Raw genomic sequence first — 71,178 nt, forward strand, 5'->3', positions numbered from 1 at the left:
ACTAATCACTGATCATAATCTTGATGTGATTGGCCTGACTGAAACATGGCTTAAGCCTGATTAATTTACTGTGTTAAATGAGGCCTCACCTCCTGGTTCACTAGTGACCATATCCCCCGCGCATCCCGCAAAGGCGAAGGTGTTGCTAACATTTACGATAGCAAATAACATTTTTTTTAAAAGACGTTTTCGTCTTTTGAGCTTCTAGTCATGAAATCTATGCAGCCTACTCAATCACTCTTTATAGCTACTGTTTACAGGCCTCCTGGGCCATATACAGCGTTCCTCATTGAGTTCCCTGAATTCCTATCGGACCTTGTAGTCATAGCAGATAATATTCATTCAATTTTTGGTGACTTTAATAGTCACATGGAAAAGTCCACAGACCCACTCCAAAAGGCTTTCGGAGCCATCATCGACTCAGTGGGTTTTGTCCAACATGTCTCTGGACCTACTCACTGTCACAGTCATACTCTGGACCTAGTTTTGTCCCATGCTATAAATATTGTGGATCGTAATGTTTTTCCTCATAATCCTGGACTATCGGACCACCATTTTATTACGTTTGCAATTGCAACAAATAATCTGCTCAGACCCCAACCAAGGGAGCATCAAAAGTCATGCTATAAATTCACAGACAACACAAAGATTCCTTGATGCCCTTCCAGACTCCCTCTGCCTACACAAAGACGTCAGAGGACAAAAATCACTTAACCATCTAACTGAAAAACTCTGTTAAACCTTGCGCAATACCCTAGACGCAGTTGCACCCCTAAAAGCTAAACACATTTCTCATAAGAATCTAGCTCCCTGGTATACAGAAAATACCCGAGCTCTGAAGCAAGCTTCCAGAAAATTGGAATGGAAATGGCGCCACACCAAACTGGAAGTCTTCCGACTAGCTTGGAAAGACAGTACCATGCAGTATCGAAGAGCCCTCACTGCTGCTCGATCATACTATTTTACCAACTTAATTGAGGAAAATAAGAACAATCCGAAATGTATTTTTGATACTGCCGCAAAGCTAACTAAAAAGCAGCATTCCCCAAGTGATGATGGCTTTCACTTCAGCAGTAATACATTCATGAACTTCTTTGAGGAAAAGATCATGATTATTATAAAGCAAATTACGGACTCCTCTTTAAATCTGCGTATTCCTTCAAAGCTCAGTTGTCCTCAGTCTGCACAACTCTGCCAGGACCAAGGATCAAGAGAGACACTAAAGTGTTTTAGTACTATATCAGCCTATAGGGAGGAGGTCAGAGACCTGACCATGTCGTGCAAGGACAACAACCTCTCCCTCAACATGATCAAGACAAAGGAGATGATTGTGGACTACATGAAAAAGAGGACCAAGCACGCCCCCAGTCTTATAGACGGGGCTTTAGTGGAGCAGGTTGAGAGCAAGTTCCTTGGCATCCACATCAACAACAAACTAACATGGTCCAAGCATGATTCCTAAATCATTGCTAACAATAATGCAAATGACTGCAGTTTCTACTGGTCATTGTTTTCAGGCTGGTTGTATTGGTGCTAGCTAGCTACCCCAGAAGATGCGTTCGAACAAATGATGCTTTATTACCAATGAGGTATTGTAAACACATTGTTCGTGGCCTTGTGTTTGCTTGTATACAGTCTTTTTTTGTACAACTTTGACAGTGCTACTGTATCTTTTTTGACGGGCAAAGACCCAACTGGCATTCCGTAGTATGTATGTCGTGAAGCTAATAGCAGTAATGCTATTACTGTGTAACTCCGGCAGGGCCACATCCGAAAAATAGCGTACTTTGTAGTGTGTACCGGTGCTTGACCAGTCGGCGAAAGCCAACATCACCCACGACAGAGAACGGTTGATTGTCAAGGGCAATGAATTCCATTATCTTGGCTTTATTGGATTTTGGCTTTGAGTTGTCTCGCTGAAAATGACTGTTCGGTCCACACAGCTGACATTGTGTCCTAGGTTAGGATAGCTGTGTTGCACGTGTTGTGCAACATTTTATGTGGTATCATTACGTCATGTAGCTACGTTATATAGGTATGCACAATAGCTTTGACATCAGTTTTTAACATCGCCGTGAAACTAGACATCGGGCTGATACCGATGTTGCCATTTTTAGCTATTGTCTTCCGATTACGATATCGTCACCGATATATCATGCATCCCTATTAATAACTATCATATCGAAGTAAACTTGGAGTCACGCAACGAAATGGTGTGTGGGCCTCCCACTATGACTCTGGAGCCCATGCAGTTTATTAAACTACATATGAAATGTGTAATAAGTTATGATGAACTTCACAGGGGTTATGATGAACTTCACAGGGTGGTGAAAGTGCAAGGTATGAGCTTGATGCTCCTTTCTAATAAATGTCCAATAAATTATTCTGGTGACGTGATGATCGACGCTTGACTTCCATTTGACAATAAAAATATTCTCGCTCTTACCCATTATAATCTCATCATGTAGACTAACCTACCTGCAGAGCGCACGTGCCAAGTCCGGAGAAGGCACATTTAAAGCAACAGTTTTTAACAAAACTATCGGTAGTATTGAAAATACGATGGAAACACATTGAACATTAGATTTTTATTCCACGGTAACAGAGTAGTGCTGAGACTGTCACGACTTCTTACGAAGTCGATTCCTCTCCTTGTTCAGGCGGTGTTCGCAGGTCGACGTCGACGGTCTTCTAGCCATCGCCAATCCATTCTTAATTTTCCATTTGTTTTGTCTCGTTTTCCCACACACCTGGTTCTCATTTCCCTCATTATGTGTTGTGTATTTAACCCTTTGTTTCCCCCATGTCTTTGTGTGGTATTGTTTATCTGTTTTCATGTATGTGCATGTTAGGCTGGTTGCGCTGGGTTATGTTCAACCCGTATTTGTATTTCGTGTTTGTTTGTGCCGTGTGCTTTTGGTTCGCCAAATTAAAAGGCTTTCCTGTGCCTGACTTCCTACAGCCCTTCACGCATACCTTGTACAGAGACTCAAAATGTTCAATTTAAAAGATATGTCAAAGAAACCAATGATTGCAAATTGTTAAATGTAGTCATTGTGCAAAGAGATATGTTTTGTTTCACTTTGACATCATTGGTTTTAGTTTGACATACATTTTAAAGTGAAACATCTGGCTCAGTGGAAATGCCCTAAAACTCAGCTCAGTCCACTCCCACATCGTGTGTTATCACTCATTTGGCTAAATGATTGTCCATAGTTGCCTCTTTTGACACAGCCACAGCAGTCTTAAAATGGACTGTTACCTTGAATGTAACATTAAGATACTGAAACATTTCAACTCCAATTGAACTCTGTCTGTGACGTTTCCAGACATCTTATGTCCTCTCTCTCACTCCAGTTGTTTTCAGGAAACGGGTCCGTGTGTAGAGAGAGAACACGTTTGACCAGGTGGAGTCAGGCTTCTACTTCATCGCCCTGGACCACTACACCAACGAGGCCGAGGATGCCAAGTTTGGACCAGTTAGTCATCAACTCATCTTATGCCTTACACAACTCGTCTTTAGTGTGTCAGCTCTGCTGCACCTGGGAGCTAAAAGTATGGCACCTCACTCCCAACAGTCATGTATACTTGAACATACTTATATGCTCGTTTATGTGTATCTTAAAGTGGAAATCAGTAGTTGAATAATAACAAAGCCTCCTCCCCGCCCCTGTTTAGGTAAAAAGCTGAGGGATGGGGCTGGAGACACTCCAATTCATAGACAGTGCTATAGATGCAACGACTGACCATCACACCTCCTTCTAAAAATGGGGAGTTAAGCAGAGATGAATTGGGACAGAGCTCATGTCATTGTTTTAGGTGGGAACTTATGTTGAACTTCTGTTTGCACTTTATCTTTGTTCTACTTGTACTCTTTCCACAGATGGCTCTGGCTTTTTGATAACATCTGATCTGCTGAGACTCCTTATGGTGTCTGCTATGACTGTCTGCTTTTGTTTTACAGACAAACTTTGCTGGCTAACAAGTAATAAGCTAGCTAACTTTAGCAGGTAGATTCCACTCAACTCACGGTATAAATAGTATACCCATTAGCACTTATTTTCTGAAATAATTTGGCTAAACTACTGGGCTTCCCCGAGTAGCTAGATAAACAGATGGCTCTGCAGTGCATATCAAACAGACGGCTAGTAATAGCCAATCACAACACTGGACTGGCCAATGTCAGGAATTTGTTAGTTCGTTCACTCCAGTGTAAGTGGTCAATCTAAGGTTTGACCTTTAAGCCCGCCCCCCATCAGCCTGAAATCCAAACCCAAAGGTGCCACATGAGAGAGAGAGAGAACAATTTGAGAAATTGAGAGTGAAAACTTGACAATGACAAGTGACTATTGCTGGTGGACAATTTAATGCATTAAAATATTTGTTTTACAAGTTTGAATCACGTTTCTTTGCTTACAGTTATATATGTACTGTTTAAGAAATGTTTATTTTTGATCTGTGACAATGATGTTCTACTCACTCAGTCACACTTGCAAGCTCAAGTTTAATTTGTGCTCTCGACTGGCCTGGGGACTCGCGGGACCCATCCTCTGCTCGCATGACCATATATCTTCTCTCTCGACTCAGTGTTTGCTCCCGTAATGATGTTTCATCTGTCTTCCGCGCTCCATCTAGTGCTCGTTCGACTTTTAAATCAGATTTGACACCATCATTGGCATATATTCTTCAAAGAGAGGACACTGTAATGAGAGAAGTGATTTAGCCTAAGCTACTGAAAATAAGCCTTTTACAAGATGAAATCAGCGTTTGATTCTTATTAACGAGATGGAGTCCAGAATGGCTACTTTAGGAAACTGAATGAACATTTACACTGAGTGTACAAAACATTAAGGACACCTGCACTTTCCATGATATCGACTGTCCAGCTGAATCCAAGTGAAAGCTATGATGCCGTATTGATGTTACTTGTTAAATCCACCTCAATCAGTGTAGATGAAATGTATGTATTTTTTTAACCTTTATTTAACTAAGCAAGTCAGTTAGGGACAAATTCTTATGTTCAATGACGGCCTACCCCGGCCAAACCCAGACGATGGGTTTGGCCTATTTATCAGCGTTGATTGGTCGAAAATTAAGAGAAGACTCCGTGTCAAATTAGGCCGTGCTCGATTGGTCAACTGCTGTTAAATAATGAATGTATAGTCAGACACATCCAACCTTTTTTTTAAAGAATACTGTTATTTATTTACTAGCAAGCTATGAAAACGCACATTGTATAAAAGAAAGTACGTGCATCAAGTGCCATAGCCTATAAGCTAGAGCTTCTACACACCCATGCATCTAGTAGTTTTGCTGCTGGAGCATCAAATGACAGTTGGAAAGAGGAGGAGATGTAGACAGTTAAATAGACAAACTAAGTTCGCAAAACAATTGCTTATAATCATTAGTAAATATGCACGCAATTAGGTAAAGCTTATCTACATGTAAATAAAAACATTTACACATCAACAAAATGGTATGCCTTATTAAATGGTTTTGACAGTTAATATATTTTCATGACGGTCTTCATCCATAACGGTCAGTTATTCAATTACACAGCCTGAGTCTCGATCTCTCTCTCTGTCGCTCTCTTTCTCCCTGTCTCGCTGTGTGTGTGTGTCGGGGGTGGGGAGTATGACAGAGTGTAAGAGGCGTATAGAGGCGCGAGAGATGTCAGGTTGTTTAAACTGATGTGGCCAGGGGAGTGGGGTGGAGGATTGGGTCTGTCTGAAAGGATCCTCAAATTAAACAATGTGTCTTCCTAATGGAGCCCTGTACGTTTCCATGGCTCCCACAGCCTTCGCTCCCAGAGTGGCCATCCCATAATAGATGGTCAGATGGAGCCGGCTGACTGAGATGATGGCCAACCTTTCACCATAATAACGAAGGGAGGCTATTGTCAAGGGGAGAAGAGAAATTGAAAAGCCTGGGGCGCTGTCTCTCATTTCATCGCACTCTCCCTCTCTCTGGTCAAAGTCCCCATCATGCACTCACGACTCATCCCTCTCTTTCTTTTTCTCTCGCTCTAAATTATTTCCCTTGTTCTGTCTCTCTCAAGGGGCTAAATTTTGTTCACACTTAAAGGGATCTATTATGGGTGTTCTATTAGTGTTACAGTGCCTATATTTAATTTCTCACCCATTTACGCACAATACCACATAAAGACAAAGTAAAAACATGTTTTTAGACATTTTTGCTAAATTATTGAAATTGAAATATAGAAATATCTCATATAAATAAGTATTCACACCCCCGAGTCAATACTTTGTGGAGGTACCTTTGGCAGTGATTACAGCTGTGAGTCTTTCTGGGTAAGTCTCTTAAGAGCTTTACACATCTGGATTGTGCAACATTTGCCCATTATTCTTTAAAAAACATGTTCATACTCTGTCAAATTGGTTGTTGATTTTCCAGTATATTTAAGACAAAACTGTAACTCGGCCAGGAACATTCACTGTCTTCTTGGTAAGCAACTCCAGTGTAGACTTGTCCTTGTGTTTTAGGTTAATGTCCTGCTGAAAGGTGAATTCATCTCCCAGTGTCTGGTGGAACGCAGACTAAACTAGGTTTTCTACAAGGGTTTTGCCTGTGCTTAACACCATTACGTAAAAAAATGTATCCTGAAAAACTGCCGTCCGGAACGATTACAAGCATACCCATAACATGATGCAGCCACCACTATGCTTGAGAATATGGATTGTGGTACTCAGTAATGTGTTGTATTGGATTTTCCCCAAACATAACACTTTGTATTCAGGACAAAAAGCTAATTGCTTTGCCACATTTGTTGCCGTTTTATTTTAGCCCCTTATTGCAAACAGGATGGATGTTTTGGAATGTGTTTGTACAGGCTTCCTTCTCCCTCTGTCAAATAGGTTAGTACTGTGGAGTAACTACGTTATTGTCGATCCATCCTCAGTTTTCTCCTATCACAGCCATTAAACACTAACCATTTTAAAGTCCCCATTGGCCTCATGGTGAAATCCCTGGGCGGCTTCCTTCCTCTCCGGCAACCGAGTTAGAAAGGATGCCTGTACCTTTTTGTAGTGACTGGGTGTGTAGATACACCATCAAACGTGTAATTAATAACTTCACCATGCTCAAAGGGATATTCAATGGCTGCTTTTTGAACGTTTACCCATCTACCAAAAGGTGCCCTTCATTGCAAGGCACTGGAGAACCTCCCTGGTCTTTGTGGTTAAATCTGGGTTTGAAATGCACTGCTTGACTGAGGGACCTTATAGATAATTGTATGTGTGGTGTACAGAGATAAGTTAGTCAAAAATCATGTTAAACACTATTATTGCTGTTTAAAATCACTTATTATGTGATTTGTTAAGCACAGTTTTACTCCTGAACATATTTAGGCTTGCCATATTCACTCACGACATTTCAACTTTTCATTTTGTATTATTTTGTAAAATTATCGGGGGAAAAAAACAGAATTCCACTTTTACATTATGGGGTTATTGTATGTAGGGGTCCCTGGATCAAATGTTTAAGATATGAGTGCATCTATCTGTGGGAGCCCAAACCGATCCAAATGAAGCATGCATAGGTCAGAAAACCTATTAGAACGTTATGAATCTCGAGTTCACTGTTCTTTTACTCATGTTTGTTCCTTCTGAAAATACCTCTTATCTGTTGTGACTTAATTGAAGAGTCCTCTCCTTCAGCCCGGTAGCATATCGAACCTTTATGCATGTAGCTGTGAATGACTGTCAGATAAGTGCGCACAGTGGGGGAGATACAGCTGCGCCAATGAGAGCTGGTTCTGCCCGTTGTTCTAATAGGCTATTCGTACGTATGGCACCTTCAGCATGTTAACTTCTTCGAGATAGGGGGTGCTCTTTTAATTTTTGGATAAAAAACATTCCCGTTTTAAACAAGATATTTTGTCATGAAACAATGCTCGACTATGCATGTAATTGACAGCTTTGGAAAGAAAAAACTCTGACGTTTCCAAAACTGCAAAGATATTATCTGTGAGTGCCCCAGAACTAATGCTACAGGCGAAACCAAGATGAAGTTTCATACAGGAAATGCCCCAGATTCTGAAGGCGCTGTCTTCCAATGTCTCCTTATATGGCTGTGAATGCGCCAGGAATGAGCCTGCCCTTTCTGTCGTTTCTCCAAGGTGTCTGCAGCATTGTGACGTATTTGTAGGCATATCATTGGAAGATTGACCATAAGAGACTACATTTACCAGGTGTCCGCCCGGTGTCCTGTGTCGAAATTATTGCGTAATCTCTAGGTCCATGCGCGTTCCATTTCTTCAGAAGAGAAAGTCAACTGCCACGAAGGATTTATCATCGATAGATATGTGAAAAACACCTTGAGGATTGATTCTAAACATGGTTTGCCATGTTTCTGTCGATATTATGGAGTTAATTTGGAAAAAAGTTTGCGTTTTAATGACTTTATTTTTATTTATTTTTTATTTATTTTATTTTTTTCTTACCCAAATGTGATGAAGAAAACGGAGCGATTTGTCAACACAAATAATATTTTTGTAAAAACTGAACATTTGCTATCTAACTGAGAGTCTCCTCATTGAAAACATCTAAAGTTCTTCAAAGGTAAATGATTTTATTTGAATGCTTTTCTGGTTTTTGTGAAAATGTTGCATGCTGAATACCAGGCATAATCCTATGCTAGGCTATCAATACTGTTACACAAATGCTTGTTTAGCTATGGTTCAAAAGCATATTTTGAAAATTGTTTTTAACAAAAGGCTAAGCTTGAGAGCAAATAGATTTATTTAATTTCATTTGCGATTTTCATGAATAGTTAACGTTGTGTTATGCTAATGAGCTTGCGGATAGATTTACACAATCCTGGATACAGGTTTTTTTCGTAGCTAAACGTGACGCAGAAAACGGAGCGATTTGTCCGAAACAAATAATCTTTCAGGAAAAACTGAACATTTGCTATCTAACTGAGTCTCCTCATTGAAAACATCCGAAGTTCTTCAAAGATAAATTATTTTCTTTGAATGCTTTTCTGTTTTTTGTGAAAATGTTGCCTGCTGAATGCTAACGCTAAATGCTACACTAAATGCTACACAAGCTATCAATACTGTTACACAAATGCTTGTTTTGCTATGGTTGAGAAGCATATTTGGAAAATCTGAGATGATAGTGTTGTTAACAAAAGGCTAAGCTTGAGAGCTAGCATATTGATTTCATTTCATTAGCGATTTTCATGAATAGTTAACGTTGCGTTGTGGTAATGGGCTTGAGGTTGTAGTCACGATCCCGGATACGGGATGGCTCGACGCAAGAAGTTAAATGCTTTCGCAATGTCAAATCATAGGCTTTATCAGTAGAGTGACAACCATTGTCATTTTCTGGGTTTCCTAACGCACTGTAGAAAATTGTGCCTACTGGAGTGGACGCAAATCACATCCAACTGCTGATTGGGGTTTTCAATCATTACCATTTTATTTAGGCTGTTCAGGTACTCCATAAGACATCATTTTGCTTTAAACAGTTAGTGCATTTGGTCATTTTTACATGAACAGGTTTGGACACTAATTTCATAAAGGACATCAATAATTTCCGCATTTATTGGCCAGAGCAGGAGAAGCTATCTGTAACATTCCTAACAGTCTAAAACAACACAATTTCGAGACTGGAGTAAAAACCAAAGCTGCATTATGTTAATTGGCTAAATGACATGCTGATTTCTAAATATAACAAGTGAATCAGTGGGTGATTTCAGATAAAAGGTAATAATGGGGCGGTAGATCCTCAGTCTGTCCAATGGCTCAGCCTCACAGAGGCCCAGCTCCCATCACCAGCAGAAATGAATTTAAAATAGGAAATGAATGTTCATGCAAAAATGTTAGTGTATCGAACCCAAATCACATAAATTCGTTCTCCGAATCAAAATGAATCTCACTGATTCATGTCTAACCAAAAGGTCTCGTTCCCGTGTCTCATCGGAGCCCATGCATCTAGATGCGTATCGAGTCGTTCATGAAAGGAGAGATGCACATCCCTACATAATCCCCATCACATACATATATATCCTCCTCATGACTTGTCTTTGAAATTCTGATTAATTAATGGTTCCAAAAAAATAATGTATCCACAAATTCAATTCCCATTGCACTTCGGGAAGTGAAATCACTGAGGATTCATTTAATTCAAATGCATATCCAACCGAACGGAATGGTAAAATGGTACGATAGTTATTATTTCTCTTAGTTGACTGTTTTGAGGTGGCATTGTTTCGAGAGAGATGACTGCGCTTTTTCGTTGCACAGTGAGGTTCTGAACCCCATCTCTGAAAACATCCTCCTACATCTTGAGGAGGGAAGGGGTGTAGGCAGCACACATCATGGATAACCAGGAGTCACACACACAGAAAGATAGGATTTTACACACAATCAATACTTCCTACAGGTCAATGTTTAATCTCTCTCAGATGCACCTGCAGGCAGAGCTGCAACCAGTTCGGCTGCTGCACCCATCAGCGATGAAGACATCTTTGGTCCAATGGTATCCAACCCTCTGCCGTCCTCCGACAACACTCGGGTACCACCTCTCCCTCCAGAGCATGTGTCAAACTCCTCCCGTGGAAGGCCGAGTGTCTGCAGGTTTTCACTCCTCCCTTGTACTTCATTGATGAGTTGAGGTCACTGGTCGGTAAAGAACTCTCCTCAACTAGTTGTTTAGGTCTTAATTGGACACAAATTGAAAGGAGAAAGCAAAAACCAGAAGGCACTGGGCCCACCATGGAATGAGTTTGAGAGCCCCACTCCACAATCCCATGTCTCACGATCTTCTTTCTCACCTCTCTCCCCATCAACCTCCCAGTGTTGTCTGCCTATGCCTTCTCCCCTATGGACACGGTTGCTGTGTTCGGTGAAGACTGCAGCACTGGGCTTTGTTTTCCTCTGCAGTAAGAACACACACACCTCTGTATTCATTCATACACACACACACTGACCCTAGTTCAAACACCTCTCACACACACACACACACACACACAGTGTCCAGTCTCCCAGTCCATGTCCTCAGAGAGCTGGAGCGAGGTTGGAGTGCATCGTTAACATTTCACAGTGTAAACAAAGGCAGTGTGTTCCAGCTCACCAGCTCCCCAGCCATAGCTAACACTGTCGGTTACAGGCCTGTCAGAAGAAAGGACACACCTCAATAATGTCTGTACATTACCACGGGGGAGGAGAGGGAAGAGGATGAGAGGGGAACGGAGAGGGATGGAGAAGAGGGAGATCGGGACGGAGTGCAGGAACAGAGAGAGAAAGTATAGTCTCAATGTCGTACAGAGACTGGAAGAGACGAGCTGGCATTCTCAGCTGTCTCAACAGTCCGAGAACAGATGTGGAAAAAAGCGAGAGGGGGAAAACAGTTGTTTAAATTAAACATTTGTCAATGAGGTGTGTTTGAGAGGTGCCACAGTTATTTCCCCACCCTTACCTTCGTCCCCATCCCACTCCCCTATTCCCTTGGCCCTCCCCTGCTGACACACAGAACATGGATCTCCCCTCTTTCGTTGCATGGCTCGCAGCACACACCGGCTACATGCCACTACCACTAGTACTACCACTAGCATGGTACCAACCCCTGCTTTCTCTCTCTCAGCCTCTCCCTTCATCCTTAAAACCCCTCTCCTTCCTCCATCCCTCACCATCCCCACTACCCTCCATCCTCTCCACCATCTGCTCTCCACTCCCTCCCTCCCCCTCCCTCCCTCCCCCTCCCTCCCTCCCTCCCTCCCTCCCTCCCTCCCTCCCCTCCCTCCCTCCCTCCCTCCCTCCCTCCCTCCCTCCCTCCTTCAGGGCTCCCTGCTTCCCCCTCCCCTTCATTTCCCATCCCGATCTCCCCTCCCTGCCTTCATACCATGCATCTAGGACACACTCAATACATTTGCACTGCTTGCATGTGGGATGAATTCGGACACACAAAGAAAGAATACACATGAATACACACATCACTTTCCTACTGGCTGCCCATTATTATTTTGTGCTACTGGTTTGAGCTGTGGCTGCACACACACAATTCTGTACATCTCTACCCTTATTTTACCTGGTAAGTAATAAAACAGTAATAAAATGTCTTGATTGCGTATCAAATCAAATCAAATTGTAATTGTCGCATACACTCCGAATACCGTGAAAGACACCACTGAGCAGCTTTCCCTCAACTATACAACAGGATTTCGGGTATGCTCTGCTATCTCTGAATATGTCAATTATAAAAATACGATTAGAGCTCTTCATGATCTGGGATTTGTGTTATCCCCAGCTTTTCAACCAAGCATGCCTTTTTTCTCTCTGAATATTCTGGAAAAAAAGAGGCTGAGAGATGGAGTGGGAAGAGAAATATTGATGGAGATGGAGAGAACTAGAGAGGGGGTTCTCCCACTAGTCGGGTATTAGTCTTTCAATCTGTTCTCTCTTTTTTTCTCTCTTTCTTCCTTGGCCAGTAAAAGAACACCCCCACCCCTCCATACATACATAGGCATTATTATACATACATACATACATACATACATACATACATACATACATACATACATACATACATACATACACACACACACACACACACACACACACACACACACACACACACACACACACACACACACACACACACACACACACACACACACACACACAAAACCTTCTGTCTGTCAGACACATTGCTCAGTAGGGTTGTTGACTGCAGCTGGTGTATCAGAGGGGGATTGTGTGTGCCTACATGCCTGAGTGTGTATGCATTCTGCCAGATTCAGGCTGGCTGGATCACACGCTGCTAGTGTTTGTGGGTCTGAGTGTAGAAGTGTATGAATACTGACACAGTGGGAAATGGCTGTTGGATGGAAATGCCACTTCTAATTCACAGCTTTGTGGGGATTCAACAGAGGGGAATATAATATGGATACTGGAACACCGTGTGCTGGAGTGGGAGCCCAGCTAAGCACAGATCTGTGTGTGTGTTGATGTGTACCTGACTGTGCCCACTAGAAGGACAGTCCCTGCTTTTTCTTCCTCTTTTACCTATTTTTTTCCCTCCACATTGACCAGAACCCCCCTCCCTCCTACTCCCACTTTGCTAATGATCCAGAAGGTAGTCAGGCAGACACACAGATCCAACATTAGTAAAACACTCCTCATTGGGCCACATGGAAATGCCTGGGTATTTATAGAAAACTGATACATATTTCAACACTCCAGAGCCGCCTGCTAGTCACCTTAATCGGTCTCTGCCTTAATACAGTGCAAATGCACCTTACGTGTGTGTGTGTGTGTGTGTGTGTGTGTGTGTGTGTGTGTGTGTGTGTGTGTGTGTGTGTGTGTGTGTGTGTGTGTGTGTGTGTGTGTGTGTGTGTGTGTGTGTGTGTGTGTGTGTGTGTGTGTGTGTGTGTGTGTGTGTGTGTGTGCACAGACAGTAGAGGGTCATGCTCATGGATGTTTAAGTCCCTGCTCCAATTACACATCATGTGCTTAATCACCTGCTGGTGTCTGCATCAGCTGTCTGTCTCAGTCTGTGTGTTTGTACAAGGGCATGTGTACAGGTGTGTGAGTACAAGTCACTGCTCGTCTACTTCGCTCTGTTCATTCCCTCCGTGTTCCCCAGTCAAAGGGACTGCAGAGGGATGGGAGACCAGCACTGCCTGCTAAGCAGCCAAATGCCACAACACACAAAGCCCTTCCTGTGGCGCGTATGTGTGTGTGTGTGTGTGTGTGTGTGTGTGTGTGTGTGTGTGTGTGTGTGTGTGTGTGTGTGTGTGTGTGTGTGTGTGTGTGTGTGTGTGTGTGTGTGTGTGTGTGTGTGTGTGTGTGTGTGTGTGTGTGTGTGTGTGTGTGAGCTCGGCAATCACACACAACTTCCATCCTGTCTCACCTTATCTTATTCATCAGCTCACTCCGTTTTTCTGCTTTCTCTCTCCTCTCATTTCACCTGTCCTCTCCCCTTTGCCTCCCTTCCTCTCGGCAGCCTCTACCTTAGCCCTCCCTGCCTACATACATGCTCCTTTTCATATTCGCCCTCCCCATCCATTAGACTTAATGGGTGTTGGAATTGGAAAGGTATGTTTCTGTTTACAAGTGTTTTTCTTTTTATAATGTTGTGTGTCTTCTCATGCTCGTCCTCTCTTCATCTCTCTCTCCTTGCGCCAGTCTAATTAATATCATCCATCTCACTTAAGGTGACAACACCTCTTCTTGGCACACATACACACATACACAATATATGTCTCCAATTGTCTCAAGGCTTCAAAATAATTCTTTAACCTGTCTCCTCCCCTTCATATACACTGACTGAAGTGGATTTAACATTGGATTTAACAAGTGACATCAATTAAGGGATCAACACTTTCACCTGGATTCACCTGCTCAGTCTGTTATGGAAAGAGCAGGTGTTCATAATACTTTGTACACTCAGTGTATGTCCATTTTTTGGTCGAGATTTCTCAAGAATTTGGTTGGGAATATTGTCTCAGAATTTCAAGCAAATTTAAGTCAGGACTGAGACTGGCCCATTCGGGAACACTCAGCACCTCTTGGAAAGCTATTGTGGCATGGCTTTGAAATGAACATTGTGTAATTGTCACACTGTATTTATTTTGTCCCGGGGTTAGGTTGAAGCGGGTTTTCCTCTCTTACCTGGCCTTTGCTCCTTTCACGTTTTATTTTGGTCTGGACAAACTCCCCCATCCCTGCCATTGACGAGCATAACATGATGCTGCCACCACAATACTTGAAAATACAGAGGGTTTCATTCTGTTTCGTGTTCTATTGGATTTGACCCAAACCTTTTTTAAATGGAGGCCAAAAAAATGCATTTCTTTGTCGTGTTCTCAAATTCACTCTGGAGTGTCAGAGAGTGCTCAGAGTGCGCTCTGGGCATTTGTAAATTCAGAGTGTTGTCAGATTGTCTGTTCGTAAATTCAGAGTGGTTCACACTCGGAGCATTCAGAGCGCACACTGGACGCTCTAGCCAAGGAGTAGGGTTGATCCGAGCGTTCTGACCTCAACGGCAGTCAAGCACCCAAGCTAACTGGCTAAAGTTAGCAAGCTTGCTAGCCACTTCCAGATAAAAATGAGAGAACACCTCACTCTGACCATTTTACTTGACCGAGCATAGCTGGTTAGGCTGTTTTCATGTTATCCAGAGCGTTGGTGACTGCAACTGTGCTGCTGGCAACAATTTAATTATGCTTTTCTGCCGAGTTTACTGACACCATATTCATCACGTGTTTTGCATTTGTAATTTTGTCAGTTATTCTGTGCTCTGGCACACTCAGATGAGAGTCCTCTGAAATCGATAATCAGATAGTCAGAGTGAAGTTACGAACGTGCCCTCACTTAACGTCCTTGTTGCAAACAGAATGGATGGTTTAGAGTGGCCATTTTAGCACAGGCTTCATTCTGTTCACTTTGTCATACAAGCCAGTGACGTGGAATGAATGCAATGTTGTTGATCCTCTGTATTTTCAAGTATTGTTGTGGCAGAACCATGTTATGGGTATGTTTGCAACCGGCAGGGACCAGGGTGTTTGTCAGAATCAAAAGAAATGTGAAAGGAACAAAGCCCAGGTAAAATGACAGAGGAAATCCACTGTTGTCATCTGAAAACCTAACCCTGGGGTAGAGTGGTATTTTTCAGTGGAACAATTACACACATTTTTATGCCAAAGACAGACACACCAGAATGGCTTTCCAAGAGGCGTTGTGTTCCTGCAGGAGATTAATGAGAGATGATAAATCACTGTGCTCCCACAGACAACACACACATATACACACACACACACACACACACACACACACACCAAGCACCGACACACACACAGACACTCTGCCGTTGTCAAGTACGTGATATGATTGGTCGTGTGTGTACTGTAATGGGTTCAGGGCAAGCTGTCGTGCTTTAACCTTTGATGGGTTAAAGCCCAAAGTGCTCTGGAGTCATTAGGCTCGTCTGTGCCACGCACACACACACGCACACACGCACACAAACACATGCACACAAACACACGCACACAAACACACGTGCGGGGCATGAAGCAGGGTTTCGTTAGGAAGATGTGGCACCAGACATTGGACCGGCATCATTTTTGTTTACCAGACTCATACGCATTGGGGAGTTACCTAATTAGGGTGTCCACCCACAGTGCGCAGAATGACAGACATCCCATTTAGAATATGGTAATTCATATGAACAGGACATGCAAGTAGAGCATGTCACCATGTGCGGTTCTTCTTATTGAATTCTGATGTGCACTTTGAACATGAACTGTCCACATTTACTTTTCCTCAGCCAACAAGACGAACAGCTAAATCACTAGCCTACCTCAATCTACTATAGTAGAAACATTTAGGCTACCTGTTCTATTCATCAGCTTGTCAAGAATGAAATGGCTTATTCCAAACAGACTCTGGGACAGCTGTGGGACGATAAGAGCCCACATTCATACAACCAGTAGGCCGCATAAAATAAAGTAAAAATGATAATGATAATAATGAGTCCGATGCAAAAGACTAGAATGTTTAGCTTAAAATGTTAAAATCAACTATTTCTTCACGTTATAAGCGCAGCAATGTGCACAATGCAGTAGGCTACGTGTGAATGTTCATTCCATAATGCAATTAGCGGGAAAACACCATTGTCAAAAGGGCACTGCACATGCGAGCGGTTTCATGTGACATATAGTACCAGTCAAAAGTTTGGAGACACAGACTCATTCCATATTTTTAGTATTTTCTACATTGTAGAATAATAGTGAAGACATCAAAACTATGGAGAACACATATGGAATTATGTAGTACCCCCAAAAAGTGTTTTAACCAATCAAAACATATTTTATATTTGAGATTCTTCAAAGTAGCCACCTTTTGCCTTGATGACAGCTTTGCACACTCTTGGCATTCTCTTAACCAGCTTCATGAGGTAGTCAACTGGAATGCATTTTCATTAACAGGCTTGCCTTTGTGGAATGTCTTTCCGTCTTAATGCGTTTGAGCCAATCAGTTGTGTTGTGACAAGGTAGTGGTGGAAAACAGCAGATGGCCCTATTTGGTAAAAGACCAAGTCCATATTATGGCAAGAACAGCTCAAATAAGCAAAGAGAAATCACAGTCCACCATTACTTTAAGACGTGAAGGTCAGTCAATCCGGAAGATTTCAAGAACTTTGAAGGTTTCTTCCAGTGCCGTCGCAGAAACCATCCAGCGCTGTGATGAAACTGGCTCTCATGAGCACCGCTACAGGAAAGATAGACCCAGAGTTACCTCTTCTGTGGAGGATAAGTTCATTGGTGTTAACTGCACCTCAGATTGCAGCCCAAATAAATGCTTCACAGAGTTCAAGTAACAGACACATCTCAACATAGACTGAGGAGACTGCATGAATTTGACCTTCCTGGTTTAATTGCTGCAAAGAAACCACTACCAAACGACACCAAAAAATAAGAAGAGACTTGCTTGGGCCAAGAAACACGAACAATGGACATTAGACTGGTGGAAATCTGTCCTTTGGTCTGATGAGTCGAAATGTTTTATTTTTGTTCCAAACGCTGTGATCTTGTGACATGAAGAGTTGGTGAATGGATGATCTCGGCATTTGTGGCTCCCACTGTGGAGGAGATGGTTTGGGGGTGCTTTGCTGGTGGCACTGTCTGTGATTTATTTAGAATTCAAGGCACACTTAACCAGCATGGCTTCCACAGCATTCTGCAGCGATATGCCAACTCATCTGGTTTGTGCTTAGTGGGACTATCATTAATGAGAACTTGTTCTCAACCAGCCTACCTGGTTAAATAAAGGTGAAATAAAAAAGTATAAATAAATGTTTTTCAACAGGACAATTACCCAAAGCACACCTCCAGGTTATTTTACTAAGGAGATTGATGGAGTGCTGCATCAGATGACCTGGCCTCCACAATCACCCGACCTCACCCCAATTGAGATGGTTTGGGATGAGTTGGACCGCAGAGTGAAGGAAAAGCAGCCAACAGGTGCTCAGCATATGTGGGAACTCCTTCAAGACTGTTGGAAAAGCATTCCAAGTGAAGCTGGTTGAGAGAATGCCAAGAGTGTGCAAAGCTGTCACCAAGGCAAACGGTGGCTACCTTGAAAAATCTACAATATATTTTGATTTGTTTACCACTTTCTTGGTTTCTACATGATTACATATTTGTTGATTCATAGATTGATGTCTTCATTATTATTCTACAATGTAGAAAATAGTTAAAATAAAGAAAAACCCTTGAATGAGTAGATGGGTCCAAACTTTTGACTGGTACTGTAGATGAAAATATCTGTTAGAAATGTAGATCTACTAATGGGCTACTTTGAAGCAAGGTAATACATGACTCCTAATATTCATTAAAACCTTCCAGTTCCAAACAATTAGTATGTATATGTTTACAAAAAGGCATACTGCCTCCAGCACATTGCAAAGGGGTGTGTGGTCCGCGGATGATGCCTGTCTTCTGTTGGCGTTTGATGCCACGTTCAAAACAACTGGGAATTGGGAGAAGAAGAAAAATCTCAGACAGGGAAAAATCACCTTGAACAGTCATCCAACTGAGAAGTCCAACTCGGGCTTCTTTCTAGAGCTCCGACTTTCTGAGCTAAAGATCACTGACGTCATGATTTCAACTCCGATTTTTCCGTTTCCAGTTGTCTGCCGCAGCGGCAGCTTTTGCGTTCGCCTGACAGATGTTCCACTCAAAGGCTCTGTGTCTGTATGCTGTGTGCATGTGATAAATAAGATACACAACAACTATACTGTACACATGCGCCAATGTAGTTCCACCAAATTATGCTAATCAACCTAATAGACCGATAAACATGACCAGTCAAATGGGTTTCCGTCGACTGGTACTTCCATCAAAGAATAGGCTAGAAAGCATTATTTCACAATGGGATTTTTTTTTATATCGGCTTTTCCCACCAAAAGAAAATAGCGGACAAAAGCGGCTAATGGAAACCCCAGGCGTGAAGGTGCATTTGTAATGGTTTGGAAGTGGACAGGAGGCAAGAGAGGAGAGGGGGGAGGAGAGCAGAGGAGAGATAGGGAAGGGAGAAGGAATGGGATTGAAATAAAGGAAATGGACCGAGAAGGAGAAAAGAGAGAAGGAGGGTCTACTCTATGGTCCATATATATGCAGTAAGGGAATCATGTCTGCTGTGTTGAGCAGGTTGTTGCTGTCATTCTAGAGTTCTTTAACTGGGTTTGTACAACCCTCTAACCTTTCTGTTTTCTCTGCCCTGCCTCCCCCCCTCTCTCTCTCTCTCACACACACTCACACACTCACACACCTCCTACCATCTCTCTCTCAGATGACCCAGCAGATGTCGGACATCGCCATGAGTGGTAGTGTGTCAGTGCCACCCAGCTTTGTCCAACCAGGTGCTCCTGTAGGGGATTGGGTGGGACCCCCCTTGGGCCAGACCCTCAGCACCCAGCTGTGGAAGTGAGGTAGGGGACAGGGGTAAAATGTGAACGGGAGGCAGAGCCCCCATGTCCCCCCCAAATCCCCTCCTTTGCCCTCTTCCACCAACCCCAAAACAGGAAACAACACACAGATGGTAATCTATGAACTGCTCCACTGTCCTCCCTCCTTCCCTTTTATCATTCCTTTATAGACCCCCCTCTCTCTACCTCTCTCTGTGTGTTGAGGAGAGTCAAAAGGAAACGGGGACAGAGTTTTGTGTGAGGCTGCTGGTCTATCTCTGCACGTGACTTTTAATTGCATCTTCTTTTGACATTTTTTTCATTTGGTAAAAAAAACAAAAACACATTGGCGAAAGAGAATCAAGCGTCTCATAATAATAAGTATCATTACCAAAACCAATAGAGAGTAAAGAGATATTGAAATGGAGGATATGGCTATCATGTTGGTGACCCAATCAATCTCATCTGTGTATATTGTACTGTACCCTCCCCCTTCCTCCCCTCTGGGCAATCAGAGCCCCTGTAGCAAAGCATTGTATGATCCAGTACTGTATTGCTGTATGTGTGTCTGAGATAGAGGCCTCCCACCTATCCCTCCCAGTCATGTTGTGTTCTACTGTCCCCTATCTTACTGTGGTGTTTGGTTGTGTGCAGTACAAGAAGACGCAATGTTATGCATGATTCACACAATTGAGCGTGTTACGTGTTCACATTAGTTGCTAGAACCGTGCTGGACCATGCCGGACATGACAATGTGAAAAGACAATATCTGAGCCAGCGCAGTATGGTTCGGCTCGGCCATATAGTGTGAATCAGACATTAGATTGAGGCAAACAAACCTGGAAGACAGTCAGTGGGGCAAGGACCTAACAAGGGATGGGTGGGGAAGGAGACCAGAATGGTATGAGGAAAGATATGATAATAGCGACGACATAAAGCTCCAGATGATTCGGGAAGTGTGTTGACATTGGGAGCCTAATGGAGCTGTCAGAGATTGGAACAGTCGTCTCAACATCATGTGTACTTCCTGGTCTCTATTATGTCATAATCTCTGTCTAATCCTGCTTGATGTCATTCAATAGATTATATAGAGGTGGAATAGGAAATCCAAGTGAAGAAATACTATAGGAGATGGGGGAATATGGGACAAAACTACAACAGAACAAACACACCCAATCCCAGACATTCACACACACAGATATTGTGTAGTGTGGTTCTAAGGTGGAGATTCTATCCCTCTGCCAAAAAATAATGAAAGAGAACACACACATACACACAGCGCGTACTCCAGGTTTTTTTCTAATGGTGTTTACATTTTCTGCTGCCTAGTACAGAGAAAACTAGTTTCTGTGCATTAAACAGTATGAACAACATGAACTGTGTGACCATTTTTGTCCAATGACTCTTTTATTGTAAAGTTGTAGTTTATCTTTTGGTTATTTTCTTTTCTTTTTTCCTTCTTTTACAAGAGGGTTCATTTGGAATAGAAGTTGTACTCCTGGAGTTTGTTTTTTTGTAGTCCAGTGTGTCAGACCCACAGACACGTGAGGCCAAGAAGACCAACATTAACGTTGGCAGTACACAACTGGTGGCTGTCCTGTCACCTATGACCATAGAACATCAGATGGCATTTTCTGGTCATTTCCCAATTATTCAACATGTTGAATGTCCACCGTTCATCGGCACCCAGCAAGTGATCTACTTCGCACTTCCTTTTACAGATAAACACACATCCTCAACACAAATCTTGTTCCGTTTCATACAAACTGAACTCACATACTCAATGATCAGGCACAGAGCGACAGACAGACACACACACACACAAACACAGACAGACAGGTTTAGCCCACATACTTCAGAGGAAGTCCACTCATAAGGGACTGGTCCACATATTGCAGTACAAGAGCAGAGTCCACTGGGAACGCACAGGTCACCCCAGTGCATTTGGGTCCACTTTGAGTTACAAATTAATCGGGGACCTCATTGAGTCAATCACAACATTCAGGCAGCAGTTCCCATCCATGCAATTGGTCTAAAGTGTCCATTGTAGTGTAGTCAAGGTTATGGTCAAGCAATGTGCTATCGGTAGTGTAGTTCCATAAATTACTGGCAGTCTGTCCGACCAATGGGCTTGTTAATTCCTTTCTGGTTATCACGCCCCTTAGACCTCGATGACCATACTGTCCTGTCGATGTTTGGGCTCGTTGCCCAGATTCACCTTCTCTGTACGAGTGTGCCACACCAACACCTGACACAGAGGGGGAGAGAGGGTTAGAGTGCACATCAGTGAACTGATATAATTGGGTATGCAAAAGCAAGGGTTCCACTATTTTTTATTTTTTTATTTCACCTTTATTTAACCAGGTAGGCAAGTTGAGAACAAGTTCTTATTTACAATTGCGACCTGGCCAAGATAAAGCAAAGCAGTTCGACACATACGACACAGAGTTACACATGGAGTAAAACAAACATACAGTCAATAATACAGTAGAAACAAGTCTATATACGATGTGAGCAAATGAGGTGAGATAAGGGAGGTAAAGGCAAAAAAAGGCCATGGTGGCAAAGTAAATACAATATAGCAAGTAAAACACTGGAATGGTAGATTTGCAGTGTAAGAATGTGCGAAGTAGAAATACAAATAATGGGGTGCAAAGGAGCTAAATAAATAAATAAAATAAATACAGTAGGGAAAGAGGTAGTTGTTTGGGCTAAATTATAGGTGGGCTATGTACAGGTACAGTAATCTGTGAGCTGCTCTGACAGCTGGTGCTTAAAGCTAGTGAGGGAGATAAGTGTTTCCAGTTTCAGAGATTTTTGTAGTTCGTTCCAGTCATTGGCAGCAGAGAACTGGAAGGAGATGCGGCCAAAGAAATAATTGGTTTTGGGGGTGACTAGAGAGATATACCTGCTGGAGCGTGTGCTACAGGTGGGTGATGCTATGGTCACCAGCGAGCTGAGATAAGGGGGAACTTTACCTAGCAGGGTCTTGTAGATGACATGGAGCCAGTGGGTTTGGCGACGAGTATGAAGCGAGGGCCAGCCAACGAGAGCGTACAGGTCACAATGGTGGGTTGTATATGGGTCTTTGGTGACAAAACGGATTGCACTGTGATAGACTGCATCCAATTTGTTGAGTATGTTATTGGAGGCTATTTTGTAAATGACATCGCCGAAGTCGAGGATTGGTTGGATGGTCAGTTTGGGCAGCATGAGTGAAGGATGCTTTGTTGCGAAATAGGAAGCTTTGGATTGGAGATGTTTGATGTGGGTCTGGAAGGAGAGTTTACAGTCTAACCAGACACTGAGGTATTTGTAGTTGTCCATGTATTCTAAGTCAGAGCCGTCCAGAGTAGTGATGTTGGACAGGCGGGCAGGTGCAGGCAGCGATCGGTTGAAGAGCATGCATTTAGTTTTACTTGTATTTAAGAGCAATTGGAAGCCATGGAAGGAGAGTTGTATGGCATTGAAGCTTGCCTGGAGGGTTGTTAACACAGTGTCGAAAGAAGGGCCAGAAGTATACATAATGGTGTCGTCTGCGTAGAGGTGGATCAGAGACACACCAGCAGCAAGAGCGACATCATTGATGTATACAGAGAAGAGAGTCGGTCCAAGAATTTAACCCTGTGGCACCCCCATAGAGACTGCCAGAGGTCCGGACAGCAGACCTTCCAATTTGACACACTGAACTCTATCAGATAAGTAGTTGGTGAACCAGGCGAGGCAATCATTTGAGAAACCAAGGCTGTCGAGTCTGCCGATGAGGATGTGGTGATTGACAGAGTCGAAAGCCTTGGCCAGATCAATGAATACGGCTGCACAGTAATGTTTCTTATCGATGGTGGTTAAGATATCGTTTAGGACCTTGAGCGTGGCTGAGGTGCTCCCATGACCAGCTCTGAAACCAGATTGCATAGCAGAGAAGATATGGTGAGATTCGAAATGGTCAGTAATCTGTTTGTTGACTTGGCTTTCGAAGACCTTAGAAAGGCAGGGTAGGATAGATATTGGTCTGTAGCAGTTTGGGTCAAGAGTGTCCCCCCCTTTGAAGAAGGGGATGACCACAGCTGCTTTCCAATCTTTGGAAATCTCAGACGACACGAAAGAGAGGTTGAATAGGCTAGTAATAGGGGTGGCAACAATTTCGGTAGATAACTTTAGAAAGAAAGGGTCCAGATTGTCTAGCCCGGCTGATTTTTAGGGGTCCAGATTTTGCAGCTCTTTCAGAACATCAGCTGACTGGATTTAGGAGAAGAAGAAATGGAGAAGCCTTGGGCGAGTTGCTGTGGGGTGTGCAGTGCTGTTGACCGGGGTAGGGGTAGCCAGGTGGAAAGCATGGCCAGCCGTAGAAAAATGCTTATTGAAATTCTCAATTATAGTGGATTTATCAGTGGTGACAGTGTTTCCTATCTTCAGTGCAGTGGGCAGCTGGGAGGAGGTGTTGTTATTCTCCATGGACTTTACAGTGTCCCAGAACCTTTTTGAGTTAGTGTTGCAGGAAGCAAATTTATGCTTGAAAAAGCTAGCCTTGGCTTTTCTAACTGCCTGTGTATAATGGTTTCTAGCTTCCCTGAAAAGCTGCATATCATGGGGGCATGGGATGGAGGTCTGTTTTTAGCCATCTTGTGTGTTTCTGTCGGTAGGATTAGTGGGGCTCCGTGTGGTAGTGGGGATCAATCCAATTCGCAAAAAAAAAATAGATATAGTTATAGAGGCCCAAGAAAGAAAAAAAAAGAAAAATTGTCAGATAGGTCTATTCAGAAAGCAGCCGATAAGACAGCTAACGAATAGTGGACCGCAGGTGGGCGTTCAGGTAACATCGCGACGGAGGAGCCAGCTGGATAACTCCCTCGGGCAGATAACGGCGGTAGTCCAGTTGTGAAGGCCCGGTGGGGCTCCGCGTTGGCAGTAAAACGGGTCCGGATAGGTGATTGTAGCCCAAGAGTGACTGATGGAACTCTTCAGCTGGCTAGCTCCGGAATAATTGATGTTTGCTCCGGAATCGACGTAAGCCGATAGTCACACGGATAGCAGCTAGCGAGCTGCGAGATCCAGGTATAAATGTCCAGAGCTTGCGGTTGAAATCCGGGGACATTGAGAGAAAAATAGGTTCGGTATGTTCCGGTCCGAGCCGCGCCGTACAAAACTGCCGAAAGATTTTCAAGCTAAAGGACAGCCGATGACCACAAACCGTGGTTAGCTGAATACTAACGATTTGCCAGTAAAGAAGCTAACTCGCTTCTGGCTAGCTTCTGATTAGCAGATGAGGTAACTAATACTTTCTTTTTTTAAATATAAATTGGTGAGGCGGGTTGCAGGAGAGTGTTTTGAAGATGAGTTTATGGAAAATAAAAAAAATATATAAAAAGGTATGCAAAGAAAGTTGTAAATATATATATATATACGGGACACGACAAGACGAGGACAAAAGACGTCTGACTGCTATGCCATCTTGGTGACACAAGCAGAGCCAACCCTGTGAAAAGGAATGGTGACTGTTCAAATGTTCAAGAAAAGGCTCTGTGACAGAGAAAGTGAGGGAGTATGTCAGACTGAACAGACTGATAGTTCTACCTTGAAAGTGTCTCGCTTCTATTTCCAACCCAGTCGATGGTGGTCATTTGTGTGTTCACACACACATGCAGTGATTGATTGTTTGGTGTGTGGTGCTATCCATTCCCGTCTCCACATGTCATTTCCTGCTAATTGTCCCGCTTTGCATATCTAACGAGACCAATGCCGCAGCCAGCGAAGCGGTGCAGAGGGTGGGGAGCAGCATGTGTGCGTCAACATTTCTACGCAGTTTGTGTGCATTCCATTGTTCTCCCGAACCCCACCCAACATTCTAGTCCTGTCTGTAGGGAAGATCAGAATCTAGTTAGAACCCATGTGTAATAAGTTGTCCTGGGAGAGGTTGGGGAGAATTGGGTGGGGGGGGGTTGCCTGCGTGCAGTCCAGTCTGTTCACACCCAAAGAGTGGACAGAGCACCCTGTGCCAGTGTGTCTAGTGATAAGTCTCCTCCTTCGGGATTTAGCCGTGAAGAGCACCCTTCTCCAGCATTCCTATGGCCAGCGAAGGTGAATATTTGGCCAACGCCGAACTGCACTCAGATCAAGACCCTGGTGAGGACGACGAGCACACAGATGAGCTTCCCTGAGATGGTTTCTGACAGTTTGTGCAGAAATTCCGTTGTGCAAACCCACAGTTTAATCGCTTGTCGGGGTGGCTGGTCTCAGACGATCCCGCATGTGAAGAAGCCGGATGTGGAGGTCCTGTGCTGGAGGGGTTACATCTGGTTTGCACTTGTGAGGCCGGTTGGATGTACTGCCAAATTCTCTAAAACAACGTTGGGGAGGCGGCTTATGGTAGTGAAATTAACATACAATTATCTGGTAACAGCTCTGATAGAATTTCCTGTAGTCAGCATACCAATTGCGTGCTCCTTCAAAACTTGAGGAATTATGTTGTGCGAAAAAAATTCACATTTTAAAGTGGCCTTTTATTGTCCCCAGCACAAGCTGCACCAGTGTAATAATCATGCTGTTTAGTCAGCTTCTTGATATGCCAAACCTGTCAGGTGGATGGATTATCTTGACAAAGTACAAATGCTCAATAACAGGGATTTAAACAAATATGTGCCCAAAATGTGAAAGAAAGTTTATATTTTTGTTCAGGATATTTCCTCTCTGGTGCTTAAGTTTAGCAAGTGAAGAATGTAAGCTTATCCCAGATCTGTAACTAAGGACAACCTACTGTACATGGAGCCTGGCTGGTTTGTTATTGGGGATGATTTCACGTCCTGCTGGCAATGTAGCAATTGGTGATAAGTGATGATGTCATATCCTGCTAATGGTGTATATTAATACCAGCCTACAGCAGCCCCATTAACTTAATGGGCTGATAATGATGATGACTACTAGTGTCATGAGCTGCACAGGAGAGATGGGAGAGGGTTAGCCTAACTGATGAGATGACACAGTCAGACTAGAGGCTATATTAGGAGATAGTGTTTCATCCCAGAAAGTTTAACCAATGGAAACAGTGTTACTGTCAGGGCAACTTTTTTTTAACCTAATAACACTGTTGCCACGGTAACAGTGATAGGCTAGACAACTCACCCTTGTGCAGTTGTTGGCTTTCGGCTCCAGGTCTCCCACCTTCGTGATCTGCTTCAGGAAGTCAGACTCTTGCATGCCGGGCTGGGAACCCCTGCGCTTAAACAGCGCCCGCGGGCACCCCAGAACCACCTGGAGGTTTACTGCAAAACCTGGAGAAGATGAAGAGGAGGGTTTAAGGCCTTCTATGATCATTGTCCGAGGATTATACAAAAATTCAGTCTCAACCATTACTTGTCATTCTCACTTTGGATGTGCTATACTGTTAGGAGAGAACAATTGAGAGGGGCAACGGGATCAATGAATTTCTTCCATCACTCCTTGACGTAATCATTGATAACCTTAAACTATTGGAACTGAGTGCATATCCCACTATGGTGAACTGCATACTAGAGATCAGGTAAGACTGAGATCACATCACATTTGAGTGTGCGTGCACGTGTGTTTGTTGTTCATGACTATGCATTGAGAATGCCAAGCTTTGACACAGGAAGAGTACACACTGAGTGTGGAAACCATTACGAACACCTTCCTAATAATGAGTTGCACTGCCTTTTGCCCTGAAAACAGCCTCAATTCGTCATAGCATGGACTACAAGGTGTCAAAAGCGTTCCACAGTGATGCTTCCCACAGTTGTGTCAAGTTGGTTGGATGTCCTTTGGGTGGTGGACCATTCTTGATGCACACAGGAAACTGAAAAGTCCAGTAGCGCTGCAGTTCTTGACACACTCAAGACGTTGCACCTGGCACCTACTACCATGCCCGATTCAAAGGCAGTTAAATCTTTTGTCATGCCCTTCACCCTCTGAATGGCACACATACACAATCCATGTCTCAATTGTCTCAAGGCTTTAACATCCTTCTTTAACCGGTCTCCTCCCCTTCATCTATACCGACTAAGGTGGATTTAACAAGTGACATCAATAAGAGATCATAGCTTTGACCTGGATTCACCTGGCCAGCCTGTCATGGGGTTCCAGCAGGTGTTCCTAATGATTTGTACACTCAGTGAATATGCCATCCTACTGGGAATGGGGTGTGCTAATAGCTGCATGGAACAGCGTATTATGTGTCCTTGTCTCCTCGTTTTCAGTGAGCACACTGTTTTCTAGGCCAAAATGCTACTCACATGGGTATGCTCCTTCTCCACTGAGACATTGTGAGATTGTTTGTGTGAGTGTTTGTGCGTGAGAGTGTGCATGCACGTTTATGTGCATGTGCGAGAGTGTGTTTCCTGTATTTTGAAGTCACCAGTTTAACGCACAGATCCGCAGTGTCTGAGTCAGTCCAGTGAGATCTGCCTATTGGGTCAGTTCTAAATCAAATCAAATGTTATTTGTCACATACACATGGTTAGCAGATGTTAATGTGAGTGTAGCGAAACGCATGTGCTTCTAGTTCTGACCATGCAGTAATATCTAACAAGTAATCGAACAATTTCACAACAACTACCTTATACACACAAGTGGAAAGAAATTAATAAGAATATGTACAAATAAATATATGGATGAGCGATGGCCGGACAGCATAGGCAAGATGCAGTAGATGGTATAGAGTACAGTGTATATACATATGAGATGAGTAATGTAGGGTATGTAAACATTATATAAACTGGTATTGGTTAAAGTGACTAGTGATACATTTATTACACCCAATTTTTTATTATTAAAGTGGCTAGAGATTTGAGTAAGTATGTTGGCAGCAGCCACTTAATGTTAATGATGGCTGTTTAACAGTCTGATGGCCTTGAGATAGAAGCTGTTTTTCAGTCTCTCGGTCCCAGCTTTGATGCACCTGTATTGACCTCGCGCTGTTGCTCCTTCTCACCATGCTGTCTGTGTGGGTGGACCATTTCAGTTTGTCCGTGATGTGTACGCCGAGGAACTTAAAACTTTCCACCTTCTCCACTACTGTCCCGTCGATGTGGATAGAGGGGTACTCCCTCTGCTGTTTCCCGAAGTTCACGATCATCTCTTTTGTTTTGTTGATGTTGAGTGTGAGGTTCTTTTCGACACTCCTCCCTGTAGGCCGTCTCGTCATTGTTGGTAATCAAGCCTACCACTGTAGTGTCGTCTGCAAACTTGATGATTGAGTTGGAGGCATGCATGGCCACGCAGTCATGGGTGAACAGGGAGTACAGGAGAGGGCTGAGAACGCACCCTTGTGGGGCCCCAGTGTTGAGGATCAGCTGGGTGGAGATGTTGTTTCCTACCTTCATCATCAGGGGGCAGCCCATCAGAAAGTCCAGGACCCCGTTGCACAGGGCGGGGTCGAGACCCAGGGTCTCGAGCTTGATGACGAGCTTGGAGGGTACTATGGTGTTAAATTTTGAGCTATAGTCGATGAACAGCATTCTTACCTAGTTATTCCTCCTGTCCAGATAGGTTAGGGCGGTGTGCAGTGTGATTGTGATTGCGTCGTCTATGGACCTATTGGGGCAGTAAGCATATTGGAGTGGGTCTAGGGTGTCAGGTAGGGTGGAGTTGATATGATCCTTGACTAGTCTCTCAAAGCACTTCATGATGATGGAGGTGAGTGCTAAGATAGTCGTTTAGCTCAGTTACCTTAGCTTTCTTGGGAACAGGAACAATGCTGGCCCTCTTGAAGCATGTGGGAACAGCAGACTGGGATAGGGATTGATTGAATATGTCCGTAAACACACCAGCCAGCTGGTCTGTGCAAGCCGGCAGCCTTGCGAGGGTTAACGAGGGTTAACACGTTTAAATGTTAACTCATGTTGGGAATGGGGTGTGCTAATGGCTGCATGAAATAGCGTATTATGTGTCCTTGCCTCCTTGTTCTATCAGGCATATTACTGAGAAATAAGTGATACCACAGTGAAAGCCCAGAAGCTGTAACAGGTATGATAGATGAATATAAAAGCCATTACAAGATTGACTCTTAATCTCTTAACCTGCAGCTAAAATGGTATGAAGATTAGTGCATCTGTTAGCAATGCCCGCCTGTTATCAATGCAGTTTCTGTCTCAATAGTTTCGTCTAGCTTCCTTTCCTTGCTTCATTTCCTTGTGTCCTTTTCTCTATGGTTCTGCTTCTGTGCATCATATTTAAAGTAGTGAAAGTCTACACACCCTTTGCACATAACATGATGCTGCCACCACAATACTTGAAAATACTTGAACATACACAGGGTTTCACTCTGAGCTTTGTTGTATTGGATTTGACCTGATCCTGTAGATTAACATTTTTGCTGTTTTGTCTTGCAGTAGTACTTAACGTCCTTGTTACCAACACAAAAACAATGGATATAGAGTATGCTACCCTAAGAGTTGTGCAATGTTGCTAAAATCTTATTCAAAATGATTCACAGCTCTGATGGCTGCCAAATGTGCTTCCACCAAGTAATAACTCTGGGGTGTGAAGACATACTATTGGAAAATGTCACCGGAGGGGATGGCTGCTGTTTTACAGGCTCCTAACCAACTGTGCTATTTTGTGTGTTTTTTACGCGTTGTTTGTAACTTATTTTGTACGTAATGTTCATGCTACCGTCTCTTATGCCCGAAAAGAGCTTCTGGATATCAGAACAAAGACTACTCACCTCGAACTTGACAAATCTCGGAAAAGGCACAAATCCCCGTCATTCACATTAAGAAAAGGAGATACCGGGGGTGCAGATCAGGGAGCCTTGTGAGAATTAGTCGGCAAGTGGGTAACTGGCCTCTACCATCTGTTATATTGGCCAACGTGCAATAACTGGAGAATAAACTGGATGAGCTCCGTTTGAGACTTTCCTACTAACGGACATTAAAATCTGTGGCTGAACGACGACACAAACTTTCCAGTTTTCGGAAATAATATTAAGGTTGTCTTGAGATGTTGCTCGTTTTGAGGTATTGCTCACACACAGAGATGCGTACAATGCTCTCCCTCGCCCTCCATTTGGCAAATCTTACCATAATTCTATCATCCTGATTCCTGCTTACAAGCAAAAACTGAAGCAGGTAGTACCAGTGACACGCTCAATATGGAAGTGGTCAGATGACGCGGATGCGTATTTTTCAAGCACAGACAGGAATATGTTCTGGGATTCATCCAATGGCATTGAGGAGTATATCACCTCAGTCCCCAGCTTCCTCAATAAGTGCATTGATGACGTCGCCCCCGCGGTGACCGTACGTACATAACCCAACCAGAAGCCATGGATCACAAGCAACATCTGCACCTCGATAAAGGCTGGAGCTGCCGCTTTCAAGGAGCGGGATACTAATCTGGATGCTAATAATAAATCCCGCTATGCCCTGAGATGAACCATCAAACAGGCAAAGCGTAAATACAGGACTAAGATTGAATTCTACTACGCCAACTCTGTTCCTGACGAATTTGTGTTCACACTATCCATAGCTGATGTGAGCAAGACCTTCAAACAGGTCAAAATTCACAATGCCGTGGGGCCAGACGGATTACCAGGATGTCTACTCAGAGCATGTGTTGACCAACTGACAAGTGTCTTCACTGACAATTTCAACCTCTCTCTGACCGAGTCTGTAATACCTACATATTTCAAGCAGACCACCATAGTCCCTGTGCTCAAGAAAGACTGTTAGAAAAGCATTCCTCATGTAGCTGGTTGAGAGAATGCCAAGAGGTTGTGCAAAGCTGTCACCAAGGCAAAAAGTGGTTACTTTGAAGAATCTCAAATAGAAAATATATTTTGATTTGTTTAACACTTTTTTGGTTACTACATGGTTCCATATGTGTTATAAATAATAAAAAGAAAAGAAAAACCCTGGAATGAGTAGGTGTGTCCAAACCTTTGACTGGTACTGTATGTGAGAATGCTGTTCATTGACTACAGCTCAGTGTTCAACACCATAGTGCCCATAAAGCTCATTAGTAAGCTAAGGACCCTGGGACTAAACACCTCCCTCTGCAACTGGGTCCTGGACTTCCTGACAGGCCACCCCCGGGTGGTAAGGGTAGGCAACAACACATCTGCCACGCTGATCCTAAACATGGGGGCCTCTCAGGGTTGCATTCTTAGTCCCCTCCTGTACTCCCTGTTCACCCATGACTGCATGGCCAAGCACAACTCCAACACCATTATTAAGTTTGCTGAAGACACAACAGTGGTAGGCCTGATCACCGACAACAATAGGGAGGAGGTCAGAGACCTGGCAGTGTGGTGCCAGGACAACAACCTCTCCCTCAACGTGAGAAAAACAAATGAGATTGTGGAATACAGGAAAAGGAGGGCCGAACACGCCCCCTTTCACATGGGAGCGGGTCGAGAGTCTCAAGTTCCTTGGTGTCCACATCACCAACAAACTATCATGATCCAAACACACCAATACATTTTTAAAGAGGGCACGACAACGCCTTATCCTCATCAGGAAATTTAAAAGACTTGGCATGGGTCCCAAGATTCTCAAAAAGTTTTACAGCTGAACCACTGAAAGCATCCTGACTGGTTGCATCACTGCCTGGTATGACAACTGCTCCACATCCGACCGGAAGGCGCTACAGAGGGTAGTGCGCATGGCCCAGTACGGCACTGGGGCAAAGCTTCCTAACATCCAGGACTTATATACTAGGCGGTGTCAGAGGAAGGTCCCAAAAATTGTCAAAGACTCCAGTCACCCAAGTCATAGACTGTTCTCTCTGCTACTGCACGGCAAGCAGTACTGGAGCACCAAGTCTTGGTCCAAAATGCTCCTTTACAGCTTCTACCCAGAAGCCATAAGACTGCTGAACAGTTAATGAAACAGCCACCCGGACTATTTGCATAGCCTCATTATTGTTTTTTTTATTGTGTTACTTCTTTAATTTTTTTACTTTAGTTTATTTAGTAAATATTTTATTAACTGCATTGTTGGTTAAGGGCTTCTCAGTAAGAATTTCACGGTATTCGGTGTATGCGACAATTAAAATTTGATTTGATTTGATACGCAATCAAGACGTTTTATTACTGTTTTATTACTTACCAGGTAAAATAAGGGTAGAGATGTACAGAATTGTGTGTGTGTGTGTGTGCGTGTGTGTGTGTGTGTGTGTGTGTGTGTGTGTGTGTGTGTGTGTGTGTGTGTGTGTGTGTGTGTGTGTGTGTGTGTGTGTGTGTGTGTGTGTGTGTGTGTGTGTGTGTGTGTGTGTGTGTATGCCTGCACCAAAAGAATACTAAACCATCTCCTCATTCTCTGGTCCAATTGTGGCCTATTAAATGGGATGGAGTAGAGATGGGACAGCTTAGTTGGCTCATTTGGCTGCCAACAATAGCCTCCAATACCACAATACAAGTTATTAAGGCAAAAGCTGCAATTTATTCACTGCTCAACACTGCCCATTCTACATTGGATGTATAGTGATTAAAGGGGGTTATTGTGCATGCGTATGCAAGTGTGAGCACACGTGGGTGTACGCGTGTATCTGTGTCTTTTGTGTGTATCACTTGTCTGGCTGTGTCCATTTATGTGCACTCTTGAGTGTTAGTATGTGTGGTTAGTGGGACCATTCATGCCGCAGGGACCACTAGATGGGTTTGTTTTGTGCAGAGAGCAAGAGAGAGACAGGAGAAAGAGTGAGAGGGGGCTGAAGTGGTGAGCAGCATCACGGCGTCCCACTTTACTTTTAAATGTGCTTGCAGAAGCTTGTCCCTGACTGACCCTTTCAGAGGGGGAACAAAAACAGTCTCCCACTCCCCAAACACAAAAGGCCATTAATTGTGTGGAGCAGATTACACCACCAAGTTGGGATGCATTCCAAACTGAAAACGTTATGACTATAACTATTGTTACCTGAAAGAGGGAGTGGGGTCCAACACAGCTACTGGGTGTTTGTGCGCTACGGACCTCTACTGAAGAACATTAGAATCATGCCTGACAAGGCCAATGAACACAGGGCCTCACCGGAAGCCCCGCCTTTCACAGGTGATAAACACCAGGCACAAATGAATTATTTCAATTCAGTACCGCTCTTCACCAAGCCCAGAACTGGGTGGAACGGGTCCGAACAGCTGTTGTACCTCGTTTCCCTCCTTCAGAGAACAGTAGTTATAGTCATAACTGTACATTCCCTTTCAGTCTGACAACTCGGTACAACACAGCTATGGGGACATGAAATCACATCCTGGCCCGACTTTTGCTGACACAATATGAAATGGCCTACCGGCAAACCATTCGGAGTTCCAACCCAATAGGAAATCCTCCTGTACCTGAGTGTTTCACAATCTGCTCGCTGCCTAATGACCCTCTCCTGCCCCAGCCATAAGAGCAGATTGACCGATTTTTCACCTTGCCTGCTCGGGGATTAGTACCAGCGACCTTTCGATTATTGGCCCAATGCTCTAACTCCTAGGTTACCTGCTGTCCTAGGCTACCTGCACCCAAATCCCGAATGGGCGCAATTGGTTTATAAACCGGTCGAAGACTGCACATACCTTTTAAAAACTGCACTGCCAGGGGATGAGTCCCTGGAGTGGCACCATCAATTCCCACATGACATGCTGAAATAACCCCTGTATGCTTGTAAAAAAAAACAACTTTATCATAGAGGTTATCATGCCCACCAGTCATAGGTACCGGTGACACTGCACCTTGTAACCCAGCTGGAAAAAGGGACAGCCAGCTCTGAAAAATGTACCCCATCTGTGATAACAGACAGGGCGATACATAATTGAATCCAATTCCCAAGAATGAAACGCATTGACCAGGAGACAGACAGCTCATTTTGGAGTTCATAAGAACCACAGCGACTGTGTGTGGGATAAAAGCATGATTTCCAACCACCTACCAAGTCCATAATCTGTATGACTAAGCACCTCAAAGGGACCAGTGAGCTAGAGGGAGGAATCAGCAATGAATCCAGTAATATGCCACCTTTGGGGAGGGGTGTGCTCTTTGGACAAAGAGCGCCTGGTGCTGTATAGCCCGCCTGAAACCTGGCCCTTTTACGGGTATAGGAACTCCAGCAAAACACGGAGGCACTGTTGTCACAGTACCGTATGCTAGCCGACGTCAGCCATACGGTTTCTTAGTCTTGCTGTGCCAGAACCCAGCTATCTGCATTATCCCTGTGGGCTAGCACTTGCCAAGCCCGCTGCCAACAAGGAACAAGCCAAAGAACAACGAGTGGCGTCTTCCTTCAGTCTCGAGAATCTCTCCGAATGCAACGCGGTTCATTTAGAATAACCAAGCGACTGAAAGCTACGTATGCTAAACGAGAGAGAGAGCACGCTACACAAACAATTCCACCATGGGAGGTAGGAATTGCCAGTGGCAGTACGCTAGCAAGCCTTGAAAAGTCAGCTAACCTGGCTAGCACGCTATGCGACGCTGTTTAGCTAGCCTGATCCCGTCCACATAAGATTGGATTATCAACCAAGTCTGGGAAGAGAGGTGAACAGTGCGTGACTGAGGCAGGCAGGGAGTGTTCACTGACCCAGCTGCCCTCTCCCTTCAAGTCGTCTCACTTCGCACTTATTTGGCGACAGAGAGCACAGCAACTGGGTTGAGTTAGGGCAGCTTCTGCATGCCTCAGCCCAGGCAGACAAGGCATTTGATCCGGTCCAGGCCCCAATTCATCACCGGGTCCCTTTACTCAGACCTAGCCGAGGTACGGGCACCTGTGAGAGGAAGCCATACGAATTCCACACGTTTGCCAAGGGCACCTGTGCGCACCATGGACTAGGGGAACAGTGCCAGCTGCTGGGCAAGCCACTGTTACTGACCCTAGCAGAGGCAGCCGTAGCAAGCACCCCAACGAGACATACCAGGCAATAAAATGTGTGTTTCTATTAATATTATTTGGGCATGGTCTTGAACCCAAACCCGGCTTCTTAGCCTTCATTGTTTTACTGAGTTACAGTTTGTATAAGGAAATCAGTCAATTTAAATAAATGAATTAGGCTCTAATCTATGATTTCACATGACTGGGAATACAGATATGCATCTGTTGGTCACAGATACAGTACCTTTGAAAAATAGGTAGGGGCATGGGTCAGGAAAACAGCCAGTATCTGGTGTGACCATCATTTGCCTCATGCAGCGAGACACATCTCCTTCGCATTGAGGTGATCAGACTGTTGATTGTGGCCTGCAGAATATTGTCCGATTCATCTTCAATGCCTGTGCAAAGTTGCTGGTTATTGGCGGGAACTGAAACACGCTTGGAAGTACTGGGACATTTCCAGCTTCCAGGAATTGTGTGCAGATCCTTGCGACATGGGGCAGTGCATTATTATACTGAAAAAGGAGGTGATGGTGGCGGATGAATGTCACGATAATGGGCCTCAGGATCTCGTCACGGTACCTCTGTGCATTCAAATTGCCATCAATAAAATATATTGTGTTTGTTGTTTGTAGCTTATGCCTGACCATACCATAACCCACCGCCACAACGGGGCACTCTGTTCACAACATTGACATCAGCAAACCGCTCGCCCACACGCCATCTGCCCGGTACAGTTGAAACTGGGATTCATCAGTGAAGAGCAGACTTCTACAGGGTGCCAGTGGCCATAGAAGGTTAGTATTTGCCTACTGAAGTTGGTTACGACGCCAAAACTGCAGTCAGGTCAAGACCCTAATGAGGACGACGAGCACACAGATGAGCTTCCATGACAGTTGACAGTTTGTGCAGAAATTCTTCAGTTGTGCAAACCCACAGGTTTATCAGCTGTCCGGGTGACAGGTCTCAGACGATCCCGCATGTGAAGAAGCCGGGTGTGGAGGTCCTGGGCTGGTATGGTTACATGTGGTCTGCGTTTGTGAGGCTGGTTGGTCGTACTGCCAAATTCTCTAAAACAACATTGGAGGTGGCTTACTGTAGGGAAATTAACATGAAATTATCTGGCAACAGCTCTGTTGGACATTCCTGCAGTCAGCATGCCAATTGCATGCTCCCTCAAAACTTGAGACATATGTGGCATTGTGTTGTATGACAAAACTGCACATTTTAGAGTTGCCTTTTATTGTCCTCAGCACAAGGTGTGAGGACAGGGGAGGATTTGGCCGGCCGGGTTGTCCTTGTCCCATTGCGCTCTAGCGACTCCTGTGGCGGGCCAGGCGCAATGCACGTATGTATTGATGATGCTTTTTAATCAGCTTCTTGATATGCCACACCTGTCAGGTGGATGGAATATCTTGGCAAAAGAGAAATGCTCACGAACAAGAATGTAAACAAATGTGTGTACACAATTTGAGATAAGTTGTCATTTTGTGCACACGGAACATTTCTGGGATTTTCATTTCAGCTCATGAATCATGGGACCAACACTTTACATGTTGCGTTTATATTTTGGTTAGTATAGTTACCAAACTTTAACTCGCAACATCCAGAAGGATGACTACACCCTCCTTAAGTGGGACAATTAAGTTGGAGCAAAGCCTGATAAATTTAGTCTTCCGATGTTTAAAATAAATAAATGTGAGTCACGGTGTTCATTGGCAATGTCAGGCATGATTCTTATGTTCTTCAGTAGAGGTCGCTAGCGTACAAACTCCCAATAGCTGTGCTGTAAGAAGTTGAAAAACTGAAAGGGAACCACTGGTGTCTGTTCCTCTACCGCAGATGACTAACTACAGTAAATGCATTTTACCTGCCATGTCGATAGCGAAGGGACGGTCGGGCCTCCAGCCAGTGTACCAGCCCACCACTTTGCCCTTCTCCACTATGGGACGCTCGTACCGCCGCCCACTGACCAGCCCAACTGGCCACACTGACACACCCCGTGTTGAACGCATCTAGAGAAACAGAGTGGTAGAGAGGGTTAGACACACAAACACAAACACACAGAAGCCCCATGGGCCTCACAGACAGACACACTGATCCGAAAACACAGGAGAGGTCAAAGCAATAGGATTATTGGTGTGAATTTTCTCCAGGCTTGTCCAGCTCTTTCATATCAGTGTAGATAGAGGATAGCAGACAAGAAGGCTGTTTTAGACTTTTGAGATGTGTCCATATGTAGAACTGCCTGCCCCCCCTAAAACAAAGATACATCTGTGAAGTTGATCAACAACCACATTTATTTTGTGGAAAATAAAAAATATTCATTTTTGTGTATTATTTTCACTGAAAAATATAATTTTCCAAGAAAAATGTGTACTCACACAGTGAAGGCTGCAAACGTCTGTATATGCTATCCCTGATACAGTGATAAAAATACAACAAATGAAACATTTAAGTACGTTTCATGCAACATCTTTTTGAGTGCCGACCCATCACACCCTTTTGCTTATCTGAAATTATGGGTTTTACACACCAACCAAACTTCTGGGAGAGCACTATGGTCCCCTTTTGATGAGCTTTTGTGGAAAAGCAGAGATGTCTGGTGAAATGTCAAAAGAGGAAAATAAGCCTAGACGGCTTTCTTCTCTGGATTCTACACTAAATGAAATAGCAGAGTAGAACAAGACATGGGTACATTTTCACTGTGAATGAATTCACAGACGGGAGCAGTGTAGACCCAGACTCTGTATGTGTGTGTGTGTGTGTGTGTGTGTGTGTGTGTGTGTGTGTGTGTGTGTGTGTGTGTGTGTGTGTGTGTGTACAGTTACTACTGTTAAGTCCAAAATAATTTAAAATAAAAGAGTGCCGCACACTCTAGGAGCTCGGATGCAAAAATGTAATCAAATCAAATCAAATCAAATTTATTTATATAGCCCTTCGTACATCAGCTGATATCTCAAAGTGCTGTACAGAAACCCAGCCTAAAACCCCAAACAGCAAACAATGCAGGTGTAAAAGCACGGTGGCTAGGAAAAACTCCCTAGAAAGGCCAAAACCTAGGAAGAAACCTAGAGAGGAACCGGGCTATGTGGGGTGGCCAGTCCTCTTCTGGCTGTGCCGGGTAGAGATTATAACAGAACATGACCAAGATGTTCAAATGTTCATAAATGACCAGCATGGTCAAATAATAATAAGGCAGAACAGTTGAAACTGGAGCAGCAGCACAGTCAGGTGGACTGGGGACAGCAAGGAGCCATCATGTCAGGTAGTCCTGGGGCACGGTCCTAGGGCTCAGGTCCTCCGAGAGAGAGAAAGAAAGAGAGAATTAGAGAGAGCATATGTGGGGTGGCCAGTCCTCTTCTGGCTGTGCCGGGTGGAGATTATAACAGAACGTGGCCAAGATGTTCAAATGTTCATAAATGACCAGCATGGTTGAATAATAATAATAATACCAACGTTTCGACACCCTGATGAAGAGAGCTTGCTGTCGAAACGTTGGTATTACATTTTTGCATCTGAGCTCCTAGAGTGTGCGGCACTCTTTTATTTTCAAGTTTCTATTCCTCTAGCCAGAACCTCGTCTTAATAGGTGTGCGTTTCTTTTTCTTCTAGAAAGTCCAAAATAATTGGCATCCTTGATAAAGATGAGCAAAAAATAGTATAAAACAAATAATACATATACTGAGCTGTATTGTACGCTCAAAAACAAGTAATTATTTTCTTTATCTCAAAAAGATAGTGGTCAAAAGTATTGGCATCCCTGTTTTCAATACCTTTCAGTAACTCACCTGGCCAGGATAACGGCACAGAGCCTTTTTAAAAAAATAATTATGAGATTGGAGAACATTGGGAGGGATCTCGATCATTCCTCCATAAAAAATCTTTCCAGATACTTGATGTCTTTCATCTGCGCTTCTGGACTCCCCTTTTCAATTCAAACCACAGGTTTTTAATGGGGTTCAAGTCCAGAGACTGAAATGACCATTGCAATGTTGATTTTGTGTTCTTAAATCTCATAAAAGATTCTAGTCTCAGTGCCGTTATCTTCCAAGGTGAGGTATTGAAAACGGGTGCTAATAGTTTTGCCCCGTCTCTTTTTTGAGAAAAAATAATTACTTGTCAAACAAAACACACTTTCAGGTCTTGCCATAGATTTTCCAGTAAATCAAAAGTGTAACTCGGCCACTCAGGAACATTCACTGTCTTCTTGGTAAGAAATTCCAGAGTAGATTTGGCCTTGTGTTGTAGGTTATTGTCCTTTTGAAAGGTGAATTAATCTCCAAGATTTTGCCTTTGTATAGCTCCATTCTGTTTATTTATTTTTCCTGAAAAACCCCAGTCCTTAAGGATTACAATCATACCCATAACATGATGCAGCCACCACTATGCTTGCAAATATGGAGAGTGGTACTCACCAATGTGCTGTATTGGGTTTGCCCCAAACATAACACTTTGTATTCAGGAAAAAGTTAACTGCTTTACCACATTTTTTGCAGTATTACTTTAGTACCTTGTTTCAAACAGGATGCATGTTTTGGAATATTTTTATTCTGTACAGGCTTCTTTCTTTTCACTCAGACAATTAGGTTAGTATTGTGGAGTAACTACAATGCTGTTGAACCATCCTAAGTTTTCTCCTTTCACAGGAAATAAATTCTGTAACTGTTTTACAACATTGGCCTCATGGAAGGGCCTAAGGCACTGCAATCTATAGCACTGCATCACAGTGCTAGCTGCGTCACTACAGATCCTGGTTTGATACCAGGTTCTATCACAGCCGGCCACGACCGGGAAACCCATGAGGCGGCAGGACCAGCGTCGTCCGGGTTAGGGGAGGATTTGGCCGGCCGGGTTGTCCTTGTCCCATTGCGCTCTAGCGACTCCTGTGGCGGGCCAGGCGCAATGCACGCTGACACGGTCACCAGGTATATGGTGTTTCCTCCAACACATTGGTGCGTCTGGCTTCCGGGTTAAGCAGGCATTGTGTCAAAAAGCAGTGCGGCTTGGCGGAGTTGTGTTACGGAGGACGCACGGCTCTCGACCTTCGCCTCTCCCGAGTGCGTACTGGAGTTGCAGCGATCGGACAAGACTGTAACCACCAATTGGATATCCCGAAATTGGGGGGAAAAAAAGCAAAACCCCAAAATATATATATATATTTTTTTTAAATTGGAATCATGGTGAAATCCCTGAGCGGTTTCCTTCCTCTCCGGCAACTGAGTTAGGAAGGACACCTGTATCTTGTAGTGACTGGGTGTATAGATACACCATTCAAAGTGTAATTAATAAGTTCACCATGCACAAAGAGATATTGAATGTCTGCTTCTTTTGTCCAACTACCAATAGATGCCCTTCTTTGCGAGCCCTTGGAAAACCTCCCTGGTCTTTGTGGTTGAATCTGTATTTGAAATTCACTGCTCGACTGAGGGACCTTACAGATAATTGTATGTGTGGGTTACAGAGATGAGGAAGTGATTCAAAACATATGTTAATCACCATTATTGCACAGAGTTAGTCAATACAACTAATTATCTGACTTGTGTCGTGGCCATGACACTTGTTAAGCACATTTTTACTCTTTAAGTTATTTCGGCTTGACATAACAAATGGGTTGAATACTTATTGACTCGACATTTCAGCTTTTCATATTTAATTCATTTGTAAGAATTTCCAAAAATCATAATTTCACTTTGACGTTATGGTGTGTAGGCCAGTAACAAAAAATATATAAATTTACTCCATTTCACTGTAACACAATAAAATATGGAAAATTCAAGGGGTGTGAATACTTTCTGAAGGCACTGTAATATGCTTGCTTGTGTGTGCATATGTACCCTTGTGTGTTTACGCTTGTGTGTGTGTGTACTATTTCATTCCTTATTCCAGCCCCACTACGGATCCCATTCTCGTGCAAATCTCTTTGCAGAACATCAAACCACCTGGAGGAAGTCACTTGTAAGGGGCAAATCATACAAGGCAATATTTGATTACATAGCGACAATGTCGCTGTGTGATTCTTGACACAAACGGTCAGGGCAGGGCCTACATCTTTCGTGTCTCCTCTCTCACTCTCAGCACTCAACAGACTGTTGGGAAGGCTCTCTCTCTCTCTCTCTCTTCCTTCTTCTCCTCCTTTACCCCTGAGCGATGGACACATCTTTGAAGCCCTCTCTTCTAACGCTGTGGCCCTTGACCTTGCGCGACACTACCCCCCTCCCCTTTCTGTTTCCGATACAACTTTTGTGGATGAATCATATAGATGACACTAGGGATCAGCAAAAGAAATTAGTGGACATTCATTTGGTTCTAATTCGGTTTTGTCCAGCTTCTGTGGCCCATTTGGATATGCATCATTTCTCCAATTAATTGAGACTAAGGGATGGTTCCTTTTTTTGCATCCTTAAAAATGCAAAAATGCAATTTTTTAATTACAAATGTACTTCTTGTCCTACCCACAAGGCACTCCTATAAGTCTGACATGATTGGATAATTGTGAGCAATATAGTGGAAATTCCACCCAGCCTTTCAGTAGGAAACATCTATCATAGTGTTGCTTCTCTCGGATACTTTCAGATCTACAGGAGTGCCTACGGGGGTAGCAGTCATATGTTAATCTGAGAGCATAGCATTGTGACGAGAGCAGCGGGAAGAAAGAACTGTGGTTTCATTTATCCAATCACATACAGATCAGTGATGACTTCAAAGGAAGGGAGGAAAGAAGGATGAATGTTCAATTGGACCAGCGCCTCAATGCGAAAAGCATAGGGAGACCTGGGAACTGTGAAGAGCGACTAAACGCTCCAGCCTCTGCAGCCATAGACCCAGACTGTCAAAACCAACATCAACCTCTAACACCTGAGTTCGTCAATACCCTTCAGACAGAATCCATCTGCAGAGAATTCTAGCTATAAAAGTGAAAAGTGAATATTCAAAAAATATTGTTCTTGTGAGCCATAACATCCACTGGCTCTTTGATAGCGATTTGGGACATGGATGAAACCAGAACCCATTCAAATGGAGTGAGACACTGTGGCTGAGTTCCTGGTCTCTATTTGAAAGGGAAGTACTGTCCAGAGGCATCATCTGACAGAGTGGTAGAGACTAGAGCCAGGGGAATGGGGGGAATACAGAAGCTTACCATTTGACATGCAGCCATGTCATCTATCTAATATTGAGTAGCAACTTAGTCAGTGTATGCCTAGGCTGCCTCTGTTTATGCCATTTTATTAACAGAGGTAATATATGACGTGTATGCATATACAATTGGACTTTAAATGATGCAGTATAAATCCATTATAAATGTGTTTCTCCCCCAGAGAAGAAGCTGTCATTTCATTGTGTGCTCAAATGCTCTTTCGGATTTTAATCAAGCCTTCTCCATGTGTCATTAATATGCATAGCGGGAGCAATGAGAGAGCGAGAGGGAGGGAAAAAAAGAATGAATCAAATTAGAGGAGAGAAAATTAAGAGGTTATGAAATTGTGATGCAATGATGCATGATGTGTTTGTGTGGGGGATTGTTTCTGTCTCTATCCTTTCAAACCAGCTGGGGGTGGATTGGGTTTAGGGTTGAAGGGTAGACAATGCCAGCATTTAGACAGACTCACACTGCTCCTGAGGGAATAGACAAGGACAGGGACGAGGGGGGGTAGGACATGACAGGGATGTGAGAAATGGAGGACAGAGAAGAGGGGGAGAGTATGGAAAAGGCAAGAAGGAAGGAAATGGGAGAGGACAGGATGGAGGAATACATCTAATCACATGTTATTTGTCACATGCTTCGTAAACAACAGGTGTAGACGACCAGTGACATGCTTACTTACGGGCCTTTCCCAACAATGCAGAGAGACAAATGGAAAAATAATAGAAAAAAAGAATAACACAAGGACGAAATACACAATGATTAATGATAACTTAGCTATATACAATATACATATGTTCATGTGAGTAAGGGTAAAGTGACTAGGTAACAGGATGGATAACACAGGTTAGATAATGACCCTTTTTTCACACTGTGTAGTCTGGGTAGCTATCTGGTTAACTATTTAGCAGTCTCATGGCTTGTGGGTAGAAGCTGTTCAGGATCCTGTTGGTTCCAGACTTGGTACAATCGAATCAAATTGCATTGGTCACATACACATGGTTAGCAGATGTTCTTGCGAGTGTAGTGAAATTTTTGTGCTTCTAGTTCCGACAGTGCAGCAATATCTAACGTGTAATCTAACAATTCCACAACAACTACCTAATACACACACATCTAAGTAATACATATAAGTATATGGATGAGCAATGGATGAGCAATGACAGAGCTGCATAGACAAGATGCAATAGATGGTATAAAATCATATATACATATGAGATGAGGGATGCAAGATATGTAAACATTATTGAAGTGACTAGTGATTAATTTATTCAAGTGGCCAATGATTTCAAGTCTGTATGTAAGCAGGAGCCTCTCTTTGTTAGTGAAGGCTGTTTAACAGTCTGTTGGCCTTGAGATAGAAGCTGTTTTTCAGTCTCTCGGTCCCAGCTTTCATGCACCTGTACTGACTTCGCCTTCTGGATGGTAATATAATAATAATATAATAATAATAGCAGGGTGAATAGGAGGTGGCTCGCATGGTTGTTGTCCTTCATTATCTTTTTGGCCTTCCTGTGACATCGGTTGCTGTAGGTGTCCTGAGGGCAGGTAGTTTGCCCCCGGTAATGTGTTGTGCAGACCACATCACATTTTAGTACCGCACCAGCCTCTGGAGAGCCTTATGGTTGTGGGCAGTGCAGTTGCCATACCAGGCTATGAAACAGCCCAACAGGATGTTCTCAATTGTGCATCTGTAAATGTTTGTGAGGGTTTTAGGTGACAATAAAAAATTCTGTTGGGCCTTCTTCACCACACCGTCTGTGTGGGTGGACGATTTCAATTTGTCCGTGATGTGTATGCCGTGATGTGTTCCTCTTGTCCAGTTGGGAGAGGACAGTGTGGAGTACAATAAAGATTGAATCATCTGTGGATCTGTTCGGGCGGTATGCAAATTTGAGTGTGTCCAGAGTGTCTGGGATGATGGTGTTGATGTGAGCAATGACCAGCAGTTTAAAGCTTTTCATGGATACAGATGTGAGTGCTACATTTTATACATTTAGCAGCACTCTTATATAGAGTGATTAATAAGATAGCTAGGAGGAACAACCATACATCAAAGGCATTGAACGTACATTTTTCTTCAATAACCTAGCAACCAGTAGAGCCCGAGCTATAACAGGTTGGGGTGGGGGGGTGGCAGTCAAGTGCAAGTGCTGGTTAAGTGCTTTTTGGGGGGTCAAGGTGAGGAGGATTATTTAAGATACTGTTTGAAGAGGGAGGGTTTCAAATGTTTTCGGAAGATGGGCAAGGACTTTACTGTACTAGCGGCAAGGGGAAGCTGGTTCCACCACTGGGGTATCAGGACAGAGAAGAGCTTGGACTGGGCTGAGCAGGGGCTGCCCAGTCCAGGGGTGGGAAGGCCAAGAGACCAGAGGTGGCAGAACGGAGTGCTCGGGTTGGGGTGAAAGGTTTGAGCATAGCCTGAAGGTAGGGTGGGGCAGTTCCTCTTGCTGTTCCGTAGATACGTACCATGTTGTAGTGGATGCGAGCTTCGACTGGAAGCCAGCGGAGTGTGCGGAAGAGTGGGGTGATGAGAGAACATGGAAGGTTGAAAACCAGGCGGGCTGCTTGTTTCTGGCTAAGTTGCATGGAATTGATGGAACAAGCGGGGAGCCCAGCCAACAGCGAGTTGCAGTAGTCCAGACAGGAGATGACAAGTGCCTGGATTAGGACCTGCACCGCTTCCTGTGTGAGGTAGGTTCGTACTCTACCAATGTTGTAGAGTATGAACCTGCAGGAGCTGCTTTGATGTTTGCAGAGAACGACAGGGTGTTTGTTGTCCAGGGTCACGACAAGGTTCTTTGCACTCTGGGAGGGTGACACTGGAGTTGTCAACCGTGATGGAGAGGTCATTGAGCTGGCAGGCCTTCCCCTGGATGAAGTTCTGCGTTCATCAACCCTCTCACCTCCACCTTTCTCACCCCTCTATCGTCTTCACTACAATACCCTTCTCTTTCTCCCTTCTCCCCTCCATCCACTCAGCCACGGACAATTTCTCTCTGTGAGATTCCCTCCTTTCTGCTTTAGCTCCCAGAGAGAAGAAAACTATCCAGTATGTAATTATGATAATTGCTCACATCGGTTTGATGGAATTGGATTTTGCTCTTCTGTTCTGTCTTGCAGTTCCTTTGTGCCCTCTCTATGGGCCTACTGTACACTCCGAAACTATGGCCCTTGATTTAATTTGTCCTGACGATGTGTCAGTGTATTTCAAGTCCAATTCTTCTCACGTATGTATGCCTATCTTCACACCAATCAATAGTCTTCTCATTTCAGCAAGTCGTTTATACCCAAGTTGAGGCGGGAGAGATCAAATTGTGTCCTCTTCTTTTCAGCCATCGGTAAGCCAAATGGCCTGCCATTTTCTTCAAGCCTTTAAGTGAACAGGTTTATTTGACAAGCTGTCTGGTTGCAGTAGTTTTCAAGTCAGACCAATACATATTTCTGACTGACAGACTTTGTTTAACTAAACACTTGGGAGACATTCAGTATTGACTACAATGCTGCAGTTCTAGCGCTACAGCGAGCTCACGACTCCCTACAGCCCGAGGGCAAAATGCAAACTCACCGAAAGTAGCCGTCTGGCCTGGCTGTGAGTGGGGAGAGGAGAGAGGTCGGCTAGGCTATGATGTGGATGACTCTGTTTGCTGACACCCCATTTCGAGGCAGCAAAGCTGGCGGAATGTCTCGCACACATAATGATTTGCACCGAGCCATGACTTGTTAATGCTTGAGAACAGAGAAAACATCCAATAATCTGTCTTTATGCAAATTGTTTCTGGATGGTTTCCTCTTCAACTCAGACATAATACATAAGAGAGAAATAACAGAATCTCTTTCAGGTGTTCTTTCATCGCGTCTAGCATGATCAAATACCTCTTCTAAAATCAGTAAGCCTATAGTGACATCACTCACTCACTTAGTATTAATTGAATGTTGTTGGTATTGTGAGATAATTGAATAGGATGATATTAAGTATGCATTTATAGGCTATTCATAATGTTTTTTTGCTCATTGAGTACAAATTCAGTTCTAATGTGGTCTATCTCTATATTATTTATTTTGCACACAAAACTGCTATATGAAAAAAAGTTCCTATGTTTGACAGCGGCACCATCTGTGCAATGCTTAAATCAACTGCATAACAGGTTTGACAGGTTATTACCACTATATGTCAGGTTATTAACACTATATGACAGGTCATTACCAAACTACGACAGATTATTACCATGGAGAGGAGTTCTGTAATGTCCTGGTTGAGGTGGGGTGAGCAGGCTGACTATCAGCCAATCAAATAACTGATATTTACACAGGCCTATCGTTGGAGCTGCGGCTAGACATTGCGATTAGGCACAGATTAAGGCTCTTTATCTTCCCAAATCGTAACGTAAGACAAACTTTCCCAAACTTGTTGGGGCCGGGGACCCCTTTTTTTGATAGCACTTTCATTAGGGACCCCTTCAAAATCATAACACAGCTCCGACCTTTAGAGTGCGATTAAAAATAGCATACAAGGAGTTTTACGATGACTGCTGCAGGACATGACCGGACAAGATGGTGCCAACAGAGGGCCGCCTCACTTCTAGTCCTTGGGAACCTTTGCAGTATTTTGTTTTTTTAATGTATTATTTATTACATTGTTGGCCCAGAAAATCTTAACTTCTTGGATATAGGGGGCGCTCTTTTAATTTATGGATAAAAAAACGTTCCCGTTTTAAAAAAGATATTTTGTCAAGAAAAGATGCTCGACTATGCATATAATTGACAGCTTTGGAAAGAAAACACTCTGACGTTTCCAAAACTGCAAATATATATTGTCTGTGAGTGCCACAGAACTAATGCTACATGTGAAACCAAGATTAAATTTCATACAGGAAGTGCCCCAGATTTTGAATGTGCTGTGTTCCAATGTCTCCTTATATGGCTGTGTATGGGTCACGAATGAGCTTAGACTTTCTGTCGTTTCCTCAAGGTGTCGACAGCATTGTGACGTATTTGTAGGCAAATCATTGGAAGATTGACCTTAAGAGACTACATCTACCAGGTGGCCGCTTGGTGTCCTCCGTTGCAATTATTGCGTAATCTGCAGCTGTGTGTATTTTTCGTTTGCTTCGAGGAGAAACACAGCTGCCACGAATGATTTATCATCGAATAGATATGTGAAAAACACCTTGAGGATTGATTCTAAACAACGTTTGCCATGTTTCTGTCGATATTATGGAGATAATATGGTAGAAAGTTTGGCGTTGTAGAGACTGCATTTTCTGATTTTAGTCTTAGTCAAACGTGATGAACAAAACGGAGCGATTTCTCCTACACAAGTAATCTTTTTGGAAAAACTGACCATTTGTTATCTAACTGAGAGTCTCCTCATTGAAAACATCCGAAGTTCTTCAAAGGTAAATGATTTTATTTGAATGCTTTTCTTGTTTTTGTGAAAATGTTGCCTGCTGAATGCTGGGCTTAATGCTATGCTAGCTATCAATACTCTTACACAAATGTTTGTATAGCTATGGTTGAAAAGCATATTTTGAAAATCTGAGATGACAGTGTTGTTAACAAAAGGCTAAGCTTGTGAGTGAATATATGTATTTCATTTCATTTGCGATTTTCATGAATAGTTAACATTGCATTATGGTAATGAGCGCATCCCACCCACCACTTCCGAGTATATTACTCGCTAATGTCCAGTCTCTAGATGACAAGGTAGATGAAATTAGGGCAAGGGTTGCTTTCCAGAGAGACATCAGGGATTGTAACATACTCTGTTTCATGGAAATATGGGTCTCTCGTGATATGCTGTCGGAGTCGGTAGAGCTACTGGGATTCTTTGTGCGTTGCACCGACAGAAATAAACATATCTCTGGGAAGAAGAAGGGTGAGGGTGTATGTTTCATGATTAACCACTCATGGTGTAATTGTCACAACATACAGGAACTCAAGTCCTTTTGTTCACCTCACCAAGAATTCCTTACAATCAATTGCCAACCGTATTATCTCCCAAAATAATTCTCATTGGTTATTGTCACCGCCGCGTATATCCCCCCTCAAACCGATACCACAACGGCCCTCAAGGAACTTCACTGGACTTTATGCAAACTGGAAACCATATATCCTAAGGCAGCATTTATTGTAGCTGGGGATTTTAACAAAGCACATTTGAGAACAAGACCAACTAAATTCTATCAGCATATTGATTGATTGATTGCAATACTCGTGCTGGCAAAACTCTGGATCACTGCTACTCTTACTTCCGCGATGCATACAAGGCACTTCACAGAGTTTCTATGGGATTAAGGTCTGGAGACTGGCTAGGCCACTCCAGGACCTTAATGTGCTTCTTTTGAGCCACTCCTTTTTTGCCTTGGCTGTGTGTTCTGGGTCATTGTCATGCTGGAATACCCATTTTCAATGCCCTGGCTGAGGGAAGGAGGTTCTCACCCAAGATTTGACGGTACATGGCCCCGTCCATCGTCCCATTGATACGGTGAAGTTGTCCTGTCTCCTTAGCAGAAAAACACCCCCAAAGCATAAAGTTTCCACCTCCATGTTTGACGGTGGGGATGGTGTTCTTGAGGTCATAGGCAGCATTCGTCCTCCTCCAAACACGGCGAGTTGAGTTGATGCCAAAGAGCTCCATTTTGGTCTCATCTGACCACAACACTTTCACCCAATTGTCCTCTGAATCATTCAGATGTTCATTGGCAAACTTCAGATGGGCATGTATATGTGTTTTCTTGAGCAGGGGGACTTTGCGGGCGCTGCAGGATTTCAGACCTTCACGGAGTAGTGTGTTACCAATTGTTTTCTTGGTGACTATGGTCCCAGCTGCCTTGAGATCATTGACAAGATCCTCCCATGTAGTTCTGGGCTGATTCCTCACCGTTCTCATGATCATTGCAACTCCAACGAGGTGAGATCTTGCATGGAGCCCCAGGCCGAGGGAGATTGACAGTTCTTTTGTGTTTCTTCCATTTGCGAATAATCGCATCAACTGTTGTCACCTTCTCACCAAGCCGCTTGGCGATGGTTTTGTAGCCCATTCCAGCCTTGTGTAGGTCTACAATCTTGTCTCTGACATCCTTGGAGAGCTCTTTGGTCTTGGCCATGGTGGAGAGTTTAGAATCTGATTGATTGATTGCTCTGTGGACAGGTGTCTCTTATACAGGTAACAAACTGAGAATAGGAGGACTCCTTTTAAGACTGTGATCCTAATCTCAGCTCATTGCTTGTATAAAAGACTCCTGGGAGCCAGAAATCTTTCTGATTGAGAGGGGGTCAAATACTTATTTCCCTCATTAAAATGGAAATCAATTGATAACATTTTTGACATGCGTTTTTCTGGATTTTGTTGTTGTTATTCTGTCTCTCACTGTTCAAATAAACCTACCATTAAAATTATAGACTGATCGTGTCTTTGTCAGTGGGCAAACGTACAAAATCAGCAGGGGATCAAATACTTTTCCCCCTCACTGTAAATCCCTCACGAACTTTTACAGATGCACAATTGAGAGCATCCTGTCTGGTATGGCACCTGCACCGCCCATAACCTCATGGCTCTCCAGAGGGTGGTGTGGTCTGCACAACGCATCAACTGGGCAATCTACTTGCCCTCCAGGACACCTACAACACCTGATGTCACAGGAAGATAAAAAAGATCATCAAAGACAACAACCATCGTGCCACTACCTGTTCACCCCGCTACCATCCAGAAGGTGAGGTCAGGACAGGTGCATCAAAGCTGGGACCGAGAGACTGAAAAATAGCTTCTATCTCAAGGCCTTCAGACTGTTAAACAGCCATCACTAACACAGAGAGGCTGCTGCCTACATACAGACATGAAATCATTAGCCACTTTAATAAATGGATCACTAGTCACTTTAATAATGCCACTTGAATAATGTTTACATGTCCTGCATTACTCATCTCATATGCATATATTGTATTTCATACCATCTATTGCATCTTGCCTATGCCGCTTAGTCATTGCTCATCCATATACTTATATGTATATATTATTACTCCTGTTTTTCTCTCTTGTCCCTGTTTTCTAGTTTTCCTGGTTTTGACCATTCTTCCTGCCCTGACCCTGAGCCTGCCTGCCCTGACCCTGAGCCTGCCTGCCATTCTGTACTTTCAGACTCCAGCTGGAATACTGACATCTGCCTGCCCCCTGTTTTTGTAATAAACATTTGTTACTTCGAACTGTCAGCATATGAGTCTTATCCTGAGGTCTGATAGCATATAGATTAAAAACCTAAGGCCACCCTCTTGACAGTGAAGAGAAAACATTTATGTTTTAAAGTACATTTCCTGCAATTGTACACATTATGTCATGGGGCGTAGAGAAAATGTTGCAGTTTTACAGCAAGTTTGCTGTAATACTACACATTTTCATGGTGCGGAGAGAAGATTTTGCAATTTTCTAATTATTTTCATGCAACAACAAAACAATGTTAATCAGTGGGGTGTAGAGAAAAATGTGCAGTTTTAGAGTAAATTTTCTGAAATTCTACACATTTTGCCATCGGGCGGAGAGAAGATTTTGCAATTGTATAACTAATTTCATGCATTTCTATAATCTTTTCCGTGGGGTTGAGAGATAAATGTGCAGTTTTACAGCTAATTTCCTACAATTCAATTTTTTTTTGGCCATAGGGTGAACACAATGTTTGCAATGTGGTATCTATGATCAATGGCGCCACCCTCCAGTCGGTTATTCGACCATAATTACGACAAATTTAGATAGCAGGCTGCTAGGCTAACTTACCAATCTAAAACGTTTTAGCTGACGTGGGCTAATTGAGTGACTGTCAGTGACTGACATAACAAGCGAAAAACTGCTGATGCACAACCACGTTTTTAAATCAATGAGAGATGAGCCCCTGCTGTCGATTAGGTTATTTGAAGAGAAAATGTTTTAGAAGATTACAGAGCCAACTTGCTCAAAACAAGTTTTAGGCAAATTAACTCTGGGTTGAGTTATGTGCGGGTTTTTGTTCTATCCAGAATCAGTGTCTGGACACAGTGGCCCTCAAGGACCAGAGATGACCCTTGAATATATCCCAGGCTTATTTCAATACTTTGCCTGATTGCACAGATAGGCTATCTGAAAACTCTTGTACTAGAAAACTTTGTTGTTTGTGTGAATGACATCACATGCCATGTAGCCTATCTGTCATTAATGTGCTTTATTACCTCTTCAAACAGTTCCAGACTGTATGTGTTGTCATCGTCTGCGAAGAATACTACCCCCACGTCCTTCCGAGAGCGATGTGAACGTAGCCACGATAGAGCCGTGTTCCTCTGCTCAGTAGCACGAGGCATCCCGGTCCGTTTAAACCGGCGGGGCGTAAAGATGTTCAAGTGTGTGTATGGCATCCCGGAGTGGGAGAGAAAGCCCGCCACCAGCTCTGTGCGCACGCTCGAGTCCTCAACTACGATCCAGTGGAAGCGAGGAACCTGGCAGAAGGTGTTAGCGAGCCGGGTAAGTTCAGCTTTCTGGACTGGCCGGTTGTAGGTCGGAGTGATGGCGTAGATTACTGGGAGAGCGGAGCGATTGGCCCGAGGAAGTCTGGTTCTGTCATGCCGCTGTGCGCCCCCGGCACGGCCCAGGACTGGACTTCGCACGGGTGTCCTCTTGGTGTCAATATCGATCATGATGATGACGATGAGGACCCAGGGCAGGAGAATGAAGAAGCGGCTGTAGAAGAGCGATTTCATTTTGCCGAAGTTAGGTGATAAACGAGCGGTGCACTCACTCTATCTCACTCACTCCATCACATCCAAGCATCCCACCACGATCATGCAACAACAATTTGCACTCTCCAAAGCTATTTTAAGAGACCACGTAAAACCCATTTTTAGAAATTAAGACTTTGTTTATCTCCAATAAACAAATAAATATCAAAATTCATCCCGTTTAGGGTTATGAAAACATAGTCCCGTCCGCGTCCCGTAGGGACTGTTTGCTGATGAGTCTCTTCCCAGATGAAAGTGGAGAAGTGCCTCACATCCCTCGAACGAGAGCGACGAAACGAACCCCTCAAAAAACAACATTTAATCCCAAACGCAGTCTTCACATGCCTTCAACCCACAACCTTTTCGATAAACCAGAAATAGCTTTTCGCAGATATCCACCGGCCGCTACTCCCGTAGTGTCTGGGAGAAAGGGACATCATTCCCGGGATGAATGCGGCTTAACTCGGTGTCTGATGGGCAGTGGGGAGAAGCAGGTGCGGGAGCGTCAGTGCAGAGAGAGGAGAGACAGCGGTGCGAGTGGACGGGAAAGATTGGAATGGACAGGGAGAGAAAGAGAGGAGGAGGGGAGAGAGAAAGGGAGACTTTGTTATGCTGCTAGAGAAGCACGTCAGTGTCCGCTGAGGATGGAGATAAACTCACCCTACAGACAGACAGAGAGACAGAGAGAGAGAGAGATAGAAAGAGAGAGAGAGAAGCACCATCTTTTGATAAAACGTTTGCTTTCGTTCTAAATGATAATCGGAACTTTGATTTGCACTGCAAGTTGTCCACACCAGACCAATTGAGCTGGCAGAATTGAATGAATAGAAATAAAGACATCTCTCTGGAAGCTAGGGAAATCAGTAGCCTACAGCATGACATTCATTTAGACTCGGTCTCGTTGCCACCCACTATCGTAAATAATCTTGAAATAAATACTAATTACTTATGTGAACAAGTGTGTATTATATTAGTTGCAGGAAATAGACTTTAAGTTTGATGCTGGTCATCCTTACATGGTTTTGGACACCTGTCACCAGCTATTTGGATATTCAGGAGATGTTTCCCATATCTGGTACCCTATTTGTTCAGATGCAATTAATTGCTTGTGCTTGGAAAATATTGAAAACAAAGATGGTTATTTCTTCTCCTATCATGATAAGGAACACTGATATGGATCCTAATCTCGTATATAGCCTAACAGTCTAAATTGGACTGTAGCTTCTGTTATGCCAGACTCTGGTATTTTATTAATAGAGCAGAAAAATAGAGCCTGATTTGCAATTCATTATTGTCAATTGGTTTAAAAGATGACATCTATACCAGTACATAAATATCGAGTGCATTTTTCAATGTCAGCATGTGAAATCTCTTCTTTGAGTTATGACCAGTCAATTACTCATTCCCCACATCTAGCCCCACCCTCCTCTCCCCCGCATAGGCTCTGTGCCATCAGCATGTACCTGTCATTCAACTGTCAGACTGCCTTGTCCGTGCCCCATTTCCATCAGATACTCCATTCTTATTGGGTATTGACATGTGGCAGTGCTCTCTGCTATTGGGAATTACATGACGAGGGGTTCTATGAGAAATGGATGCCTCACTATCAGTTCTGATGGTGGAAATCAGAGCTTTGTTCTGTTCTGTTGCTTCTTCGCCCAGGGGATTGGCTATTATCTGACATCATGTCAAATGTCACAGGAGTTGGTCTGAGTTAGAGAGACAAGGGAGCATGAAACAGAGTGATGTGTTTGCTCGAGGCAACAATTAAGTGTATAGCCTATCTCACCTGTCTGGAGAGGCCTCAGTAATAGACAACACGCACGCACGCACGCACACACACACACACAAAAGAAGGTAGCATCACACTGGCAGGAGAACAATAGTGCACAGATAAAGAGTGTGTGTTTGTGTGTGAGAGAGAGAGAGAGAGAGAGAGAGAGAGAGAGAGAGAGAGAGAGAGAGAGAGAGAGAGAGAGAGAGAGAGAGACAGACAGACAGACAGACAGACAGACAGACAGACAGACAGACAGACAGACAGACAGACAGACAGACAGACAGACAGACAGACAGACAGACAGACAGACAGACAGACAGACAGAGAGAGAGAGAGAGAGAGAGAACCCTGGGTCCAATCTACTCTTTGTCATCCTGGTAATACAGCATAGAGAGTGAAAGAGAAAGAAAGACAGGGAGAGAAAACGATGGCGGGGGAAGGAGGTGGATGTTTACTGATGGAGAGGAATATTCAGTTAGCTCCCAGACCAACTGAAGACTCCTACCATCCAAAGACAACAAATGAGTCTTCCATCGTATATGCATAAATCACAATGGAACACGATTTAAGTGATAATTTAGAGTACAATTCAATTTAGAGACAATTCAGATACTCTCAACAAATGGAAAGTCTACAGGGCATTTGTCAATGCCATTAGCATAGAAACGACTTTCCGTCCTCCCTATTGTGTAAATTGGAGACAAGCTAATACATTTCCCTCCAGCATAACTCAATTGGCACAGGTTGTTAGTTGTTTGATGGGGAAGAGGATGGAGATGCTATTAAATTTACTCCCAGCCCCAAAATCGATCCCGGGCAAATGTATTTATTGGAATTTCGCAATTAATTATTTGTTTTACACCCAATTTCATCCTCCTAAGAGGTGATGGAGGTTTCTGTTTATGTACTTCATCTCTCCATATACTGTAATGTAAAGTGGTGTGCTGTATAGAGGCAATTCTAGGTCTCATCCATTGGCTTGATACCAGCATCTACATCCCAAATGGAATGTACCAATAAAGGTAAAACTAGAGAGGAATAAAGTAGTCTGTGTTGTCAGCCTGCCGACCACAGCTTTCCACACGATTTTCCCTAGAGCTTATTCCCCTTCCCCTTGTCAGCAACAAGACACGTGCACGCACGCACACACACACACGCGCGCGCACACACGCACGCGCACACACACACACACACACACACACACACACACACACACACACACACACACACACACACACACACACACACACACACACACACACACACACGCACGCACACACACACACACACAGTGTCAATTAAGACTCATAATCCCATTAAATGACCCATCTACCACTATAAAGGAATTGATTCCTAGGATGCTCATTGGTAGAATGTCTATCAAGCACCTTTTAAAATGTACTTATCTAAGCATTTACACCCACCCACACTACGTAATGGATGAAATTCAAGCCTACCTGTCATTCAATAGAATCTGACACAGTCCTATATCACTTACAGGCTTTGTCAGTTTGAAAAACACATTTACTAACAGCGTCACATAATGACTTTGACTGCAGTACCAGAGTGAGTGTGTTGTTTGTGAGGAAATGAAAACACTTACAGCATCGCGACCAAACAAGCTGGTGTTAGGCTAACCTTGAGTCTCTGGCAATATCTTTCCTGATTTACATAACAGAAGAGAGCTTCTCTCTGAACGCAGTGTGCTGTAAAGTAGTTTTTCTGCTTTGCATTGTGAGAGAGAGCGAGAGAGACAGATCGTGAGAGAGAAGAGACAGATAGAGAGAGAGCAATCAGAGCAGTCAGAGCATGCTGATGCTATCTCTGGCTCCAAACTTTTATGTTAGAGAGAGGCTGAGAAAATGTGTGTGTGGTTTAAGAATTCTAATGACATCCAACAGAGGTGCCAAACGGAACTTCATTCCTCTGTATAAGTAATGAAGGGCTGTGATTGAGACGGGCATTTCAATAGACTGCCTTGTCCTGTGAAGGACCCACTGATGTGTGTGAAATGAATGCATCAAGAAGGCAGAACTCAGGGCTTTAGTCTGATGTGGTTGGTGACCGCTCCACATGCTGTAACAATGTAATCCGTTATCGTGACACTTAGTCGGTAACCATGCAGACGAGTGACAGGGTGAGCGATTGGAAGCCTCACCCACTTCTACACAACACAGACGACAGGGAGATACATCCTGTGTCTGGAGTGACATCAAAATGTGTCCCCCCTATAGAGCACATAATGGAACTTGGGAGACCATAGAGATCAAACTGCCTGGAAGGCTGAGGGATGGGACTCCATTTGGCTTCATTTCTATGCAGCAGGTGTGTCTTGTGTCTGCTATACTTTCCTATCCCATCCTTTTCTCCACCCCTCCCAACTGCTTCCCGCACTCTATCCGTGGTGCTGATGAACAGCTCCTCCTCCTCCAATGGGAGGAAAGCTGTACCCCCTATCACTCACACACACACACATACACACAAGGACACACACACGCTCTCAGTAGAGTGGTTCCTTGCTAGACCCAGATCAGTTCAGCACAGAGGTGCCAGAACCAACCCAGCTCAGCCAAGTGGTGCCAGGACCAACCCATCTCAGCCCAGCGGTGCTGGAACCAGATCAGTTCAGTACAGAGGTGCCAGAACCAACCCAGCTCAGCCAAGTGGTGCCAGGACCAACCCATCTCAGCCCAGCGGTGCTGGAACCAGACTGGCTCAACCTAGCGGTGCTGGTCACAGCTCAGCTCAGCTCAGCCCAACACAACCCTTCACAGCACTGGACTGTACTCTAAGGGTAGGGCAAATAGTGGCGAACAGGAGGGTACCCCGGCCCAGACCATACCTCAGCCTCACTGCCAGCCCACATATGCAGAGTTAGCCTTTGGTAAGAGACATATAGACCCTTCAGCCATCGGAGAGACAACCATACCCGGCCCGCATCAGCACAGCTCAATCAGACCCGGCCCATCACAGCACAGCTCAACCAGACTTGGCCCACCTCAGCACCGCTTTACCAGACCCGGCCAGCGTCAGCATAGCTCAACCAGACCTGGTCCATTACAGCACATCTCTACCAGAACAGGCCTGCCTCAGCACAGCTCTACCAGACCAGACCCGGCCCATCACAGAACAGCTTTACCGAACTAGGTCCATCACAGCACAGCACAAACAGACCCAGCACGCCTCAACACAGCTCTACCAGACCAGGCCCACCTCAACTCAGCCCAGTTCTACACAGCACGACCACTACACCAGTCTGGCAGAACACCTTTGAGGGTGGTGCACCACATGATGCAGTCCACACCATGTATCATTCTCATCATCAGCCCTCATATGCTGAGAGTTTGGAGCTTCACCAGCCAAACTGTCCTCCACACCACCCTCCTCAATTCCCCCACAACCTCCCTCCCAGGTTAGTTTTGGTTACCCTACCTACTCCCATCACCATGACAGGCCTGGGACACTCCTTCTCCGAATGGCAGCCCCAACCCTGCAACAGGAGCCACAACAAGGCCTCCTGCGCACACCCAGAATGGAGCATTGGCAGCCACTCCAGTCCCCTGCAGCAGCTCCAGCGGGAGCTTCATCAGGGTGGACTGAGTTCTGCCAAAACTGCTCTTCCAGTTCCCGCCCCAGTCCCTGCATCAAGCGACTCGAGGGAGGTCTGTCAAATGCTCAGTCTGCACTGCTCTCACGTGGTTGGCCAGGGACCTTGGCAAAGTCTCAGCCAACAAATAACTGCAGGTGACTTGAAATCTCGTAGAGGGTTTGGGCTAATGCACCTAAATCTGCCAAATATAATTTTAAAAAATGGACACAATTGACATTTGGGTACAGAACTTAGGTCCTGACATTTTGGTTCTCTCAGAAACATGGTTTAATGGTTCTGTATATGTGACAGGTTACAGAAATGGGGAGTGGCCATATATGTCAAATCAAATGTCCTGTCATCTCAATTTTTGTATATTTATGTTACCAAGAAAAATCAAGCTCCTGGTTGTAGTAGATGTGTCCATAAACCAGAATGCACATTTATTTGTGGCTGGGATTTATCGCCTCCCTGTTGTCATGGCGGATATTATTGCTGCTATTTCTTACAAATAACCCCAAAATGATTTGTCTAGTGGAGCATTTGCATATAATCTCAGCGATCATTGTCCCATAGTATGTATTAGAAATACGAAACAGCAAAATACTAACCCTTGTTTAATTAAGAAGATCAATGTTTTTAAAGTTCTCTCATCAAGGATTCAAAATGGCACCGACAGAGATGGTCGCCTCGCTTCAAGTTCTTAGGAAACTATGCAGTAATTGTCACAGTTTCTGTTTTATTTGTTGTTTCCTTAGGTTACTGCTGGAGGGCACCTTTACCTTGTTTTCTAGTTTACAGGTTACCATGATTAGTACTTGGTTTCACCTGTGTTTAATTACCTTCTCTGTTCACCTGGTTGCCTTGCTATTTAGGTACCTCAGTTGGCCTGTATCTGTGCTTAGGTCTCATGTTTTGTTGGTGTGCTCTTGTGCGGTTGCCTTGTTTTTGTCAAAACAAATCTGAATTTACACTTACCTCTGCTTGCTGTGTTTCTCTGCGCCTGGGTTTGAGTCCGTACAAGCATTATTGTTACAGTAATAAATTTTTTCATGTATTATTTCTTACATTGTTGGCCCGGAAAATCTTAAGCGTTATTACATACAGCCGGGAAAAACTATTGGATATAAGAGCGAAGTCCATTTACCAGCATTGTTTGTGTTTATCTGTCGGCCCCAGCCGTGAACTCGGGCCCTGTGTGTAGTTAACCGACTCTCTCTGCCCATTCATCGCCATTTTACCTGTTGTTGTTTTAGCTGATTAGCTGTTGTTGTCTCACCCGTTGTTGTCTTAGCTTGCTCTCCAAATCAACATCTGTGATTACTTTGTGCCTCGCTGTATGTCACTATGCCTTACATACTGTTGTTTAGGTTAGTTATCATTGTTTTAGTTTACAATGGAGCCCCTTGTTCCACTCATGATACCTCTGATACCTCCTTTGTCCCACCCCCCACACATGCGGTGACCTCACCCATTATAACCAGGTTATCCAGAGATACAACCTCTCTTCTCATCACTCAGTGCCTGGGCTTACCTCCGCTGTACCCGCACCCCACCATACCCCTGGCTGCACATTATGCCCTGAATCTATTCAACCACAGCCAGAAATCTGCTCCTTTTATTCTTTGTCCCCAACACTCCAGGCAACCAGTTTAGATAGCCTTTAGCCGTACCCTCATCCTACTCCTCCTTTGTTCCTCGGGTGATGTGGAGGTAAACCCAGACCCTGCGTGTCCCCAGGCACCCTCATTTGTTGACTTCTGTGATCGAAAAAGCCTTGGTTTCATGCATGTTAACATCAGAAGCCTCCTCCCTACGTTTATTTTACTCACTGCTTTAGCACACTCCGCCAACCCTGATGTCCTTGCCGTGTCTGAATCCTGGCTTAGGAAGGCCACCAACGATTCTGAGATTTCCATACCGAACTACAACATTTTCCATCAAGATAGAACTGCCAAAGGAGGCAGAGTTGCAATCTACTGCAGAGATAGTCTGCACAGTTATGTCACACTTTCCAGGTCTATACCCAAACAGTTTGAACTTCTAATTTTAAAAATGAACCTCTCCAGAAATAAGTCTCTCACTGTTGCCACCTGCTATCGACCCCCCTCCGCTCCCACCTGAACACCATTTGTGATTTTTTTTCACCCCCCATCTAGCTTCAGAGTTTGTTCTGTTAGGTGACCTAAACTGGGATATGCTTAACACCCCGGCAGTCCTACAATCTAAGCTAGATGCCCTCAATATCACACAAATCATCAAGGAACCCACCAGGTACAACCCTAAATCCATCAACATGGGCATCATCATAGACATTATCCTGATCAACTTGCCCTCCAAATACACCTCCGCTCTATTCAATCAGGATCTCAGCGATCACTGCCTCATTGCCTGTATCCGCTATGGGTCCGCAGTCAAATGACCACCCCTCATCACTGTCAAACGCTCCCTAAAACACTTCTGCGAGCAGGCCTTTCTAATCGACCTGTTCCGGGTATCCTGGAAGAATATTGACCTCATCACGTCAGTCAAGGATGCCTGGACATTTTTTTAAAGTAATTTCCTCACCATCTTAGATAAGCATGCCCCGTTCAAAAAATGCAGAACTAAGAACAGATTTAGCCCTTGGTTCACTCCAGACCTGACTGCCCTTGACCAACACAAAAACATCCTGTGGTGGACTGCAATAGCATCGAATAGTCCCCGCGATATGCAACTGTTCAGGGAAGTCAGAAACCAATACACGCAGTCAGTCAGGAAAGCAAAGGCTTGTCAGGAAAGCAAAAGTAGAAATTTACAACATATAGCTCTAACTCCCAAAGGTTTTGGGACACTGTAAAGTCCAAGGAGAACAAGAGCATCTCCTCCCAGCTTCCCACTGCACTGAGGTAACACTGATAAATCCATGATAATCGAACATTTCTATAAGCATTTCCCAACGGCTGGCCATGCCTTCCTCCTGGCTACTGCCCACCCCAGCCAACAGTTCACCAACTACTTTGCAGACAGAGTTCAGTGTGTCAAATCGGAGGGCATGTTGTCCAGACCTCTGGCAGTCTCTATGGGGTACAACAGGGTTCAATTATCGGGTTCAATTATACGACTCTTTTCTCTGTATATTTCAATGATGTCGCTCTTGCTGCGGGAGATTCCCTGATTCACCTCTACGCAGACGACACCATTCTGTATACTTCTGGCCCTTCCTTGGACACTGTGCTAACTAAACTCTAAACGAGCATCAATGCCATACAACAAGCCTTCCGTGGCCTTCAACTGCTCTTAAACGCTAGTAAAACCTAATGCATGCTTTTCAACTGTTCGCTGCCCGCACCCGCCCGCCCGACTAGCGTCACCACCCTGGACGGTTCTGACCTAGAATATGTGGACAACTATAAATACCTAGGTGTCTGGCTAGACTGTAAACTCTCCTTCCAGACTCAAATTAAACAGCTCCAATCCAAAATCAAATCTAGAATCCACTTTCTATTTCGCAAAACATAGCCTCGTTCACTCACACCACCAAACTTACCCTAGTAGACTGACTATCCTACCAATCCTCGACTTCGGCGATGTAATCTACAAAATAGCTTCCAATACACTACTCAGCAAACTGGATGCAGTCCATCACAGTGCTATCCGTTTTGTTACCAAATCACCTTATACCACCCACAACTGCGACCTTGACGGGACAGAAGGTGGATAGTTTTAATTTCCTCGGCTTACACATCACGGACAAACTGAAATGGTTCACCCACACAGACAGCGTGCTGAAGAATGCCTCTTCAACCTCAGGAGGCTGAATAAAAGTGGCTTGTCACCTAAATCCCTCACAAACTTTTACAGATGCACAATCGAGAGTATCCTGTCAAGCTGTATCACCACCTGGTACGGCAACTGCACCTCTAAACACCTCCAGAGGGTAGTGAGGTCTGCACAACACATCACCTGGGGCAAACTACCTGCCCACCAGGACACCTACAGCACCCGATGTCAAAGAAAGGCCAAAAAGATCATCAAGGACAACAACCACCCGAGCCACTGCCTGTTCACCCCGCTACCATCCAGAAGGTAAGGTCAGGACAGGCGAATCAAAGCGAGGACCAAGAGACTGAAAAACAGCTTCTATCTCAAGGCCATCAGACTGCTAAGCAGCAATCACTAACATAGAGAGGCTGCTGCCAACATACAGACTTGAATTCACTGGCCACTTTAATAAAGGTTTAATGAAGGTTTAACCTGTTACTCCTACCCCCTACTTTTTCGAACATTCTGTTAAAAATCTTGCAACATTTCAGCGCCCTGCTGCTCATGCCAGGAATATAGTATATGCATATGATTAGTATGTGTGGATAGAAAACACTCAGACGTTTATAAAACTGGTTAAATCACGGCTGTGACTATAACAGAACGTGCGTTTCATCGAAAAGTGCAGGAAAATCTGATCACTGAAAATGGAAAAATATATCCATGAGCGACTTGAACCCATTGATAAAGGTGAACCACATTTAATGGGGCTGAGGTTGCAATACCTACAGCTTCCACACGATGTCTAGAGTCTTGTCATTTGCCTACTATTTGTTTCTTGGTCAAACAGACGTAAGGCAGCGCAGTTCTTCCGGTCTCCGACCGGATATTTTGGTTGAGATTTACCCGGACATTATTTCCAGACGGACAGCTAAAGAATATACTTCGCCTCGTGATCAATTTGATCGCTTATTAACGTTTACTAATACCTAAAGTTGCATTACAAAAGTATTTCGAAGTGTTTTGTGAAAGTTTATCGTCAACTTTTTTAATTTAAAAAATGACGTTACGTTATAAGACGCAATTTTTTTTAGTTTATCACACAGTCTTCATAGATCGATATCTAGGCTATATATGGACCGATTTAATCGGGAAAAAAAGACCCAATAATGATTATGGGACATCTAGGAGTGCCAACAAAGAAGATGGTCAAAGGTAATGAATGTTTTATATTTTATTTGTGCAGTTTGTGTAGCGACGACTATGCTAATTATTTTGTTTACGTCCCCTGCGGGTATTTTGGGGTGTTACATGCTATCAGATAATAGCTTCTCATGCTTTCGCCGAAAAGCATTTTAAAAATTTGACTTGTTGCCTGGATTCACAACGAGTGTAGCTTTAATTCAATACCCTGCATGTGTATTTTAATGAACGTTTGAGTTTTAACTAGTACTATTAGCATTTAGCGTAGCGCATTTGCATTTCCAGATGTCTAGATGGGACGCCTACGTGTCAGGTAGGAGCAAGAGGTTAATAAAGTCACTTTAAATAATGCCACTTTAATAATGTTTACATATTGTCATGACGTTGGCCTGGGGGGTAGGTTTATGACAGTCTCAAATACCTCTTCCCCACTTTCTCCTCTCTCTACCCTACTGATGTTACATTTGCAAAACCCTTGGTTAGCATACAGATTCTGGGAACATTAGAAGGTGGGGGGAAATGAACTCTATTCTGGTAATCCGACCAATGGAACACATTGTACTTAATGAATATGATGTCAGTTCGGTTGTCATCTGAGACATTCTCATCAATGATAAGATGACATAAGCTCTACAATGGAAAGTCTACACCAGAGTTATCGGATTCACATGGAATTGTTGTTCAATTTAAATGTTTGAATATGAAATTATTCGTGATGGGATTAAATGTGATTTTAGCTTCGAAAATAAGAGATTTGGGTTTTCATAAGATAGGGCTCTGCTCAATCAGTGGCCCGCCCCTGTGAAGGGACATAAAACTTTTCAAACACGCCCTCCTCTCCCTTCCTATATAAGCCCTTGACGACAATATAACCTCCTGTTCCGAGAACGTGAGGACGACGGTCCTATGTCAGAATGGTTCAGATAATAACTACCAAACGAAGCCAACATCAGCGTGAGCTTTGATTGCGAATGTTATGAACTTTGAGCTCTTATTCACTACAGAAGTGATACCTCCTAGCCGTTGAGTTAGCAGCAGCAGATGCAAACGAGGGTTTGGACAGAGTATCCCATCTACCACACAATAACTTTACGACAACGTATCCAATTGACATTCTTCAAAGGACAGAGACATTCTTCAAAGGACTCGGTTGGGCAACACAGCCTTCCATCTACCACCAACCTACCAAATCGTATCTCAGAGTAAATATTTATTGCATTTTCCTTTTCCAAATGGGCGGTAATTTAGAATGCATAAGATACTGTATTTACGAAAGCACAACTTCACCCTTTATTCCTCAGTCTTCCCGCTCTTTCACTCAAACCCAGCCCCTTTTCTTTTGTGTAACCAGATGTCATATATGTTCCACCCGCTAGGGACGTTTTCCTTTATGACGTCATTTGTAATCAAGTTATTATTTAATTATGTGTATGTGTAATTCTGTGTGATTAGTTAGGTATTTAGTAAATAAATTATGAAATCCAATTTTGTATTGCTGATTCAAATTGTTCGTGCAGGGTTTGTGTAGATAACCAATAATATCTTCCAGATGAGACTGAATTAAGATGGAGATTAATATTGACTGCTATTGATGTAAAATATTACTAGGTCTTTAAGAGTTTATTTGGAAGATAACAGCTCTAAAAATAGTATTTTGTGGTGCCCGACTCTCTGGTTAATTACATTTACATGATTAGCTCAATCAGGTAATATTAATTACGGAAAATTATTTTATAGAATAGCATGTCATATCACTTAATCCGGCATAGCCAAAGACACGACAATAACCTACATTACTCATCTCATATGTATATACTGTGTTTCATACCATCTATTGCGTATTGCCTATGCCGCACAGCCATCGCTCATCCATATATATATATATATATACGTTCTTTTTCCATCCCTTTACATTTGTGTGTATAAGGTAGTCGTTGTGAATTTGTTAGATGACTTGTTAGATATTACTGCACTGTCGGAACTAGAAGCACAAGCATTTCGCTGCACTCGCATTAACATCTGCTAACCATGTGTATGTGGCCAATAACATTTGATTTGATTTACATGTCATGTTCTACTCTGATTGAGCTACTGTCTCTTGGAAATGTATCCTACATATTTATTTATCTGGCAGATCAACACTCCCCTTATAAACAATTCAGAGTGAAAGATAGATCTAACGCTTGGATTTCGTCTGAGCTATCTGAGCTCATTCAGATGAGAAATCAGGCCTGAGTCTGAGCCAAAGCAAAGACTACTGACTCTGTTGTGGACTGCACATTTCTCAGACAATTGAGAAGCATACTATATATGCAATAATATAGTAATATGTAATATCTCGATTAAGAAAGCTAAATCAAGCAATGTTTTAAACTCAATCTCTGACACTGCTAGTGACCCTTCGAAATGTTTTGGAAAACAGTACATGCATTAAAGTTGACAAATTCCTCTTCTTCACTGCCAAGCAAGTTCTGTCTGACTCTGGCATCATAACTGAGAAGAAGGGGACATGCATGTCAACATCAGAAGCCTCCTCCCTAAGTTTGTTTTACTCACTGCTCTAGCACACTCTGCTAACCCTGATGTCCTTGCCGTGTCTGAATCCTGGCTCAGGAAGGCCACCAAAAATTCAGAGATTTCCATTCCCAACTATAACATCTTCCGTCAAGATAGAACTGCCAAAGGGGGAGGAGTTGCAGTCTACTGCAGAGATAGCCTGCAAAGTAATGTCATACTTTCCAGGTCCATACCCAAACAGTTCGAACTACTAATTTTGTAAATTACTCTCTCCAGAAATAAGTCTCTCACTGTTGCCGCCTGCTACCGACCCCCTCAGCTCCCAGCTGTGCCCTGGACACCATTTGTGAATTGATCGCCCCCATCTAGCTTCAGAGTTTGTTCTGTTAGGCGACCTAAACTGGGATATGCTTAACACCCCGGCAGTCCTACAATCTAAGCTAGATGCCCTCAATCTCACACAAATCATCAAGGAACCCACCAGGTACAACCCTAACTCAGTAAACAAGGGTACCCTCATAGACGCCATCCTGACCAACTGGCCCTCCAAATACACCTCCGCTGTCTTCAACCAGGATCTCAGCGATCACTGCCTCATTGCCTGTATCCGCCACGGAGCCGCAGTCAAATGACCACCCCTCATCACTGTCAAACGCTCCCTAAAACACTTCTGTGAGCAGGCCTTTCTAATCGACCTGGCCCGGGTATCCTGGAAGGACATTGACCTCATCCCGTCAGTTGAGGATGCCTGGTCATTCTTTAAAAGCAACTTCCTCGCCATTTTAGATAAGCATGCTCCGTTCAAAAATGCAGAACCAAGAACAGATACAGCCCTTGGTTCACTCCAGACCTGACTGCCCTCGACCAGCACAAAAACATCCTGTGGCGGACTGCAATAGCATCGAGCAGTCCCCGCGATATGCAACTGTTCAGGGAAGTCAGGAACCAATACACGCAGTCAGTCAGGAAAGCTAAGGCCAGCTACTTCAGGCAGAAGTTTGCATCCTGTAGCTCCAACTCCAAAAAGTGCTGGGACACTGTGAAGTCCATGGAGAACAAGAGCACCACCCTCCCAGCTGCCCACTGCACTGAGGCTAGGTAACACGGTCACCACCGATAAATCCATGATTATCGAAAACTTCAATAAGCATTTCTCAACGGCTGGCCATGCCTTCCGCCTGGCTACTCCAACCTCGGCAAACAGCCCCCCCCCCCCCGCAGCTACTCTCCCAAGCCTCTCCAGGTTCTCCTTTACCCAAATCCAGATAGCAGATGTTCTGAAAGAGCTGCAAAATCTGGACCCGTACAAATCAGCTGGGCTTGACAATATGGACCCTCTATTTCTGAACCTATCCGCCGCCATTGTCGCAACCCCTATTACCAGCCTGTTCAACCTCTCTTTCATATCATCTGAGATCCCCAAGGATTGGAAAGCTGCCGCAGTCATCCCTCTCTTCAAAGGGGGAGACACCCTGGACCCAAACTGTTACAGACCTATATCCATCCTGCCCTGCCTATCTAAGGTCTTCGAAAGCCAAGTCAACAAACAGGTCACTGACCATCTCGAATCCCACCGTACCTTCTCCACTGTGCAATCTGGTTTCCGAGCCGGTCACGGGTGCACCTCAGCCACACTCAAGGTATTAAACGATATCATAACCGCCATCAATAAAATACAGTACTGTGCAGCCGTCTTCATCGACCTTGCCAAGGCCTTCGACTCTGTCAATCACCATATTCTTATCGGCAGACTCAGTAGCCTCGGTTTTTCGGATGACTGCCTTGCCTGGTTCACCAATTACTTTGCAGACAGAGTTCAGTGTGTCAAATCGGATGGAATGCTGTCCGGTCCTCTGGCAGTCTCTATGGGGGTGCCACAGGGTTCAATTCTCGGGCCGACTCTTTTCTCTGTATATATCAATGATGTTGCTCTTGCTGCGGGCGATTCCCTGATCCACCTCTACGCAGACGACACCATTCTATATACTTTCGGCCCGTCATTGGACACTGTGCTATCTAACCTCCAAACGAGCTTCAATGCCATACAACACTCCTTCCGTGGCCTCCAACTGCTCTTAAACGCTAGTAAAACCAAATGCATGCTTTTCAACCGATCGCTGCCTGCACCCGCATGCCCGACTAGCATCACCACCCTGGATGGTTCTGACCTTGAATATGTGGACATCTATAAGTACCTAGGTGTCTGGCTCGACTGCAAACTCTCCTTCCAGACTCATATCAAACATCTCCAATCGAAAATCAAATCAACAATTGGCTTTCTATTCCGCAACAAAGCCTCCTTCACTCACGCCCCAAGCTTACCCTAGTAAAACTGACTATCCTACCGATCCTCGACTTCAGCGATGTCATCTACAAAATGGCTTCCAAGACTCTACTCAGCAAACTGGATGCAGTCTATCACAGTGCCATCCGTTTTGTCACTAAAGCACCTTATACCACCCACCACTGCGACTTGTATGCTCTAGTCGGCTGGCCCTCGCTACATATTCATCGCCAGACCCACTGGCTCCAGGTCATCTACAAGTCCATGCTAGGTAAAGCTCCGCCTTATCTCAGTTCACTGGTCACGATGGCAACACCCATCCGTAGCACGCGCTCCAGCAGGTGTATCTCACTGATCATCCCTAAAGCCAACACCTCATTTGGCCGCCTTCGTTCCAGTACTCTGCTGCCTGTGACTGGAACGAATTGCAAAAATCGCTGAAGTTGGAGACTTTTATCTCCCTCACCAACTTCAAACATCAGCTATCTGAGCAGCTAACCGATCGCTGCTGCTGTACATAGTCTATTGGTAAATAGCCCACCCATTTTCACCTACCTCATTCCCATACTGTTTTTATACTGTTTTTATTTATTTACTTTTCTGCTCTTTTGCACACCAATATCTCTACCTGTACATGACCATCTGATCAATTATCACTCCAGTGCTAATCTGCAAAATTGTAATTATTCGCCTACCTCATGCCTTTTGCACACATTGTATATAGACTCCCCTTTTTTTCTACTGTGTTATTGACTTGTTAATTGTTTACTCCATGTGTAACTCTGTGTTGTCTGTTCACACTGCTATGCTTTATCTTGGCCAGGTCGCAGTTGCAAATGAGAACTTGTTCTGAACTAGCCTACCTGGTTAAATAAAGGTGAAATAAAAATATACAAAAATAAAAAAAGTTATGCTTTTAAGAGAAACAGTGGTTTAATTGACCTTGGCCAATCAATCGACTGCCAGCCTCTAGCTGACTCGATGGTTAACACGTCAACTTCAATTGAATCTTTGTTTTCATTTCAGCAATTTACTATCTGTGACATGCTAGATGCCTTGCTCAAGATTGATGTGAAAAGAATCCACCAGGGCTGATATGCTTGATCCATTTTTGCTTCAGCTCTCTTACCCCAAGATTGCTGAATCATTAACCCATATTTTTAACCTAACAATTATATCTGGTACTATTCCCAAGGTTTGGAACGTGACCCATGTACTCCCCCCTTCACAAAGGTGGTGATCCTTATGACCTAAATCATGATCGCCCTATTTCTAATCTTTCTTGCCTAGCTAAAATATTAGAGTCCTTGATTCATTATCAGCTACGATCGTTCTTATCTTTGAAATGTATTTTAAATGTACATCAGTCGGGTTTTAGACCATAGCACTATCTCTGCTGCATCCCTAGTTATAACTGATGACGTTAATTGTATGGATAAAAGGCAACATTATTCTGCCCTCCTCATTGACCTGCCAAACGCTTACGATACTGTTGATCACTCATTGCTAATTCAAAGGTTTTCCTCAATTGGCCTAGACCAGGATTCATGTAACAGGTTTAAAATTACTTGACAGACAGAACTCAATGTGTATCTACTAATGGTGTTAGATAGGTTTCCTGGATATTACGAAAGATATCCCGCAGGGGCACTTGTATGCCGATGATACTGTTGTGTATGCTATTGTCCCTACGGTTGACCAGGCTCTATTTGAACTACAGTCTGCCTTCATTGTATTAAAAAAAAAAAGAAATTAGTATCGAATGCAAGTAAAACTAAGTACATGTTGTTCTCTGATGATTTACAGTGGCATGTGAAAGTATTCACCCCCTTGGCATTTGTCCTATTTTGTTGCCTTACAACCTGGAATTAAAATGGATTTTAGGGGGGGGGTTGTATATTTGATTTATACAACATGCCTACCACTTTCAAGATGCAAAATCATTTTTATTGTCAAACAAATGAGAAGTAAGACCAAAAAAAAAGAAACTTGAGCGTGCATTACTATTCACCCCCCCCAAAGCCAATACCTTATAGAGCCACCTTTTGCAGCAATTACAGCTGCAAGTCTCTTGGGATAAGCTTGGCACAAATAGCCACTGGGATTTTTGCACATTCTTAAAGGCAAAACTGCTCCAGCTACTTCAAGTTGGATGGCTTTCTCTGGTACACAGCATTATTTAAGTCATACTACAGATTCTCAATTGGATTGAGGTCAGGGCTTTGACTAGGCCATTTGAAGATATTTAAATGTTTCCCTTAAAACCATTCAAGTGTTGCTTTAGCAGTATGCTTAGGGTCATTGTCCTGCTGGAAGGTGAACCCCCGTCCCAGTCTCAAATATCTGGAAGACTGAAACAGGTTTCCCCACAAGAATTTCCCTGTATTTAGCGACATCCATCATTCCTTCAATTATGACCAGTTTCACAGTCCATGCCGATGGAAAAACATCCCCACAGCATGATGCTGCCACCAGGTCTTGGGTTTGCGCCAGAAATAGTGTTTTCCTTGATGGAAAAAAAATCAATTTGAGTCTTATCTGACCAGAGCACCTTCTTGCATATGTTTGGGGAGTCTTCCACATGCCATTTGGTGCACCCAGACGTGTTTACTTAGTTTTTTCTTCAAGCAATGGCTTTTTTTCTGGACAGTCTTCCGTAAAGCCTAGCTCTGTGTAGTGTGTGGCTTAAAGTGGTCCTATGGACAGATACACAAATCTTCACTCTGGAGCTTTGCAGCTCCTTCAGGGTTTTCTTTGGTCTCTTTGTTGCATCTCTGATTAATGCCATCCTTGTCTTGTCTGTGAGTTTTGGTGGGCGGCCCTTTCTTGACAGGTTTGTTGTGATGCCATATTCTTTCAATTTAAAAAAGTGGATTTAATGGTGCTCCGTGGGGTGTTCAAAGTTTCTGATCTTTTTTTATAACCCAACCCTGATCTGTACTTCTGCACATTTTGTCCCTGACCTGTTTGGAGAGGTCCTTGGTCACCATTCTGTATACTTCAGGTCCTTCTATGGACACTGTGTTAACTACCCTCCAGACGATCTTCAATGCCATACAATTCTCCTTCCGTAGCCTCCAACTGCTCTTAAATACAAGTAAAACTAAATGCATGCTCTTCAACCGATCGCTGCCTACACCTGCTTGCCCGCCCAGCATCACTACTCTGGACGGTTCTGACTTAGAATATGTGGACAACTACAAATACCTAGGTGTCTGGTTAGATTGTAAACTCTCCTTCCAGACTCACATCAAACATATCCAATCCAAGGTTAAATCTAGTATTGGCTTCCTATTTCGCAACAAAGCATCCTTCACTCATGCTGCCAAACATACCCTCGTGAAACTGACTATCCTACCGATCCTCGACTTTGGCGATGTCATTTACAGAATAGCCTCCAACAACCTACTCAACAAATTGGATGCAGTCTATCACAGTGCCATCAGTTTTGTCAAACCCCATATACTATCCACCACTGCGACCTGTACGCTCCCGTTGGCTGGCCCTTGCTTATCTACAAGACCCTGCTAGGTAAAGTCCCGCCTTAACACAGCTCGCTGGTCACCATATCAGCACCCACCCGTAGCTCGCGCTCCAGCAGGTTAATTTCACTGGTCACTCCCAGGGCTAATTCCCCCTTTGGCCGCCTCTCCTTCCAGTTCTCTGCTGCCAATGACTGGAACGAACTTCGAAAATCTCTGAAACTGGAAACACTTATCTCCCTCAGCAGCTTTAAGCACCAGCTGTCAGAGCAGCTCACAGATCACTGCACCTGTACATAGCCCATCTATAAATAGCGCAAACAATTACCTCATCCCCTACTGTATTTATTTTTATTTTTATTGTTTTTGCTCCCTTGCACCCCCGTATTTCTACTTTGCACATTCACCTACTGCAAATCTACAATGCCAGTGTTTTTAATTGCTATATTGTATTTACTTCGCCACC

The 71,178-nt window shown here is 43.8% G+C and overlaps 2 protein-coding genes across 2 annotated transcripts; one reads left to right on the forward strand and one right to left on the reverse strand.

The window, feature by feature from the left end:
- Positions 1 to 20,815: 20,815 nt before the first annotated feature.
- On the reverse strand, positions 20,816 to 52,677 carry LOC118361773 (galactosylgalactosylxylosylprotein 3-beta-glucuronosyltransferase 2-like). The gene is made up of 4 exons (XM_035741990.1): positions 51,574 to 52,677; positions 37,102 to 37,246; positions 26,553 to 26,701; positions 20,816 to 21,681 (listed from the first exon to the last, which is right to left on the reverse strand). Exons 1-4 carry the CDS (start codon positions 52,096 to 52,098, stop codon positions 21,595 to 21,597), a joined length of 906 nt encoding a protein of 301 aa, XP_035597883.1. The 5' UTR covers positions 52,099 to 52,677; the 3' UTR covers positions 20,816 to 21,594.
- Positions 52,678 to 56,012: 3,335 nt separating this feature from the next.
- LOC127909357 (salivary glue protein Sgs-3-like) lies at positions 56,013 to 57,167 on the forward strand. The gene is made up of 3 exons (XM_052470310.1): positions 56,013 to 56,030; positions 56,428 to 56,676; positions 56,802 to 57,167. Exons 1-3 carry the CDS (start codon positions 56,013 to 56,015, stop codon positions 57,165 to 57,167), a joined length of 633 nt encoding a protein of 210 aa, XP_052326270.1.
- Positions 57,168 to 71,178: the final 14,011 nt, after the last annotated feature.

This window comes from Oncorhynchus keta, chromosome 2, assembly GCF_023373465.1.
Source record: "Oncorhynchus keta strain PuntledgeMale-10-30-2019 chromosome 2, Oket_V2, whole genome shotgun sequence".
NCBI classification, from domain to species: Eukaryota; Metazoa; Chordata; class Actinopteri; order Salmoniformes; family Salmonidae; genus Oncorhynchus; species Oncorhynchus keta.

What these genes read in the sequence shown, in the direction of transcription:
- LOC118361773 (XM_035741990.1), bottom strand. Translation starts at nt 52,098, where the DNA reads ATGAAATCGCTCTTCTACAGCCGCTTCTTCATTCTCCTGCCCTGGGTC. An exon ending in GTCTGGAACTGTTTGAAGAG is followed by an intron (nt 37,247 to 51,573) that starts GTAATAAAGCAC and finishes CTGTTTCTCTAG; the next exon opens with ATGCGTTCAACACGGGGTGT. An exon ending in CTTCGCTATCGACATGGCAG is followed by an intron (nt 26,702 to 37,101) that starts GTAAAATGCATT and finishes CATCTTCTCCAG; the next exon opens with GTTTTGCAGTAAACCTCCAG.
- LOC127909357 (XM_052470310.1), top strand. An exon ending in ACCCTTCACAGCACTGGACT is followed by an intron (nt 56,677 to 56,801) that starts GTACTCTAAGGG and finishes TAGACCCTTCAG; the next exon opens with CCATCGGAGAGACAACCATA.